We start from the raw sequence: 65,444 nt of genomic DNA, 5'->3' as shown, positions 1-65,444 counted from the left end.
CTCATAGGCGGGTGTTGAACAATGAGAACACATGGACACAGGGAGGGGAGCACTACACACTGGGGTCAGTTGGGGGGAAATAGGGGAGGGACGGTGGGGGGTGGGGAGCTGGGGAGAGATAGCAAGGGGAAAGACGCCAGAGGTAGGTGATGGGGAGGAAGGCAGCAAATCACACTGCCACGTGTGTACCTATGCCACAATCTTGCATGTTCTTCACATGTACCCCAAAACCTAAAATGCGATAAAATAAATAAATGGGAAAAAAAAAAAGTAAATCTCCAAATGAATGAAGTTCAACCCTAATAAACTCCCGCAAAAATATAAGTCAAAATTTCAGATATTTCAAATGTAGTTCTTGGTGAGGACTAGTGAGTAGTGACAGGGGCTTACTTGTTAAGGTGGTAGAATTACAGATGCTATCTTTATTTTCATTATAATGGTTATAATTTTTGTACAAAAAAGTAAATTAATAAGTTTTAATTTATAACCTATCAAATCTTTATGAATACACTTAGTAAAATTATGCTTTCCTCGGGTATATACTAAACTATGACAAACATCTACCCTCAAGGAAATAATTCAGTAAATACAACTCCCATTGAGTTATACAGGATGTGACTTTAAGGCTTTAGTTGTGGTAAAAGGCACAGTTGGGGTATAGAATGAGGAACTAGGGACTCTTTAGTCCTCTTAACTTTAACATTTAATTTGTGGCCCCATTATGTCAGCTATGACACCGTTTCCTTGTTTATGAACCTTTCTTCATAGTATTTATCTTCCCTTTTTGGACAAAAAGATAATTCATTTCCTGCTTGTAAAACAAATTTGTAAACAATAATAATGTTAAAGAAACTGGTATAACTTATATAGTAAAAGAAAATAAGCTTATAAAGAAAAAGTTAAGTCATTCCTTTGTTATAACGTGGTTTTTAACCACATTTCCTTCAATCAAAATATAAGCAATGGAAACAAATATGGAACTGTTTATGATAAATAAGCAAGGTCAATAGCCAGAACTCATTAGTTCAACTCTCCTTAACCACTAAAAATTCAAAATGGATATAACATCAAAAATCTTGATCTTTATTATAATCATTCCTTCCATTTAAAATAAAATATTAAGCATGAAACTACTGTATATGTGAATATTTTCTTTTCTAACAGTAGATAAACTACATAGCTATACAACTTTCAATTTGGGTGGTTCTAATAAAGATCATTATTAAAAGTGAAAGAGCTTCACAAAGAAAATAATTTCTATTATTATGAAATCCATCCACCAGCATTTAAAAAATCTAGAATATTTCAAAAATTTTTAAATATACTTATTAAAGCATGAATGATTCCCAGTGCTACACTTCACTTTGCAAAGTCAGCATGGAAATAACAAATTTAGCCTTTGGATTGAATTGCTTTAAAACAAAGAGTTTAGCAAATTATGCAACAAGATGTTATTATTTCATCATTAACAAAAATGTACAAAAAAACAAAAAATACCTTCATAATTATTAAATAGTTTTTGCTTTTTATATTGGAAATTTTAATTTATGCTCCATTTCTGCTAAGACACTCAAAAAGATCTTGTTTTTCTAACTTTGTACACTAAAATCATGTGACCTTTTTGACATTTTTTAAGAAACCACATGCACCTGGGGTTGTGTTAAATGTCAGACCCTTATCTCTCCATAAAACAAATTATCTAAATTCTTTCAACCTGTTGAAGGCATTTTAAACCACAGAAGAGGAGACAAAAATGTATTTCAATTGTTTTAAGGAAGTACATAGTCAAATATACCATGTTTTTCACATTCATACTATAAAAGTATCCCCTAAAAACTTTGTTTTTGTATGTTTTTAAGAATGCCTTTGAAACAAACTGTTCACTACTATAATAAAGCATTAGCTATCTTGTCTTGAATGCAGTATTAGTCTATAATGAGTGAATAGAAGTAATGCGCCTGGAATATAGTCTGGCACTATATAGCACTATCCTGTTTACTACTACTACTACAAATTATTTTGTAATGTAATGAACAATCATTTGCTTACTGCATTGTTCTTAGTAGTAGGCATTTGATTTTTTTTTTTTTTCTGTGTTGGCCAAATCATTGGAATTCAAAAACCAAGAGTGATTTCCTTTTTATTCTATTTGTAGAAGACATGGGCTAACAACAGTTAATCAAGTGGGATTTATTTTAAAAAAACTCCCATGCTAATTTATGTCACTGAATCAATACAAGAAAAAGTTTAAATAAGTGTGTTTTTTTTGTTTGTTTTTGTATTTTAGTTTCTATCTTCAACCACCTCTCCCTTGGGGGTCTCAACTTCCTCCATAGCTTCATTTTTCACCTTAATGTAAACTGACTCCCAAATTAATAGTTTACCCTTTACCTCTGATCTCCAACACATTTCTACTTAATCCAAAGACATCTCCATCACAGAGCTTCAAATTCTACATATCTAAAACCATCATCCCTCCACGTATATTTCCTAATTTATCCCTCTTTGAAGTCTTTACCCTTACAGGGTATCCGTGCCTCTCAGTCCCTGAGAACTATTCACTTTTTCAACTACTGTTGTCACTGCCTCTATTTTTGTTTAAGTGTTCATTAGCACTAGCATAAACAATTTCAAACCTTACTGCCCACCTCCATTTAATCTCTACCTCCTCTAATTTAACCTTATTATTACTGCAACAAGAATCTTTCTGCAAGATTGGCACTATCTTTTACTTTCCTGATCAATTTTTTAAAGGTTTTGTATGCTTATAGAATAAATGCCAAACCCCCTCCTTTAGCATCCAGGACTGTCAGTGTTTTGGTCCCCTGGGCAGTACTATCCTTCACACAACCTACACTCTGGCCCAAGAATTAGCTCCCACTCACCTGACTTCTATGTTTCACACTCTTCTGTCTCTAAGCCTCTTACAATGCTAAGCTTCTTAACAGCTTCACTCCAAGGCCAACAAGCCCATTTCCTTGCCTAATTTCTTCACTCTTCAAAGCCCAATTCAAAAGGTGCTACAATACTTGCCAGGAAGTCTTTTCAATACCTTCACTTTCCCAAGAGCATTAACTTCTGCCTTCCAGTCCACTCCCACCTGCCAGTGACAGCACCTTAAGCATATTCCCTTATATTACAATTATTTGTTTATTTATTCTTATTGATTGATTTTTTTTTTTTTTTTTTTTTTTTGAGAAAGAGTCTTACTCTGGCACCCAATGCTGGAGTGCAGTGACATGATCACAGCTCACTGCAGCCTCAATGCCCACAGGCTCAGGTGATCCTCTCACCTCAGCCTTCTGAGTAGCTGAGACTACAGGGATGCACCACCATGCCCAGCTAAGTTTTGTATTTTTTGTAGAGACAGGGTTTTGCCATGTTGCCCAGGTTGATCTCTACCTCCTGGGCTCAAGTGATCTGCCCACCTCAGTCTCTCAAGTGTTGAGATTACAGGTGTGAGCCATCGTGCCCAGCTATAATTATTTATATTTACAGTTTACCTCCTTTACTAAATTCATTATAGACAAGTTCCATGTTTTGTTGTTCTATTCCTCCACTTGAAAATAGTGTGGGAAAAATGTCCTTAAAGGTTTGCAGAATTACTTTATATATTTCAATTAGCTATTAAAACTAGAACAATGACACAAAAGATATGACCTAAGTATAATTATCTCTGGTATACATATTTTTTTCTCTAATAATAAAGAACAATAAGCTCCCTATAAATATCAGTAAGAAACATTTTTAAACTAAGTCAAATCCCCCCACCCAAAATTGAGATTAAAGATTAGAAGAGAAGTTAATGACTATGGCTTTTTCTATCTGAACATCTGCCTCCAATAGCCATGAAATGAATTCAGGAATTAATCTGTATTCATCAAGAAATAAGTATAATTAACACACATAAACAAAGTCACATGGATGCTTTCAACGCTGTTTACAGAATTTCAGATTTTATGATAATTCAGGTTAATATTATTTCATTTTTGTGCCAAAATTTAGTTTCCCCTTCAAAGGAGACAGTAGTCTTGCACCCACAGCTGCCTTGGCCTTCTTATTTAAGCCATTAGCATACAGCTCTCAGTAGTTTAGATTTACAATTACCCTCAAAACTTGTAGCCTCTAATAGATCAAAGAAACTTTACAAGTAAAGGGACTTTTCCTTGTGGGTTAGTGTCAATTATAACAACTTAACTGCTCTACTGATTTTTCTGGAGATGAAAAAGGAAAAGTCTATGCCTTCTTAGGAAAGTGTAGTTGGCATCAATGATTAAAAACTCAAAAATTAGATGCATAGTTCTATAGTAAGTGTAATTCTTAATCTAGAGAAGATATAAGATTACTCTGTTGAATACCAAAAGGTTAGCCAAAATGGGAATATTTATCTAATTTAATTCTGCTTATTAAACTCATAATTAACATAAACTTTGAATGAGAACAATAAGATTAAAATAAGACAAAGATGATAGTTATTTCAAAGTTGTTTGATGTTAAGGAAAACACATTTTAAATGTTGATGAATAATATCATTACATGATATGATGAATACATAAGAAAATCACCTGTATTATGTGGTATAATCTGTATTTTGCTTTTGAGGAAATCTTGCTTACTCATCTACGGAAAGGCGTGAGGGGAAAAACATCACCATCCCTCCGCATAATAAATACCACGCATAAAAACTAACTCAAAATGGATCATAGACCAGAATGTAAGCAATGAAATATAGGTGAAATTTTTATGACATGGGATTAGGCAATAGTTTCGTAGCTATAATATCAAAAGCAGAAGCAAATTTTGTATTTTTGGTAGAGATGGGGTTTTGCCATGTTGCCCAGGCTGGTCTCAAACTCCTAAGCTCAAGTGATCCACCCACATTATATAATTATATAATAATACATAATTAACATAACTGGCCTCCCAAAGTGCTGGAATTACAGGAGTGAGCCATCATGCCTGGCCAGAATGTCCTGATTTTTAATATTGGGCCTCCACCATGCTAGTAGGTCAAATTAAATCCAGAGGCCATCTATTTGTGATCTCCAATTTACTTCATTTATCTTTTTTTTTTTTTTTTCCTTTTTTGGACTAGCTGCCTTCCTTAATCAATCCCTGATGAATTCTATTTGCTCTGGATACACTCTTAATATCAAGAGCCTTGCTTTAAGATTTATTTATGTCTCCTTTCCTTTACTCATCTTATTTTTTCTCACATGGATCATCTTTTCTTTAACTATCTAAATCAAATAATATCCTTAGAGGAAGTCCTACCTACTTTACAAAGCCCTCCTTAATGACTCCAAGCCCCAGGGATGCCCCCTTTCCTCTGAAGAACTCAGCTGTGTGTAGTCTGAAATCACACAATTTGGCTTCCAATTATGTGTTCTTTTTTCTTCTGGCATGTTTCTGTGTTAATACATTGTCACTAAATTGTAATCTCCTTGAAAGCGGAGAAAATGTTTTAGTCTTCCTTTTTCTCATTATTAAAGTGGATGGTGGACATGAGAGTACCACTGAAATTGTCATGCACGTTACATACATAGGAATTGTTCTGACCATCATCTGGCACACTTCATGCAGTGCCTTTCAATGAGCCAGGAGAACTATTTAAAACATAAAACAAGCACAATGAGTTATCTGATTGTGAAGATATATCTATAGGCAAATTGGGTATTATCATTACCCAATTTAGAATATATTTCTGAGCTTGGGATTGATTTACTCATTCATTTTACAGATATTTAGGGACATCATCCAATAGATAATAAATAATTAACTAAAAAGTAGTTTAGATAATTTGTGAAATACAAAGATGAAATAGACTTATCCTCAAGGATTTTTCCGTTTAGTTGCTTATTAAGAATTATGTGAGCTTGAAGGCTCTGAGGGCCCTGAACTCAGTGGTTTTCAAGGTATGCTCAGAAGACTATAGGTATCAAAATCATCTAATAAATGAGAATTACTTAGGGCAAGACCAAAAGAAAGTGCATTTTAAGATAAGCTCCCGGGTAACTCTTATGTATATGAAGGCAGAAATGTTTTATTATTCTTGGCTAAGGATTAAATATTTGGCCTACTTACTAGGGCATCTTGTGCTGTTTCAGGAATATTATGTTCCTATTGACTTCTGAATTCTGATCTCTGGTTAGATGGAGCCTTATTCTGCTACCTTGTATTTATTTCTTTTTTTTTGAAAAGCCTCCATCTTTGTCAATATCAGTCACACCATTTTTGAGGAAGTTCATACTCTCTCCTGTTTGGAAGTCAGAGAACAACCTAATGCACAAGAATTAAGTTCATTATTCTGTGAGGAATGAACTAACCACTTACAGGTGCTGTTCAGGGCTCAGATATGCTGAAGGAGCTACAGCTGACTCCACGGTTTATCCTGCCTTTTTAACTTTTATAATTCATGAAGTACTTTTATTTCCATTATTCCAGTTGAGAGTCTGTAGCATGGACTTAACCCAGATGCTTCTCCATTGAGGCCAGGCAGGAAAGCCGTGTGAATTCACTGTTTATTGGCCATTAAAACTATCCTTTGTTATCTTGCTGGATCCAGATTTGGACATTTGGGACAATGTACTGTCCTAGCTGTACTACTTCATTTAGCTCTTTTATTTTTCCAGATGTCATTTCTGAAATATGAATTAATAATCTTATATTGGCTTTATCATGAATGTGCTTGTTGTAGAAGAATGTAAATAGGCCCAATGACATTGTACACAAACACTCATGATCCCTTTTGTCAAAAGAGGTTACAATAGTTACCCCTTATACACAGTTTGGTTTGGTTTTCTGCAGTTTCAGTTACCTGCAGTCAACCTCCATTCCACCCAAAACATGAATCCTCGCTTTGTCCAGTGTATTCATGCTGTGCATGCTGCCTGCCTGCTGCTAGTCATTTAGTAGCCATCTTGGTTATCAGATCAAAAAAACAGTATATACAGAGTTTGGTACTATCCACAGTTTCAGGCATCCAGTAGGGGTCTTAAATTGGATCCCCAGAGGATATGGAGGACTACTGTATTTGAATATTAGAAGCAGAATCCTATAGATTTAGTTTATGTCAGCATTGTCATCATTTGGTGCTAACCATGTCAGTAACAAAATCGCTCTCCAATGTGCAACCCCTGTAAATGAGGTTTGCTGCTGAGCGATGAGATTATACTAACAAGCTGAACATATCAGAAAAATATTACAGGGTCTTAGCTGACATTCATTTCCTGTGTAATCAGTGAAGAATTAAGTTATCAGATACTTCTAATTAGAGTCCATAAAGTAGAATGAGAATATGTAAAATTGATCATTATATTAAAAGTCATCTTATGAGATTTCAAATGGACCATTAGCAAATGCTTCTTTAAAATCATATTTCTGACATCTCAGATTTGTATTCTAAATATTGCCAAACAGTTATATCTTGAGGTGATGTCATGTTGGTCTTGTTTTTCTTGTAGGATTATGAGCTTCATAAGAATGAGAAGAGCCTTTTTTCTGCTGAAACAAATTTCTGCAGCAATTTTGCACATATTGACTGTTCTTTGATTAGCTTCTGATAGCAACCCCTAAAATGCCAAAGTTGTACTTTGTTCTGTGAGGGAAAGAGCCATATTAAACTTCTCAACTCTATACATGGTCCCCACATGTAAATGCGAACATAAATAGAATTCTATTTTAAGATATCAGTTTTTCAATGTTTAAAAGTGATTTCATGAAAATGAAAGTTTGCAAAACAACCACATATTTTTATACATAAATACGTTTGAAAGAACACCTGTACTTAAGATATTTCATGTCCAGGTTTAGTCTTGAATGAACTTAGATGAATCTTTCTGCTACGAGGAAAATGATGATTGTGGAGTGTTGAGAGTTTGATGGGGAAGAGAGAAGAGAGAGAAAAATACTTATGACCACTGAGCTCTGTAAGATTTCTTCATATGTATTATTCTGAAAGCTTATGTTCATTCAATCAGATCTTGGTTTTGATGGCTGTTTATTGTAGACAACTGTGGATGCATAGGAAAGAAATTGCTGGGGATATTCATGTTTGCTGAGTGACTTAAAACATTTGAAAACATTTTTTCTTGACTCTGGAACTGACTAGTGTACAATAATTCACATTGAGTTTCCCGATTTCATACACAAATATTCCAACCCCTGTTTTAATTGCAATTGAGAAGTAAAAATATTAAATATAATACTTATAGAATTCAAAGATTGATGGGTTAACCACATAAAATCTTTTCCTTCAGAAAGTTTTCTCTTTTTATCATGTTTAGAGATTTAACATAGTTTAAAAGGATATAAACTCTTCTATTCTTTAAAAGCCAGCCAAAACTATGTTGACCCAGCTTTTACTAAGACATATTGTTCTTATTATTCCAACATAGTCTTCTGAAAATAAAACATTTCAGATATCCATTAAGACTTAGTTGCACTACACTAAGTTTTATGGCTGTGGCTTTTCCTTTGACATTGCAAGTTGTTTAGCCAAATCAGCCATTCATTTCTGTGTATTATCAAGGTTTATTGTTCTGTACATTGAATTTGTTTAAGAATGACTATAGAGTCTGGACTTGTCTTATTTTTCTTCAGCATTTAGAATATCTGCCTTGTCTGTTAAGGTCTAGAAATAGACTCACAGCCCTTAAGTCCTGAGAGGGAATTTATGATTGTTCGTTTTATTCATGATCAGTGCCCTTTACCCAATTACCTCAAGTGTAAAATCTAACCAATAACAATCAGCAATTAATGAAATTGGAAGTAATAAAATAAAACAGGGAATCTTTATTAAGGAAGGCTCTTAATAACATTACTTCATTTCACCAGCAAATTTTAATCTAGCTCTTTGTTTCTCATTTGGTGGTATATTAAGTTTTGATTATGGAAATATTTCCTAACTGAGTATAGTGTGATAAAGAATATTTTAAAAAGTTATGTCTCTTCTGGGTAAATTCAAATATCTATTGGATATTACATAGGAACATTTAATTGTATAATGGCATTTGCTTTAGAGTTAAAACGCTATGAACTCAGTTCTTATGAATTTCCCATGTGTTCTAAAACTAATAGATTATTGGCAAATAACTTTTTAAAAATTAAAGTAGAAGAAGTCAGTCCATACATTAAATATCCAAATATGTGAAGAGCATCTTTGTATTCTATGTATATCGTGTTAAATTAATTGTATTTTTTAACATTTGATATAATTATTCTGCAAAATCCATAAATTTTTATCAATTAGGAATTAGGTTACAGGAAAACTGGTCTTATAATCAGAGAAATCACAGCTGTAGTGAGATTGTGATGAAGATAATGTTGATTGACTCTACTAGCATACCTGAGACATAGTAGATGCTCAATCATATTAGTTTCTTTCTGCAATGAAAAATACCTCATATATTCCAATCCCTTTTTCCCTAGTTTATGAACATGTGGGTATGTGTTTATAAACACGCATATGCTTGTGTGATTTGGGGTTGGGTCACTCTGGTGCTCTATTTATACAATGCCAAGATTAATATTTATACCAGAATAAAAAGTCAGTTGACATAGATTGCTTACTGTCATGTAGGTAGAATTTTAGGGTATTTCCTGCAAATATTGGCTTGCATTTGTTTACTACTATAGCAACAGGATAGAAATGTCTTGGTGGAGTAGATGAAGACAATTTTCAGAAAAGCATATTCTAGAATGAGGTTCTGGATAGTAGAGTCTCCATGAAACAGCATTTAAAAACAAGTTTTGAAAGTAGAATGGCATATTCTTCATTAAGAAGGTGGGTAGGCCTAATTATCATTAGCAACTAGGTTCTAAAAAGTCCATAAAATAGGGATATAGACTGGAGAGGGAAAATGCCAGGCTATGGGGCATGTAAAGGTATGGGTACTTTTTGATCATCTAGTCATTAAAAACCAGTGACTACCGAACCATTACCAAAGGCAATTTACACCCTTGAAGATTCTGGTTGGCCAAATCTCAGTAGGTAAGAGATTCAGGTAGGAAATGACAAATGTCCTGGACAGATCCATTCACAAATTTCTAATAATCACTGCATTAGCAGATCTCGGTCATAAATATAAAAGTGAGAAACTGATAATATGATGAAATCAGTTTTAACTCTACTGAAAATAAAGCCAACAGAATTTTGCATTGCTTTAATTGAGAATCTGTAAACAAAATATCAGTAATGTTTGAGAAAAAACAGAAAAAGAACCTACAAACGACAAGCAGTTAGGAAGAAAAGACAATTACAACCAAGGTAAAAATCCCTAGACTACAATTCTCAGTGGGAATTCTTCATCTGGAATGGGGATACCAGGATTTTGGCTGATCTAGAGTAACAGGGAAGCTTTTACAAATGTTTCAGACTTTTAAGCTAGATTTTGCTTGAAGGATGGCTCAGTAGTTTATAAACAAGAATGTTCAAAAATATTTTCTTGCTTAAAAGCTTCAAAGAAGAAGCAAAACTTTATTATAAATACTTGCTTTTGTCTTGGCTATACTTTTCAAAATTAATCATATGTTAGTTTGTATCTTCCCAGTTACTTAATCCGGGTTTTTACCTTGTTCCATCTATCATATAGGAGGCTGGAGGAGTTGTTAAGAGTTGGATTTATCTTAAAATCTACGTTTCTCCTAATTAATAATTTTGGATACTTTGAGGTTTATTTAACATTAAAGTTGAGTGACGGTTATCTGCCTTCTAAGATAAAAATCATCTCGGAATTTTATAAACATTATGACAATTTTTAAAATACAGTGAACATGTATGTCTAAAATCTTATTTTTACTCAATAAATAAAATGTTTTCTATGGTATTTTTCCCTTTAATTTCAGATATTCATGAGCTAGCACTGTGCTATGTTAAAAGGAAATACTAAATGCAAACATTTAAAAATCTGCATGGTGTCAAATTATTGAATGTATAAATAACTTAGGGGGTTGAAAAGTGACATTTGATAAGGTTATTATGAATAATGTAAGTTGCTGTCTAGATTTTATTGAAACTCTGTAAGCCCAGAAAATATAGTAAATTTCTTAAGTTAAACGAAAAGGGCTAAACTTTCAGTTTTTAATCATTTAGCTATTTCACAGATCGGCTTCATTTTTTGTGATACTAGTTTGAAAGAAGGAAAGTCTGAATCATCCTCCTTAAAGTGTCTAGGGCCAGGACTTGTTAGAGGATTGACAAAGACTGATCTGCTCTGTCTTCACATACAACTATTGGCCATATTCTCCCTTTTGTTGATTACTGCACAGATTCTCATTTTCTTTATGGTCCGTTTTCCTTTAATTCATGAATCAACTTTGGCTAAAGGATACCTCAGAAGCCAAGCAGGTGTCATCAAAAGATACCTTTGTGGCAGACAGGTAAGTGTCAGTGACAGTGATGTCATCAAGCTCTGTGCTGAAATGGTCCGACTCCTTGATGACAGTGTAATTTAGGGCCACAGTGTAGTTAGCAGGTTTCTCTGTTGGTTTCTGCTTGCAGTTGCAGAGCTTTCTGAAGGCTGCACGGAATTTCTGGGACATGAGATTGTAAATCACTGGGTTGATGGCACTGTTGAGATAAATGCAAATTCTGCAAAAGAGCAAGAACCAATTTTCTTGGAAAGGAGTGGAGAGAAATGAGTTGACAACCACAAGAGTCCTGTAGGGCATCCATAGAAGGGCAAACAGAATTACAACCACTGCCAGCATCTTGGTAACCTAAGGAGAAATAGAGAGAAATGCTGTACAAACACAAATGAAAACAAAACAAAACACCCTTTCTTCTCTCACCCAAACCTTTAGTTCCCAAAATGTCGTCTGAGACAAGGACTTAGGTGCAGGTCATTTACTGGGGAAGTAATCCTAGGAAGCAGGATTAAGGATTATTAATTAGAACAGAATGCAATAGACAAGGAAAAGCCAAAGTAGGGTGTGCTATTGAGATAGCTCCCCCTATGGCCAACTCTGACTCAAATAATGCAATTGAGAATTACCTGTCAGAAGGAAGAGAATGGATGCTGGTGTCTATTCATTAAAGGGTGGTGTTAAGGACTTTAACTCCTATGTACTTCCAGAATTCTCTTGCCTGAAAACTCCTAGGGCCTTTAGAGAGGAACTTGAGTCCAAGAAGAGGAGAGACAAATGGTACAGTGGAGGCCTGAAGTGGGATGTTTCCAGCTGCAGGAACCATCTACTGCAGCTATGGCTGAAATCAGAGTCTCGTAAGAGGATGTGAGCACAGGGTGCCAAAAGTGTCTGTGACAAGCATTAGGAGATTTCGGGTCAAATCCCTTCTTTACATACCTTATGCGTGGCCTAAGAAATTATCTTAATCTATTTTACAGCTCATCTGTTAAAATGGAGCCAACAATGCTCTCCTAAATCAAATGAGGTAACAGTGGATGAAAACAATGATGCAAAAAAGTCAGTGTTTATTGAATGCCTGCTATATGCTAGACACTATCCAAGGTGTTTGATATTTGTTATCATGTTTAAAAAGTTTAAAACCTCCTAAAATAGGTTTTGTACCAGCTACTTTTTCAAATTAGAAAACAAGTACAGAGGCTGCTAAGTACTTTGCTGGAAGCTAGAGAGTCTTGGGCCAGGATTAGTAAGTGAGCTTGAATTCAAAGCTTTTGCACTCTTTCAGGTTAAAGGGAAGTGAAAGAGAGAGAAAGCAAATGCTGGAATTCTACCTAATGCTGAAGCCACTGCTAAGTATAAGCAATGCACAGGAAGTTAGACAATAGGTAGGATGAGGTTAATATCCCACATTGCTCACTGCTCACTGAGCTTCATTCTGACTCAATGCATGTAGGATACTAACGCTCCCTGATTTTACCACTGGGAGTAGAATAGTTGTTCAGTGAGATTTCACATCGGTTCATGTAATACCAAGTAAGACATTCCAAAGATTCTGACTTCTTTTAGAGTCAAGGAGGGTCTACTTAGCAAAGGGGTTAACTGAAACATGATTTTTCCTAAGTGCACTTTAAAAAATATATAAGTAAGTATTTTAATTGGTCATAGGAAATCAAAGTGATAAATGCTCTAAGCTTTTGGAGGAGATGCAGTGATTATCATCTTCATCATCATCATCAACCACATCCCTGCATTTATTCTCTGCTTGGTACTCCAGACTCTCTGAAATCAGATCACTGATTCACACTTGTCAGCATTCTGCCACTCCCTGTCAGGGGTAAAGCATCCTGCATTGAAATACCTAGTTTAGTTTACAATTAGATCTCTACCATCACATTTTAGTCCTTTAAGATGGCACAGGCAATCTGAAAAGTGCTATATAAATGTTATCTTATTTAATGCTTATAGTAACTCCACAAGTAAGCTAGTATGCATTTCATTTTGCATATGAAGAAATTAAGGTTTAGGTAATTTATATGATTTGTCTACAGACGCATGAGTAGTAAGTGCCAGAGCTGTGATTCAAACCTATGTACTTAAGACAAAAGTCATGCTCCTTCCTTTATACTTTGCCCTATGAAAGTTTCTTGCATTTTTGTTAACATTTCTACTGTATTATTTTCATTATGATCACCAAAACACTTAACTTCTTCAATGTACAAACCAAACCACAATTACTGCTGCTAAATTTCAGAAGAAAGGTTAAATTTCATCTACTTTTATCTTTCCCTACAACTGTCAAGTGAAACACTGAATCCACATTGAATCCACATGTAACATCTACCTGCCTCTTTTCACTGAATGTCAGTGAAAGGAGCAACTTAGATTGTGTGAAGAGCAACCTGTTCCAAGGTTAGTATCTCTCCTGTGTTATTTCCACAGTGCCTCCAGGCATACTTTGACATCATTCCCAAAGATTTCATTGCAGTGACCTATACTTGTTTATCTCTCCAATAAATAGTAAATTTCTTCATAGTATGGGTAAATTTACTCATTTCTCTACTCTCATGGATTTAGGGCACTATGTGACATAAAGTGGCCCTAAGAAAAACTTTAATAAATTAAGACATGGAAGGAATTATTTAAAAATATGTTAACTATGATCATTTGCTGTGCTTTAATACTCTGCTATATTGTTACAGGGTTTTGCAAGAATATATTATTTAATATTTTAAAAACTCTCTTAAATGGAGATTAGGTCAGTTAATAAAATGAGTCCTTAATACATTTCAATTTCTTGTTTAAAGTGTATTTGTAAAATGTTAAGGAGATGTGAAAATAAAAAAATATAATGTTTCTAGGATTTACCCAAAAAAAACTATATCTCCAGTGAGATGAAAGAGAGTACGTTTAATCCTGCCTATACTTATTTTTAGTTAATTTCAAATTTTTGATTTAGTTTAATTACTTTTTAAAATGTTCACAAGTTTTTACTTTAGCTATAGTTTGGATTTTAACAGCTCATACTCAATGTAAGAACAAACACCTAGAAAAGAAATGTCATGAAGATCGTCTTTTATACTTAGGTAATTTCACTGTGGTTTTAAAAATTTTATTTCTGCTATTATTCCTTATCCTGAAAACATGACATAAATGTAGATTTGAAACACATTTTAAAAACCTCATTGTTTTTAAACATTGACATTTTTTCCAGAGTAGCAGATAGGGTGTATGGTGACATGAAAGATGGCTTCTTTACACTAGCCTCTGCCCTAAGATTTAAATGTTCTTGAGAAATATCATGACACAATCTTTGAGTGAAAGTGATCTTACAATATACTTTTGATTGGGAATGATTCTATCCATTCATTCTAAGTTATGTATTTGCATCCCTACTGTGTATCAATCAATGTTCTGGCTCTCAATGATTTGACAGTGATCCAGAGAGATATGGCAATGCCTTCATGTACCTTAAATCTGATGAACAATTATAATCCAATGGGACAACTGCTTAGACAGAGGAATGTTTTGGTTCTAAGGGAACCCTTGATATAAACTTGGGGTTGAGAGGTTGTTAGCAGGGGCTTCCTTGTCCAAGTGACATCTAAGTCAAAATCCTAAGATAAAGAGAGATAAGAAGACTGTTCTTGCAGAGATTAAGTGTGTGTCACCATCTGAAAGCATAACAGTGGGCATATCATGGGACTAGAAGTAATTTAGTATGTAGATTTCAATTGCAGACCATGTAGTGTAGTGGCACTATCCCTTTCTCTAGCAATCTTGTGGAAACCACTACAAAGCCATTCCTTTTATATGATGAGGTGATGTTATACTCTGTGGAGAACCTGGCTTCCACTCCTTCTGCTATCCCTATAGAAAGAGATACAGCTGCCAAAAGGGGTACGGGTATATTGAGTTCTGAAAATGTCAGCTCTGTGGAGTCATTTTAGTCAACATAGAAGCAGGCAGCCATTTTTGCAGAGTGTACTGAAGGCAAGCAAAGGAGATTGCAAAAATAAATGGATTAAAATTTAGTATTTAGAGAGAGCTTGCTGGCAGAGACAGTTGAGGAGAAGGGCAGGTGAGAACAGGAGTGTCTAGGCTTGATGGCTTCTGTTCTTGGCCACTCTGGCTAAACGTTACCTTCTTTGTGAAGGTCAGCTGGAAATTTTGGCATCAAACTATGCTATATATCTTTTAGTCTTCACTGTATTTAATATTTAAAATAAGCGGCATAAACCGCTTACAAAGTTTGAGCTCAGTCCTTCTCAAAACACCCTTTTGTCATCTTTATAATGCCTCTAGATAAAGATCCTATTATCTTAATCTTTTATACATGTGAATTGGACAGATTTCTGTCTTATTGCTAAAAGTAAGATTATAGTTCCTCAAGTGGGCTGTATATGCAGTTCAACCCTGTGTATATATGCTGCACGGAAGAAACAGGCTAACTGGGTTCTCTCTTCTAACATGCTTATGAATCTTCTATTACTAACTACTATCACTGTAACTACTGCTATGACTCTTACTACAAGTTCTGAAACTATTATCTAACATTAGTATATTGCCTTTTTGTTTTAGAAAACTATTATATTTATAGAAGTGTTGGAAACGCAATGCAGAGAGTTGCTATATACCCCACACCAAAGTCCTTCTATTATTTACCTTTTGCATCAGTATGGCAGATTAGTCACAATTAATGAATCTACACCAATAATTTTTATATGGAGTTAGTTAACTCCATGCTTGATTCAGATTTCCTTATCTTTTACCCAAAGTTTCTTTCCTGTTCCAGGATCCCATCCAGAATATCATATTATCTTTAGTTGTCACAGCACCTTAGGTTCCTCTGGGCTGGAACAGTTTCTCTAACTTTCCTTGTTTTGATGGTCTTGATAATTTTGAGGAATACATGAGGCATTGTATAGAATTCACTTTAATTTGAGGTTGGCTGATGTTTTTCTCATGGTGAGACTGGGGTTATGAATTTTTGAGAGGAAGGCCACAGCAGTGACATGCCATTCTCAACATAACATATCAACCATTCTCTCTTGAACCTGCTCCAAACAGCCTTGCCAGAATGGGAGATGATATGAAGATAGCGACTGTAAACATATTTTTTGAGAATTTTACTGGACGAGGACAATTAGGGAAACTGTTCTAGAACAGTGAATAGTCCAGTGCACAGTGTGGGGCTGTCCTCATCTCAAACATATCCACAAAATTATTTTTTAAATATCTGCCTCTTCTTTATTTCTTAGTCACACATTTAAGAGATCAACATAATGCATGAAAAAATGTGACCTTTCTCATCAATGCTCCAAATCCTGAGTGGAGTTCTGATAGCAGTTAATTGTTGAATTCTTTAAAATTAACAAAGTTCTTTTATTGTAATTGAACCATTTTGTGCTTATATTTTTCTGAGATTTGTAGGACAAGTGTTATCATTACCATTTTATTGATGAGGAATTGAAAATTGAGCTCAGAGAAGCAGAGAAATAAAGCCATACAGCTTATACATATAAGAAACAAAGCTAGCTACGGAACCAAAGTTTTCTGAGTCTAGCTCTTGTTTTCTTTCCAGATAATGACAAAAAAATCAACATATATAATGAGTTGAAGAATTTTAATTACTGTAAATATTGCTTATGAACTATTTGGAAGGCATAATAGTGTTGCCAGAAATCACCAGTAACTATGGAATTGTGGGGTTTATGCCCCAAATTGGAGTGCTACATTGAGAAAGCACTGATTAGGAAGAAGAAAGTTTTCGTAACAAGGCAGATAGAACTCCTTCATACTAATCTATTTCCTGGGGAGAGATAAAAAGAAAATTGAAAATGCGAAAATAATCACATTTTAAAAATGAAAACGTTTATTTCTTGGGCCACAGTCCAGTTAACAGCGTGGTATTTATTAGGTTCTGGTTACATAGTATCTGGGGACATTTTGATTAATTATCAGATATTAGCTTATAGGTTTACCTAGAAAGTCGTAAGGATTTGATTCATACCTCAATTCCCTAGGAGTTTTAGTCAAAATTTTTGTACTGATTCAGAAAAAATTCTGAATTTTGATTCTATACATGATTTAGAAAAAATTCTGTGCATGCTCATGTATCTTGCTAGTATCTGGATACTCTTGCTTTGGAGATAAAGGATATGGCTTTGTTCTTCTGTGTGTTACTGAATGACAATATGTAGTAGGTATAGAAGAAATAGTTGAAATTTGCATTCAGCATGGTGGTTTCACAGTCCTTTTCTGCCTCTGAAGACACTGGGCAGGTAATATGACTTTTGTCTGAACCTAATGTAAATTCCAGGGCAATCTTAAGTTGTGAAAAAACTCTGTTAGTACTAAAAACTAAAGCCATATACCCGACGGTGACAACCTTATCTTTAAACTTGTATTTGAAGACTATTTATCTCTTTTATAACGAGTGATCTTCAAGGGTATTACAAACAGATAACTTTAATTTGTGAATACACTCTTTATCAATTTTGGATCTCACCTTGCATAATGCCAAAACCCCTGTTTGGCTTCATTCACAAAGTAAATAAACAACAGACCTTCACTTCATCTCTACTCTACAAAACGTTGAGAGATGTCTTTTGTACATATGCCTGGCACATAAGTACTGAATGCACAGCTAAATTATTATTGAGTAAATACTTATTTTTCACAAATATTAAAATATTATTATGGAGTTATGCATCGGTTTAGAATTTGTTAAATTAGCAAAAATACTCTAGTTCTTGTATTTCTTCTGGCTGGAATACTCTCATTTTCAGAAATATACTTCTTTCTGGAAATATTTTCTTGTTAACGAATACAAAACATTTAGTCTTTATTATTCTAATGCCATTCTTCAAAGGGTAACAATACATTCTGTGCTTGGACTCTGTCCATGTTCTCCAATATTTCTGCATATTAACAAAGTGTCCTATAACTGGGAATATTTTACTCTCAGATAGCCCTCAGCAAAGTGATCAATGACTCTTTAAATTTTGTTAAAATAATTGTGCCGGGTGAATGATGAACTTGACACGATAATTAAACACATCTGAATTTAGCCAAGCTTCCACACTAATTGGAAGCTCTGGGAATTTCTTCTTGCAGATTATTCTGCTGTTTTGATTTATCTCTGGACATTCAGTTTTTTTTTTTTTTTTTTTTTTTTTTTTTGAGATGGAGTTTCACTCTTTTGCCTAGGCTGGAGTGCAGTAGCATGAACTTGGCTCACTGCAACTCCACCTCCAGGGCGATTTTCCTGCCTCAGCTCCCGAGTAGCTGGGATTATATCTGTGCACCACCACACCTGGCTAATTTTTGTATTTTAGTAGAGGTGGGTTTTCACCATATTGGCCAGGCTGGTTTTGAACTCATGACCTCAAGTGACCCACACTCCCTTGGCCTCCAAAAAGTGCTGGGATTACAGACATGAGCCACTGCGCCTGGCTGACATACATCTTTCAAGAGACAGTTATAATCAATGTGGGGTGCTTCATATCATGGAGTGAGATCATTGATGGGGCTTAAAAGTTGAATGGGGGGCCAAAACGAGGGCTTGACATCAACTCGTCAGTTAATTATAATGAAAGTGAATGACAACTGAGTGGTGATTCATGGTGGAGAGACTGTGGACTGATATATTCTGTGCTGTGTATTGCTTATGGATTTCTTGCCAAGAAGCCACCCAGGGATGCTAATGCATAGATTCTTGATGTCACTTGCCAAGTACCTAAACATTTCATTCAGAATAACCTTTCTGGCAAGCATTATGGAATGTTTTCTGGGCTCTCTTCTGATTAAAAATGCTCAAGAAAATATTAGCAGGGATTCACAATAGAGAAACTTTGGTTGTACCTGATAAGGAAAGAGAAGAAGGACTGTAGGAAAAGAAAACAGTGACACAGGATTTTTATTTTTGTTTTTTGTTTTTTTCACAGACAAGTTATCACGTCACCCAAGCTGCAGTACAGTGGTGTAATCATAGCTCACCGTAAACCTGAACTCCTAGGCTCAAGCAATCCTCCCATCTTGGTCTCCCAAAGTGCTGGGATTACAGGTGAGAGTCACTGTACCCAGCCAGGATTTTTAAAGTATAAATTTATAAGTGTGGCACATCAGTGAAATGGGGAAACAAAGCATTTTCTTCACAATTCTAGAGTGCACTGAGAAATATAGGAAGACTTCTTTTTTGAGCAAGACATTTGAGGGGACAGTAAACTATACTTTATATCTCAGGGGGGCTGCATGCACCGGCAGGGGTATGAGTTGACACTGTTATCAGGAGGATATCAGAGCACAGATGACAATAGGCGTTATAGGATGGCTTAAAGCTATGTAGAATATGATATGACCCTTCCCCTGTGACACCTTCGGTTCTCTAGGAAAATAACTTAGCATCATCAAATGCAAATGTGAAGGTACTTCTTATGGAAAATAAACAGAGCTCTGCTTTTCACTCTGATGTGAGATGAACCCTCAAAGCCTTGTTCTTTCTTTTGAGAAGAATGTTAGAGGCACACATACATGAAGAGTGGGAAAGTGATGGGATTTTGAGCTGTCCTGATTAGTGGAAATGGGGTTCAATGCTAAGTTGCACCAACATTTCTCAGTGTAAGAGAGGCTCCAACTGATGGTGAGTCTTGCTTTCTGAGAATCAACGACAGTCTATGTGAGATGAGAACAATGCAGTATTTTCGGAACATATTTAATCTAGAATGGAAAAAATGAAATGAAAATTGAAGGTATTCTAATCTAAGTAATAGGAATTAGCAGATCAAAGGAAAAAAGATAATTAAAATATATGAAATATGTAGCATGCACCAGGCAAGGCACTTGATATATTCTTTATAACAGCCCTACTTTTTATCTACATTTTACAGATGTCAGAAAATGTATATGCTGGTGATCAAAAGCCACACTTTTGCTGTATTTGTATATCAAAATGATACATTGGACTCCAACATCATCTTTTTCTCTTTACTATAATGCCTTGAATTTTGGGAAAGAATATTTTTCCTGAAATTTGAAAAACCTAAAAGCAAATCTTAGGCTTAAGTTTGGAATTGATGGAGGTTTTATGTGGGAGGGGAGCAGGGAGAATGAAAAACTAACTCTTATTTTTACACAAGGGTTTATTATGCCTATCACACCTAACAAAGATATTCCTGTTCACACTGTGATACTAAGTTCTTATGGAATGTATTTTTAAATGTTTCTTATCTCAGGGTTCTTCTAAGAATGGAAAAGAGCTGTGTGCTAGGTAAGATTTGAATCTAGACTTGAGGATTAGATGTAACACTTTCTACAATGCTAGCAACCGTTGTAGTTCTGAGGTTTCAGTATCGATTATGGAGTCTGGTAATCACGAATGATGAGAGGTTGGTTTTTCTTCTGTTGCTTGGATGTTTTCTTGTTCACAGGAGGTGAGTATTTAGAAACATGCTGAGAAAGAAAAACTCAACTGGCAGAATTTGGATTCAAATTACAATAACATCTAAATTTAGAAAACAAAATGTCATTTTGAGTTCTTTTGTGAGCCATGCTAGAAAAATGCTACAGTTGATCTGCCATGGGCTGGGTTTGCTATTTATCCTTTTCTAAATATTCTCTCTTCTAGGTAAATTACTGGTAAATAGCTAAGACTGTGGAAAAGTCAGCCCTAATATAGCTCGCTTTAATTTTCTTAACTTTGCTCTCTAGGGTATGTTTACTTTTCCTGGTTATTTTTTCATTTGGAACTAGTTTTTAGGAATTCTAATTGGGCACCTTGGCTGGCTCTGAGCTGCTAGCTGTAATACTTCTCTGAAGACACTGATCTTTCCCAAGGGAGATATTTCACGGCCTCTTCTCTCCCTCGTGCTTCTCTGGCTATACACCTGGTAAAGGTGACATTGTAAACAGAGACACAGATAAGTGATTCCTCAGCTGCTTACCCAGTAGGGGATGGGTAATCAAAGAGAATATTTTAAAATGTAGAATGCAAATGATGGAGAAGGAGAGAGATGATGGTGATCCTTAAATAGAAGTAAAATTCTCAGAGCTGCCAGATTTTTAAGAGGGCATTTAGTTGTCTTGCTTCTAAAAATCTTGGACAAATTCCCTCATCATAGAGCTGGGAGCACCTGGGAGGCATCAGACTCCTTCTCCACCTGTGTCTCTCCCAAGGGAGACAGCCTGTACTATGCTCAGGCCTGGAGTTACAGAGTTAATTTTCTAGCTATCCTAAAAGAACTCACAGAGTTAGCCAAAAGGTAGGCGCATTATCTTTCCTTCAGCAAACCATACATTCAGCGTTTTCCACTAATTTTAGTTTTCTGATGAACTAAATATGATACTCAAAATCAGAAGCCTTGGTTTTAAATCTCAGTTTTACAAACCAGTGCCACTAAAAGATTTTTTAGCCTTGATATCTGCATTTAATGTGTGAAAATAGATGCATGAGGATTCATTACAAGGAGAACATGAAAACACATTATAACGTGTACTATACCTTTCTAATATAAGGGGCTGTTATACTCTTGATCTTGTCTTGAAATCTGCATCCTTGGTAAGAGGTGCCAGCTTTATCACTCCGTGTTAACCTAGCACACTGAATGGAGTTTCTTTGCTCTTACCTGCTTCTTCACTGCTTGGCTAGAAACATAATTTGAGCCTACAAACCATGCTGGCCTTGGCAATGAGTTCTCAGCATTCAACACAGATTATTATTGCATCACAGTCTCTTTTGGATGGTACAGTCAGGATTGATTTTGTAGTATTAGCATAGTGATGAAGGGAACACGCTATGGAAGTAGACCTAGCTGGACTTTAAATCTAGTTCTGCCACTTGCTATCTGTGTGGCATTGGACAAGATATTTCACCCTTGTAAGCCTCAGAATATATGTCTGTGAAGTACAAAGAGGTATGAAGAATAAATGAGGTAGTTTAGGTAATGCTCCAGCATAGGGTATGGTTCTCAATAAAAGACAGCTAATTTTCAATAATTTAAGTGGGTACGATTTACCATCACTGGGGAAATGTGTAGGATTTAACCAAATGACAGATGAAGACTTTGACAATAGTATAATAATAATATCTTACTGAACACGTTATATTTTAAACATAGAACCAGGGACTTTATTGAATTGTTTAATTTTTATGGTATTTATGAGGCAGGCATTCTATTCTTTATATTGTATGAATGAAGAGAAACAGATTCCTAGGTGTTAATAATTCTGGAGAGAGGTAGATACTAATCCTTCTTCAAGTTACTTTCCCTCGTGTCTCCCTGTTTATTTGTTTGTGTTAATAGTCACAATCTGAAAGGATCCTGTTCCTTCATTGGCTCACTTATGCATTGTCTCTCATTCTTCCCTAGAATGATGACTCCTTGAGGGTTGCCACTCCTCTACCTGCAAGGGGCAACATGAGGCTCTGGCACTTAGTAGGTGCAATAAACATTCAGAAAAAGAAAGAATACATGAATGAAAAAAAATAGTTCATTAATGCTAGTCTAAGTCATTCTGCCTCTGTGGATTTCTATGTTGCCATTTTACATTTCCATTCCTAATCATGAATGTCAGTATGATATCATGTCTGGTCTCTTTCCTGGTTAAGAGGCAGGATATGTATTGCATATTTTTGTCCTAACTTCTAAAACAAATTTGGCATCAAAAACACTTGCATTTAAAAATTAGAATCAATATGTAAAGATTCCTTCTCAGAAAAGGACATGATTGATAAATCAGAATGCAATTACAGTGAAGAAAATGTTTTCAGGAAACAGTCATTCTGTAGAAATAAAGAATTATTGGCTATATTGTTAGGAAGAACTTAGGAAAAATAAAGAGCTAAGGGAATGCTAACTCAATTTGATTTATGCCAAGTTCACTTCCTATTACTGAATATTGATCGACACTATGTTAATATTTAACAACCTAAAATGGGATTTGCCTCCAAAGGATATGAAGCTGACTTTAGCAGGTTTTCTTGCTCTGTCCTATCTGTCAGCTGTCACATTCAATCTTTTGTGGCTCCTCCTTTACTCACTAAGTTGTTGAAGGCTATTTCTCATGATGCCACTCTGCATCTATAGATTATAAATTGGTATCTTTAGGGTCTATTGAAATAAGCAGGTTCCAACATAACACAGAAAGCATTTTCTTTAGGAGATACAGAGTTAAAATGAAAGCAGGAGATGCACTAGCTGCTAGTTTAGGCTGCCTATGATAAACTTGACCTTTCTTGCATTTGGCAATTTTGTGGAATGCAAGCATATTTATTTAATGTGTATTTATAATTTACTTATTGAGCAATTATCATATATCAGTACATGTACTAAGTGTATAATTATTTTCACAAATAAATTCTTAAGTAGGAATGGTTCAGAAGTCATCAAGCTTTTACTGTATAGGGCTAGATAGTAAATATTTTAGCCTTGTGGGCCATACAATCTTTGTCACACTATTCAACTCTGCCAATGTAGTGAGAAAGCAGCCATGGTCAACAAATAAGGGAACAGGCATGGCTTTTTAAGATCTACTAAAAATTTAATTAGGAAAACAAGCAGTAGAACTGCTTTTGCCCCATGATCTCAGTTTGCCAGCGAGTAGAGTAGTTGAACACTTTTAATACAACAGACAAATGCATATAATCTGTTTCAAACTACTGTTCATATTTATGCCTAATTATTTTTCAAATTCTTCATCTATTATCAACATAGCCCATGAGTAATATAAACCATACTATGCTGGCTCTTAGCTTGTGAACCAAAGTTTTGATTTAGAATTTTCTTTCTTTTATGACAGAATCATAATTTGCATTCTCTCTCTACCAAACACCTAAAACAATCATGGTAACATTATACTTTTAATAATCTTGAGAGCTCTTTTCCAGAAGATATGTACTGTTGTGCATGGCTAAATCAAAAAGTAGTGTAGAAACCCATGAAGGAACCTCTTGGAGAAGATGCATGTACAAATTGATGGTAGTTGGCCCTCCAGGCCCAAAGCAAGCCAGTCTCTTGGATTTTGTATCGGACTTAATTTACCAATATAAAAGACTCTGCTTTTTTATGGTAGCCCCTCTGGCTATCCTGGCTCCAGCACTCACCAGTTGGTAGGTGTTGGGCCCATTACGGTTTGTGAGTTTCAGTTTTTTCTTCAGTTAAAATGGTGACAGAAATTTTCATGTGTCTCACAGAGTTGCTGTGTGGATAAATGTGACAAGTGCTTATGCCAGAGCTGGGACCATGGCAAATTTGAGAAAAGTGAAAGCTATTTTTGAAACTAATAATAGAAAACACCCATTATTTACTATGCACCAGGTTCTGTTCTAAGTATTTCACACATATTAGCTCATTTAATCTCCACAATAACACTGCAAAGAAGATACTATCATCTTTATTTTACAAATGAAGAAACTCATATACCACTTACATATGGTGAAGTGAGATGTGAACCAGGCAAAAGAGTCTCTTGTCCAATCTGTCCCTGTAAAGGTAACTATTTCTTATTCCCCGGGTGAAAAAGACTGCATAGAGATTGCCATACTTTCTCTTACAAAAATGGAGAGAGCTAAGACCTATTTGGATAAAGGAACACCTATCACAAACTTCTCTTAATTACTGACCTATCAAAAGATCCTTATTCAACCACTGTAATGTTGTAGCTTTGAATTAGAATGTCGTTGCAGTTTTGAATTAAAATGTAGAATGCATTTTCTTTTAGAATAATATAATTAAATAGTATTGCTAATGCTATATTTCCTGTACATAGAAACCAAATGACTTAGGTAGGCCAGTCTGGTATCTTAACATAGCATCGATGGGAAAAACTCAGGCTTTGATGTATAAGTTTCAGGTATTGATATATAAATGACATTCACTAGTGCCTGAATATAGCGTCAATACAACAACATACTCTGAAAATGCGCTATTTATTTAATATCACTGACTGTCCTATTTAAAATTAGACACCTCTCATTTCAGCATTTCATTATTTCCCTCATTCACTTGATTTTTCTCCACAGTCTGACAGGTCGCAATGTGATATAATATGGGCATTCGTTTTTTATTCCCTGTTTCCCCTTAAAAAGAAAGCTCCATACAAGAGGGATGTTTGTCATATTTGTTCATGGCTGTGTTCCCAAGGCCTAAAAGAGTGCCTGAGATTCAGAAATGTATAAGTATTCAACTTATTTTTGTGGAATGAATGAATGAATTTAATTGTCACACATATGTGATGATGCTCACTTTTTTCTGGGTGGATATAGCCTTTATCTCTGCACCTCATTTCTGAGATGCTCATACCGTGGGCAAGTGCGTAAAGAATCAGAGAAAAGTGTTGCCATCAGAGACTTTGGATTAGATTCTGGGATTAGACTTTTTGCTCTTCATTTTTTGAATGTGTGACCATGAGCTTAATATCACTAAATCTTATACCCCTTATCTTTAAAAATCACAGGATAAATTATACTTATGTCACAGGTACAAATGAGATGACGTGTGAAAATCCCCCATGCCTGGCACATACTAATAGCTCAATAATATTACCTATTACAAAGGTTAATTTATAATGGACACATATGCAAATGGGACAGATTGTTTTCTGGATTATGTTGTTAGAAGGATAATCAGACAAATATATTTGATCTGTTGCATTAAACATATTTATCCAAAAGATGGGGTATCCCTATATTGCTCAGGCTTCTCTTGAACTCCTGAGCTCAAGTGATCCATCTCAGCTTTCCAAGTAGCTGGGATTACAGGCATGAGCCCTGGTACCCAGTTACCAAATGAGATATTAACTGAAGAATTTAAGCTAGAATATTTAAACAGTGATTCTTGAACTGGAATGGGGAGGTTTTGAGGAGGATTACAAAAATCACTTAGGGGAATTTTCGAAACTCCCCATGCTCTCTGGAGAGTCTGTAATGTTGCCTTATCTTTAGAATTTGTCTTGGGATATACCTCTACTACTGACGGGAAAATGTCGTGTTCTTCAGGGGTTTTGTGTGAAATAAATGTTGACAACAACAAATTTGCAATGTATAAATTTGCAATGTATTATATCTTAATATAATATAATATATTATATATCTTAATATAATATATTAAGATATAATACATTCAAATCTTCATAATGACTGTAAACATGGCAATAAATACAAAATATTGGCTAGTTAGTATACGAGGAAATCACTACTCATTCCAAAGGCTTTTGTGCATAGCATTTCCCCTCGCAGTACTACATAACAGTTTACCAAGATGTTTTACTTCTGAACACAGACATTTCTATTTCTCTTTGGGGAAAATGGTTTTGTGAATTTTGTCCTTGCTAATCATCATTTTTCAAGTTGTCTTTGTGGTAAATTTTTGGTGCTTTTAAGAATAGCTTATATTCCTCAGTGTTACTAAGCAGCTTGACTCTCTAGCATTGATTTTTGGAATTGTGTTAGGTCACTTTAGCTGAAGAAGAAAGATGATCTTACTGAATAAGTAGAATTCTGATTATAATAACTTTCCATTGTAACTCTTTCAAGATAGTGGGCAACCTGGCAGTGGGCTTACATTTAGGAATACATTTGCAAAAAATTATTTTACCTTTCTTAAAGGCTACCAAGACTCTATGAGCACTGAAAATTATTTGAGATGATAATTCATTTCATCACAGCCCAGAAGTTTCTGCTTTTTGACTAACAAGGCATATAAGAACATGAATTTTCTTTCTTCTGCTGCCTCAGCGTTCATGGTTTTTTTAAAAAATCAAGATTGCTTTCTCTGCCTGTGGTATATGCATGGGCATTTTTCTGATTTAAAACACGTTAATGATAGGAACAATGAGCCTGATGTGATTTAATAACCTTTCCCGATTGATTATCCTGAGGAAATGGATGGAGTCCAGGAAAAGCCAGCAACAGACACAGTTGTTTATTAGCTTAAGAGCCATGGTCAGTAACAGCAGTTTTCCTCCTGTCTCAGTTTGGGGTCTACATGGGATTTTGAGTGGTTGACACAGACTTCTTGAGTTGGGAGAGCTCCCTTAGGAACAACCAAACATTCTGCATGATGCTGAAGAGTGGTACATTGATAGAGAAAGCCTTTCTAGCTTTTGCCTTTAGTACTCTTGATGGTGTTGGTGAGGCACAAAAAAACCCCAGTATGCTTTCCCATGAACAGGAAGAGTCAAGCACCCTTGATCGATCCTGTTTATTAAGAGCATTGTACTTCACACTATCACATTCCTTTGATGTTAAGGCAGTAACAAAATAAAGTCAAGAACTGTGGGCAAAATGGAGTGTGTTGCTTGTGTCACAGGCTAAAATTGAATGGCTTCTAAGTGTGTTTATAGAATTCTTTAAAGTGGAAACAGCCACGTTATTTGAGGGGAAGAAACAAAAAATGGACTGTGAACATCAGAGAGACATATCATCAGGGAATGCTGATAAGGGGAAGACCTGGTTCAAGACTGTGAGGAGAGAGTTATTACTCATAAATTGGTCTTGTTCACATGTTTTTGAGTAAGGGATGTATTGAGGCACTTGGCTTCTATTGATTTAAAATTAGGACTTCGCAGAACTTTTTGGCAAATGATGAAATCCCTGACCTGTGTTATCATCCAATATGATCCAGTCTGGCCTTTAATTATAAGATCCTTGCCTCAGTGAAGCGGAATAGAGTGCTAAATGTGAAATCATACCTGTTGTGGGTGTATCACTGGCTGCAGCAGCAAAGGAAACAACCTTGAGGACCATGCCAGCTAGCTACTGGCTAATAAAATGGCTTGTCTAAATACGGTTTATTGGGAATGAGTCCCAGAACAGACCCACTGGAAAGTGTTTAGATGTCACAGAAAAATTCAAATCAGCTATAATTTACTACCACACCAGTTTCATTTTTTAAAGAAACATGAATGGAACTTAATCTGTTATCAGTCTACCCATCTCTACTACTCCCATTTCCCGCAATGAATAGCCATGCCTTTTCCCCTTGCCATTACCCTCATTCTCAATCAATGACTTTCCATTCTACCTCACTGAAAAAACAGAGACCAACTTGCTAAACTCATAACTTTCTTCCTCATTACTTAAAATTAATCTGCAACCACGATCATCCTTATCTCTTTTCTTTGCATCTCATTCATTTCTTCTTTAATTCATTCATTTATCTGTTTATTTGACAGTTATTTATTGGATATATCCATGTACCAGATACTGTGCTAGATGCTGCAGACGGATCAGTGAATTAGACAAAATCCTATCTGACAAGAAAAAGAAAGATGAGCCCTATCCTATTCCTTCTTACCTCCTGAGGAATCATGCTCCATCAATATCAAGTCTTGCTTGTGCATCTACAAAAATTCCTTCCACTCACTCTACTAGCTCTTTTTCATCAAAATTTAAACAGATGTAGATTTCTTCTATCTTAAGAAGTAAAGCAAAATAAAGCAAACAAATATACCTGCCTTGTTTCTCCATGTTATTACTGTTCTGTCTCATAATCAAGCTTGTTAAATCATTCACCAACACCATGCAATCTAATTTATTTTTCCAACATCTTATGGAAACTGCATTCACAAACTGGGTGCTTTTCAGTCCTTATCTTTACGTTTAAAAAAGGAGACGATTTCAATGGTGGTCAATGATAATTTCTGTAACTCTTTCTCCCTGTGTCCCTCCTCCCCCTCAGAATATTCCTTCTCTGTTTATTTCAAAGGCTCTTCATCTCATTCTCCCTAGAATTCTAGCTACTCAGAGGTTCTTCTCTATTTTATAAAATTTCCTCTAGTGATTACATCAACTCTGATGTCTTCAACAAACCATCTGTATACTAATTACTCCCAAAACTATATGTCCAGTCCATATGTTTCTTCTGAGCCTAAAATCTATATTTCTACTTGTACCCTGGTATTCTATAGCCACTTCAAGAGCAACATGGACAAAACTAAACCTGACATGCTTATCCTACTGAAATGTGTTTCTTCTCCACTATTGTCCACATTTACAGTATTCAATTAATAATAACAGTAGCTAACATTTGTTATTTCCATGTCCAGGCACTATGAGAAGTACTTTATATGAACTTTTGCACTCAATCCTAATAAATCCCTTGTGAGATAGGTACTCTTATTATCATTCTTTTTATAGATATGCAAATTGAGTCTCAAGGTTGTAAGTTAACTTGTTCACATCGCATGGTCTGCAGCCAACCCTGGCTGTGACTCCAAGGGGTAAAATTGGAATTCAGGCTCTTAACAGTCACACCACTTTCTCTCTCAATGATTCAAGTAAAGTCACGTTGACTCCTTTCTTTTCACTTTCTACATATATACACACACCAAATCTATTGATTCTATTCCAAATGTATCATTTTTTCCCTAGCCTCAATGCTATTTACGTTATCATGTTAGGCCTTTGCAGATTGATTCATATCTTACTCACATTGTTGCAGTCCTTTCCTAACTAATGGCCTTGACTTTGGTCCAATTATTTGGCCACATAGAAGACAGAGTGGTCTTCCTCAAGCTTAGCTCTGATCATAACACTCTTGGCCTTGTAATCCCCCAGTGTCTTTCCATAGCCTTTAGAAGCTCATCCAAATCCTTCATATATGAAGTAAAGGTCTTATTTCCTGATCTCTGTTTACCTCACTAGTGTCATCTTCTGTTGCCTAGACTTAAGGAGCTACTTGCCATTTTCTAGACTGATTGTGTTATTTCTAGATTTCTGGTCCTCAGCTGTGTAGTTCCTAGTATATAAACCATCTTACTTCCCTTCACCTACAAAATGTCTATGAATCCACAAGGCTCAGCTTTAAAGTCCTCATTTCCAGAAAGCCTTTCTTGTGCCCACCTCTTCCCAAGCCATGTAGATCAGGTGCCATTAATCTGTGTTTTCACTATGATAACATTTATTTCTTTATAACTTTATCAGTTTACTATTCTGTTTCCTCTATTAGACTGTGAACTTTTTTGTGAGAATAAGCTTTGTTTTAATCATTTTTGTATCCTAGTAGCTAATAAAGTTCATGACATTTAGTATGTTTTAAATTAGATCATAGGTGAGGAGACGCAAATATGTCCGAATCTATCTTTCACCATTTTCCTGTCCCATACAATATAACATGCTGGAAGGAACTGTAAAAATAGAATTATTATTTTGGAATTCAAAACCAGACCATGCTTAATTCCAGGATAGCACCTCTCCTGTGCACTGCAGTTGCTTTATACCAACATATTGATTCTATTGCTTTTACTTATTCAGACAGATTTCCAGCTAATTCCTAAAGAAATCCCTGGAGGTCTATACTAGCTCCTTATAATCTCTAGTTAAATATTTCTCCTGTAAATGTACTCTGGATCTGAGCCTATTCCTATTTTTCCTGGTAAAACAGAAAATCTACCAGTGAATTATTTTCTCCTACCCTTCCCTACTGAATTTTATGTGTGCATAATCTTTCAAATGTTTGTCAGGTAAAATTAGTCACAAAGCCAAGCTCCTATCAGAGGAAACATGGCAGGGTGTCAATTCTGCACATTGCTAGGGGCTTGAATCAGTTGACTATACAAAAATTATCTTTAAAAATTCATGGAGTGCTTTGCATTCACCCTGCCTCTGTCCTTTCTCCCTCTCACAATGGTGCCACCTCTCTCACTGAGCTACTTCCTTATTTTGTAAGCTAAGAGCTGCTGCCCACAGAAAATATTCTGTTTTCCCACAGTTATAAATCCTCATAAAACTCAAATAACAAAGGCCCAAAATGGAGAGGCATAGGATGCTTTACTTTCTTGCAGCTACTATGTAATTATGTTCAGAGCAATCTATCCAAGGGTTATAGCCAAAAGTCACCAGTGTTGTTTATGAAAGGTTGCAGTGTTTTCTTTTTTGAAATGTTATCTATTTTTATTTCAACTGAATATGGCTGTCAAGTGTTTCACATTATGCATCCTAATTCACGTGCATATGTATTTGGCCTTGTTTAATTCTCAGAGCTAATTTAGCTTTAAATTTATTCAAGTTCTTCTCATGTATTTCCATGCAGCTCTCAAGTGTTAACGTTTGACTCCAGTGGCAAGACCATGACTTCTAGTAGATAAATCCACTTATTCTTTTAACTGCATCTTCTCTTGCTCCATGACTCATTTTTCTTTCTTTAATATTCCTCCCAAGTGGGAGAATATACTAAAACATGTCTTTGGCCCTCTAGCCATGTCCAAGAGGAGAAAACAGGTCCTTTTATGTATAGCTAAGTTCTATCCCATTTTAGCCTAATTGTAAACATTCTTCTGTACCTCAGTTTTTGTCAGTCTGTTCTTCAGGCCTTAAATTCAACCCCCATCACGCCTTCTTTCCATAATTATAATGACTTACAAATCCACTTTACCTGATCCTGACCACTCACTTCCAATCCCCTATTTCCACCTCCTACATAAAACTCCTCCTCTTAATCTTTCTCCATTTAATATCTCTCCCTTACCGTTTCTTTCAATAATTCTACCATTTTCTGTTTCCTGAAAAACGTCTTTAGAGTCATATTTGATTCTTCCATTTTCTTTTCCTGTATACCCAGGCTTTACTAGTTTAATCATTTATCAATATGTCCCTAGGCACCATGGAGGCTCCATGAACACAAAAATAAATGTGATCACGTTTCTGCCATTGTGGGATGCACAATCAGCTAAAAGAAAGACACGGGGAGAAATGCCAGATGTAGGTGACAGGGGGATGGAGGCCGCAAACCACCTTGTCATGTATGTACCTATGCAACAATCCTGCATGATCTGCACATGTACCACATAACCTAAAGTACAATTTAAAAAAAAGAAAGAGGCATTTGAACAAATGATTAACAGCAAAATAGTGAGCTGTACAGATGAAAGCACAAAGTATTGCAAAGGCAAGGGAGAAACACCAAACCCTGCCAGTGGTGGTCAGGAAAGCCTGCTCCAAGAGGTGACCTACCACAGGAAGGATAGAAAGAAACAGATCAAATAATCAGCTACCGAATGCTCAAGACTGGAGGAGCCTGCATGCTCCCTGGCAGGCATGAGCGAGTGTAACAGTAAAGGAAACTGCCTGTATGAGGGTATGTTGGGAGACAGAGGGCCCGATGAATTTGGGAAAGTAAAGCAGGGAGCAAATCATAAATGTCCTAGTATGCCAAGATAGTGACTTGGGATTTTAACATATAGGAAATGGGAAGATTGAAGGATTTCAGGCAGCACAGTGATGGTATCAAGTTTGCATTTTAGATGATTCTAGCAGTACCCTGGGAGAAGAACTGGAAGTGGGCAATCAAGAGGCAAGGTGGGGGTGGGGGGATGCGATGGCCAATGGCTGTAATTCTAGCATGTCGGGAAGGCAAGATAAAGGGATCCCTTGAGCCCAGGAGTTTCAGCCAGCCTGGGCAACATAGTGAGACATCATGTTTATACAAAAATGAACGAAATTAGCCAGGCATGGTGGCATATGCCTGTAGTCTGAGCTATTCATGAGGCTGACGGGGGAAGATTGTTTGAGCCCGGGAAGTTGAGGCTGAAGTGAGCTGAGATCAAGCCACTGTACCCCAGTCTGAGTGACAGAACAAGAGTGTCTCAAAGGAAAAAAAAAGGCAGGGGATTGGTAGGAGTTTTCTGCACATGTGGCAAGGCAGGAGATGGATATCAGCCTCCTTGCCTACAATGGGACTGGAACTGTGGTCGTAAAAATAGAAGTGAGTTACTGGATGTGGGAAAAATTTCAAAGGAAAGAACTCCATGTATAATGACATGAGGATAGTAAGGAATTTTGAAATAGCCATTTAAGAAATAAAAAGAAGAAATTGATTATGGTTCTGCATATGGATAGACAGAAATCCCTGAGGGCTCATTTGGAATGGAAACTCCAAGGGTGAGGAAGCTGCTGTCTGTAGAATGTGATATTCTCTGGCATTGCTCAATTGCATGAAGAGAAAACTGAGAAGGTAGGTGTTGATGGTGATCTTGGGCTTGGTTTTTCTGGCCTCATTGACTATTTCTGCTGGTTGGAAGGTCCTGTATTTCACGTTGGCATGGTGAATGCCTATTTATCCTTCAAGTGTTGAGAGTGACTCGTATTCCATTGGGGGCTTGCTCTTCAACCTTACACACAATAAGCACCACTTTCTTGTCACTTCTATATGCTGCACAGCTTAACCTTGTGTTTTAATGTCAATCTTTCATATTTTACTGAATGTTCCAGAAGAGAGTAACCACTATTTGTTCTTTAGACAGCTCCTGGCTTAACATTGGTGCTCAATAAATGTTTATTGAATTGAAGAGATAAGGGATGAACGAAGACAGAAAAGTGATGAAAGGGTCATATTTTGACGGGTGTTGAAAGCCCTCAGAGAAGATTGGATATATTTTCTTTTTACAGAAGATGATGTGTGCAAACTGTTTAAGGAAAATTAGTCACATAGCGGTTCTTACATGGATTCCTTCTCATCTTTATACCTCTGTTCATTTTGTTTCCCTTCCCTGGGCTGTCATTTCTCTGCCTCTTTATGCCTTCTATCCAAGGTAGCTCTCTTATTGTGGTGGGAATTTGAAGGTTCATGGGAAAGCCAACAGGTTGTTGTACAATGAAGTGAATTATTATCTGAGTGTGCCGTGTTTCCAAATCAACCTGTTCTGTTAGGAGGGGGAAATCTTCCTAAAACATCTTCTTCACTAATATAATCACCATCATACTGTCTAGTTGCACTTTTGTTATTTGGGAAATTCAAAAAGGATTTAATAAAATACAAGGATATTTTAATTAAAATCAGAGAAGGATATGTCACATGGAAAATAAAACTTTTCAGGGAGCAAAACAGAGTATTGGACTTGACTGAGGCCCTAAGTCTGTATGAATGTATTATTTTACACTTTCATTTACTACATTTGTAAAATTGCATACCATATATACATATATATGTGTGTGTGTATATATATATATAACAGAAAAACTCAGAAGTGTGCTGATAAATATTTAACAATCATCTATCCCCAGAAAAGAGGGGACCCTGCTTGTCATATTTGCTGATTTTGTAGAGTAAGTAATTCAGCCATGACCAATTTTAATGAACTAGTGTGATGGCACTGAATGTGGAGTTAGGGAGTGAGACTAATCACCTGCTCTTGCAAAACCTGCACTCCTTGGCAGCTACACACCACTGAGTGTGTACATTTTTGAGAACTTATTTTATGACAAATGCAGTGCTAAGAGTATCAGAAATACAAAGCGCTATTCTTAGGGATGTTAGTGAGGGTAAAAATACATGCCAACAATTATAAGGACCAAGAATTACTAAACTACAGGTGTATGCAAAGTACTGTGGAAACACAGCATGAACACCTAACATAGCAGTTAAGAATGTAGCTATATAAATCTACCTGGGAAATTCTATGAAAGCTTGATGGGATGGCTGGGCATCATTTGATTTATGACTTGAAAGATAATTGGGAGTTTGCCAGTTGAAGGGTGTTCCAGCTGAGAGAATGCAGGAAGTTCAGAGAACTACAAATAATTCAGAATTGCTGGAGCGTAATGTGTAAGTTGGGAGAGCCACATGAGAGGAAGTCAGAAACAGGAACGGGACAAGCTCTTATTTGTTATGCTGAGGAGTTAAAACTCCAGGCCTCAGGGGACTGTAAAAATTATGCTGATAGTATCTCTCTGTGTTAGAGAGATCCCTTAGTGAGCAATGTGCAGAATGATTTCAGGGAGAGTGCCATGGGAGCCAGAGAGGCTGGTAAGGTGTGAACTGAAATAGGGCAGTGAGAGGCGGTGAACCAGGGCAGCAGCAATGTGAGTGGAGAAGTGGGTCAGCAGGAGAATAATGAGCTGGAACCACTAGAACTTGGCTATTGCTTAGCTATGGGAAGCGGGGGATAACAGGAGGAAAAGGCACTTAGAAGGACTCCCAGGTTTCTGGTTTGGGAATCTAACATAGGAAAGAAACAAAGAGGTAGATGTTGATAAGGCAAAATGTGTTTTGGTTTAGACATATTGGATTTGATGTAATTAGGTGATGTCCAAAAGGCAATTCTATGTATGGGTCAGGAAATGTCTTTTATAAAGCTATACATTGAAGACTCAAGTGGGAGTTGTAAGCACAGGCATAGAAGAAAGTATGTAGAACGACAAGGGACAGGATGGGGAGGAGAGGCGAGAGTTAGGCATAGCTGAACCACAATCTGGCTCAGACTTCCTTCTCTAGACACTTCCCTTCCATAGTCCGCTTCAACAATACCACATTATTCTCTCCCTGATTATTCTCCGCCCAGTCCTCTCCCATCTGTTTCTCCCTTTCTACTGAAGTTTCTTTCTTTTCTCTCTGACTTTAGTGCTGCTTGTAGACATTCGTCCCATCTTTATAGATCCAGTTTAAACACTATATACTCCAAAAGCCTTCCTCCATTTCCTTATCCTCTCACAGATGCCATGTTCTCCATCATAGAATGTAGTGGGATGCTCAGAATTATTTGTGTATATGGCCAATATTAAGCTCCTTGAAGATAAAGAGTTTGTCTTTATATATCCCTGTAGCCTTTACATCTAGGGTAGTACTAGGGGCTTTTTGGATGTGAATGAGTGCTTAATTAAATTAGGAAACATATTGAATAAGAATGACCTACTGCAAAATTTTGCTTAACACTGACCCAGCTTGAGCATTGTAACTTTTGCTTTTTCTGCAAATCATTTAAAAAAACTTAAATGAGGCTAAGAACAGTTACTGATCAGCCTTCACCTGTCTGAAACTTGGGGTGCCTGTGTACATTTTGAAGAATTCATGAGAGGCTATATAAAGAAGTATAAAGTAGTTTGTCATCTTCAAGGTTAGCTGATATCATGTTTCTTGTGTGACCAGATTGAATTCTATAGGAGCATAGGTCTTTCTTTTTTGTAGGCATATGGAAAAATTTATTTTTCTCTGCCAGTGAAATTATGGCTCAATTATTCATAAATACACATTGTTTATTCCTAATTTTATATTTGCATAAAAGCTGCAAATATCAAATTAGGAATAAACAATGTGTATTTAAACCAAGGCACACAAAACATACAACTTTTGGGGGTAATTAGCTAATTTATAGGATAGGTATAAAATTTTTTCTTGTACAAGATGTGAATCAGAAAATAGAAGGCTATTCTTTAATAAAAATAAAATGGCACACTTAGCTGTGAACTGTCACAAAATTATACATTTTTCTCCTGAACTTAGAGATATACACTACTAAGTATATAGTTGATCTCAGACACTTGGAATAAATAAAACAATTAAAAATGAAAGACGAGCTGGGTGCAGCACTGTGCACCTGCAGTCCCAGCTACCTGGGAGACTGAAGCAGGAGGATTGCTTGAACCAAGGAGGAAGAGGTTGCAGTGAGCTATGATTGGCACCACTGCACTCCAACCTGCATGGCAGAGCAAGGCCTCCATCTCTAAAAAAAATTTGAAAAATGAAAAAAGAAAAAAATAAAATGAAAGATGAGCCTGTAGCCTCATTACTCTTGGGAAACCTCTAATCTAGGCCTAATGCTGAAGAGTTTAATATCATTAATTTGCCCTGTGTGGTTAATCATTGATTAAGCTACCTGGGAAGAAGAATGAGCCTGTTGAGTAAAGGTTCTCTTAGATGCAGGTGGAGCTGGAAGTTGCTTACATTTACAGTTTATGAGATTTTATGCTCCCAAATGCCATCCCTACTGCCTGACATTCCAACATTGTGCCTCCTTTCCTTTGTGTGTTAAAGGTTTTACATAACCTCTCATGAATTTTTCAAAACGCAAACTAATACCCCAAGTTCCAGACAGGTGAAGGCTAGTCAGTAACTATGTTCTTAGTCTCCTCTACTCTTTTTTTGAGGTGGAATTTTGCTCTTGTTGCCCAGGCTGGAGTGCAACGGTGCGATCTCAGCTCACTGCAACCTCCTTCTCACGGGTTCAAGTGATTTTCCTGCCTCAGCCTCCCGAGTAGCTGGGATTACAGGTGCCCGCCACCACATCCCGCTAATTTTTTGTATTTTTAGTAGAGACGGGCTTTCACCATGTTGCCCAGGCTGGCCTTGAACTCCTGACCTCAGATGATCCACTCACCTCCTCCCAGTGCTGGGATTACAGACATGAGCCAGCCATCACACCCAGCCTACTTTTTATTTTATTTTATTTTATATGAGTTTGGGGGAAAGCAAAAGTTCTAAAGCTAGAGCTGGGTCAACATTAAGTAAAAATTTGCAGTAGGGCTGTGCAATATCATCTCCAATTTAATTAAACATTCATTCACACCCTAAAACTTGTATTCTTTAAAAAGTAAATAGGTTGGGCGTGATGGCTCATGCCTGTAATCCTAGGACTTTGGGAGACCGAGGTGGGCAAATCATGAAGTCAGGAAATTGAGACCATCCTGGCCAACATGGTGAAACCCTGTCTCTACCAAAAATACAAAAATTAGCTGGGTGTCGTGGCACGTGCCTGTAATCCCAGCTACTCAGCAGGCTGAGGCAAGAGAAACCCTTGAACCTGGGAGGCAGAGGTTGCAGTGAGCCGAGATTGCATGACTGCACTCTAGCCTGGTGACAGAGGGAGACTCCATCTAAAAATATATATATATATATATTTATATATTTCATAGATATATTTTATATATATATCTATGAAATAACAAATAAAAATGAAAGTTGTTTTTGTTTCTTGGGCTACCAATATTTCTTCTAGATGTTCAATAGTTTGACAGAGACTAAGACTGTCTGATATTTTTAACGTTTGATGAGTCAAGTGAATTCCATAGTAAAAATTTTGCCATTATTCTTAGAGCTTCTATTAAGACTATGTTGCATGGTTTCTCTATTAGTGATTCTGTAAGAATTAAGAACAAATTATTAGAGTGACTCCATTGAAAATAAAACTGGTAGCCTGTTTTATAACTCTATAAAATATTCTTCATATCTCTGCATCCTCTAGAAAGCACATATTTGAATTAAATGTATTTATTGATATTACATTTTACTAAGATGTTCAGGTGTTTCTGTGCTTTCAGAATGCCAGAAATTCAATCAATTACATAGAAATATACAGTCAATGATAGAGATATTTTATCTACATAATGTTAAACACCTGAATTGACTGAACTGAGGAACTCTTTAGGCATTGTGTAGATAGAGCTGAAATGTCACAAATATGATAATTTAAACCATGCCTCTTTTGTACTAAAACAACCAACATAAAAGCAATATATTTAGTCAATCAGATAATCCTTTGGGTTTACACAATTCCAAGCCATAAGTCTGAGTAATTTATCTTACTGAATTTACCCAACATTTAGATGGTTTCCTAAAATATAATTGAATCTCTGAATAAAAGAAGAAAAGATTCTGGGCTGGATTTTCTGCATAGAGACTATAAGTAAAAAACAAATAAGAAAGGAAAAAATTCCCATTTGTCCCTTATATATAAATGCCTTTTACTTCCTTTTCAAATGTAGCTCTTTTAGGCTATGCACATTTGAATTTAAGAACTTGGTTAGAAAGACCTGACCCAGATAAGTATTTATTAAAATGTAAATTAAACTTGCCTAAAAGAAAAAAATGCAGAGAAAATATTAAAATTAAAGTCCTTTGGCTGTAGAAGGTAGAGGTTTGAACCTTTCAAAGATTTAAGAAAGTAACTATTTTGGAAGAACAAAAAAGCAGGTCACTAATTTTATACAAAACTGGCTCTCCTTCCCCGTTCTCATTTCCCGTGATCAAGGGCACCACATTCTTCCAGACTCAGAATCCTCGTGCCATATTCAACTGTCCTTTCTTCATCTTTTCTAATATGTTCATATCACACCCTTTCTTTCTTTAAAACATTTTTTGGTTTACTCTTTAAACCATCCTGATAGAGAATCTTACTGCCTCATACCTGTATCACTACTAACAACTTCCAAAGTGGTCTTTCTGCCACCAGTCTCTTTCTCTTCAAATCTGCCTCCCCCAACGCTGTCAGATTTCTCATCCCTAAACACCATTTCATCATCGCTGCTCCCTGCTCATCACTCACATTCTTTACTACCTCTGCATTAAGCTCAAATTCCCTTCCTTGCCTGACTGTCTGGATCCTCTACAGCCTTCTGTGTCTCTCTTTCTTCCTTCACCCTCACACACTGCTATCAGTCCAGTCCTACTTTTTAACATTCCCCAAAATACGTCATTCATTTCAGACAACAAGTCACTCCATTCTGTAAGTCCCAATCTATGTGCCCCTTCTTGGCCCCTCTCCAAACCCATACCATTCTCATTCCAGTCACTGCATCTTGTCCTTTATGCGGAACACCATCCTTCTGGACTTTTACTTTTCGAGTTATCTTCATCTTTCCAGAACCATCTCAAATGCCACCTCCTCCGTGAAGACTTCTTTGACCCCTGTAGCCCAGTAACTTTCCTTCTTTGCTCTGAACTCCCATCCCATCTATAATCAGGATCGAATTACGAGACACATTACTTAAATACACCCCTACTGGCTTATATGTCACCCCATGTTTCTCAATTAGGGTGTTATGGGTATTCGTAACAAGGAACTTCATTCCTTATTCTTGGATGTCAACTGACAGTGGTGTTGATGTGACAACCCCAAATGCTCAGAATGTATTTCCAAATGCTCTAATTAATAATAAAAAAAAAAACTCCTTAAAGAAATTACTATGTCATATATACATTTGCTCAACAAGTAATCTTTGTTAAAGCAGTGAATGTATATTTTTAAGGAAATACCTGTAGTTCCCTTACGGTTGCCAATATATTTTTAAAAATTAGGAAGGAGCCTAGCTAACACTCAGTTGTTAATCATCACTGCACTTTAGGCATCTTTCATGAGGTATTTCACAGGACCTTACACTGATCCTAGATATTGCTATTTATCTCATTTCACAGATGACAAAACTAAGGCTCACAGAGTTCTGCTTATCCAAGAGTTTGAACGGAATCCTGGCATTAAGCCCAAGGTTGTTTGGAGCTAAACCTTTGGCTTTTTCTCCTATCATACAGCCTCTGTAAAGACAGCTTATCAGTAACAGCTTTGAAATAAGAGTGTGAACATGTAACATAATTAGCAAATTAAAGCATGTTATTAATGCTGATAGGTACTAATGACTGTAATGGAAAGAAAGGACATTAGACAAGACAAACAAGTTTTAAAAAATTATAACAGGAATGCAAATTGGCATCTAATAAATGGATTTAATCCCTGAACTTCCTTGCTGCAGACATTAACCTATGTTTGGTGTCTAATTGAGATGTACATATTCTTTACTTTCTTGTTATATTTGTCACCGTTTGTCTTGGAAGATAGTCAGTAGATCTCTCTAAATTTCCATTAATCAAGTTTTGGGTGATAAATGGCCAAATAAGCCTTGAATTAGGTAGCATTGTGAGATCCAAGGCTAAAGAAACCTGAGCTGACAATAGTTGCTTAGGTCTTTTCTTCTGTTGTCTAGTTAACTTTAATAAGAAATATTGCACAAACCAAGTATCACAGCACCATTTAAAATGCAGTATATATTTCCTTTAAGTTATGGCTCATTATTCATTTGATGCATATCTAAAACACTTACATTTTTTAGTAGTTTATTTCACTGTGTCCAGTTACAATGCATATATCAGCTAGAGTTTATGAAGTAATAGTGTGAATGATTCATATGTATACTTTTTAGAAAGTACACTCAGTTTCTAGCTATGTACACAGAAAGAACTATATTCTTTGTGAAAAATATGAGAAAATTCAACCCATTTAAAATAATCAGCATGTTGATTTTAAGTTTAGTTTTCTTTTTCAGCTATAAGAATAAGTATTTATCATCTATTTATTATGTTTAACAAATAAAGAAATTTAAAGCTAAGTTTATAAGTAACTTAGAACAATTGTACAAATACAGATAAATGTGTAAATGATATAAAACATTTTATTCCTATATAATTTTATTAATCACGTACTCTATATTGCAATAAAGTTTTGCACTTGTTCACTAGTAAAACCACTATTCAACTAATTATATGGGCATTGAGGTGATCTAAAAGCATAAAGGAATTTTTAGGTATGCTTATCAGGAAAAAACAGATTCAAAAAATTCAATCATTCTTTATGAAAAATTGAGCTTGATGTTGGCCTTTTTATTAGAACATTTCCTGAGCAAAGTGCATTTTCAGTTTCTGTATGCTAGGACACAGTGTAGGGAGCTGGAGGAGAGGGTGATAGAATCTTTCCCTACTAAGACTACGAAAAATAAGTCCAGGAACCTTCTCAGGTATATGGCTCCATTGTGAGTAACTGTAGAATGGCAAAGAAAGGTTCTTTCTTTTTTTTTTTTTTAACTAAACTGTTTTCAAACTATTTTGCCAAATCTTTGTTGTGCAATAGAATTTTTAAAGATAATTCTTTACCATGCAATAGAATTCTTCCTTACAGAAGCTAGAAATTGTCCAAATATTTTAATAATATTTCCAGAGAGGCACAAACATATTAAAGGTGAATTTCAAGAGTTTCTGTTTGTATTTCTTTGTATCTTAATAGCACCTGAACTGATACCTGCTGATGTGCTATCAAATTTTCCCTATCTATTTTTAGATCTTCAGTTGCTTTAGAGATGGATTTAATATGTTAGGCAGAAGCTTACACCGTGTAACATTTGCATGATTGTATTTTGGTTTCGCCATCAGCTAAACAGGGCAAAGTTGATCCCATCTCCAAGGAACTCTATCCCACATTTTCTCTGTTGACTTGGAGTTTCAGTTTTGCTTACCTGCTTCCTTGAAGATACTGTGCTGTTGAAACATCTGTTAGAGGTATTTAAATTCAAATTTGTGTTCTGATGGGTTGAGTCATTTTTCCATGTCTTAGAGTTTTCTTTAGGATCCGAAGGAATGGGATTTAAGAAAAGGATTCTAGCTATGAATCCATAGAGGACGGTAGCCAGGATCATTGGCACAACATAAAAGACACCAAAGTCCATTAGGTAAATAGGTGAGTAGTAATTCCTGGAGATCTTGTAACCACAAGATATCACAATAGTATCTTTGTAGGTGCTAATATTGAGATCCAGCAAGAAGAACCAGAGCATACAGTAAATAGATGTGAACGCCCAGACAAAGATGATAATCTTTTTGGCTCTGGAAAACGTGCAGAGAAACTGGGCTTTGATGGGGTGACAGATTGCTATGTACCTCTCAATGGTAAAGGCTGTTATTGAACAAGAGGATGCATTAATTCCCAAATACTGGAGGTAAGTTATGCAGAGGCATCCAACATAGCCATAGACCCAGGAACCATAGATACTGTCTGTTATATTGGGGAGGCCTGCAGCCACCAAGACCATGAGATCGGCTACTGCCAGGCTCACCAGGTAGCAGTTTGTGGGGGTTCTCATGTGCTTGGTTCTCATGACAACGAGGACTACCATGATGTTGCCCACAATCCCCAGGCCACAAATAATGAGCACCAGTAAGATGGTGACCACCTGGTATTCTAAGGCCACCACTGCTCGTGGCTGAAGCTGTGTTTGGTTCAGTTCAATGACTGTCTTGTTTTCCATCTTTCCTGGGTTAAAGTTTCTCAGAAACACTGACTTCTCAAAACATCTTCTTTCCAGTGCCCACCTTCATTGCAGCAGTTCCATCCCCCTGTGAAGGGTCATAGTACATATTTATTAACAGTGTTATTATTTCTGATCAAGTCCCAATCACAAGTAACTCTCACTTCCACTCCTTTCACTTGCCATTTTTCTATGAGAATAAGGCTCACATGTACTTCTTAAAACTTCTTTTATTGCATCTCTAGTGTAGAATGGAGTAACTGTTGTGATCAGCTTACATTAAGAGGGAGAAGTGTCCTCTTAACGGAGAAAAATGCTTAAGGAAAGAGAAACACCAAAAACTTCCTGTTTTGAAACAGTGCCCAATTGAAAAAAAAAAAAAAAAAAAAAAAACCTAAACACTATCTGCTAAATGAAAAATAATTACTAACAAATCTCCTAGATGCTTGGCAAAAGTATAATAAAGAAGAAAAAGATACCAGAGGAAAAAGCCAAGAGGCTCAATAATCAAGCGTGTTAAAATTTAGCTGTTGCCTCTTTTGCTCTCAGAGGGTAAGATCTGCCTTTGGTATAAAATAGCAAGCCTTTGAGATGACATTTTCCCATGCCCCCTGCCCCATATATCCAAGAGAGAACAGTTTCTTTTCTTACCTTATCCTGTGTAGCGCTGCCTGCTTTGCTGGGTAGATGAAGTAGTAATAGGTCCAAGTTTCTAATCTCGCAAAAAAGCTCGTCTACTCTATTTGACAGGGAGATCACTTAGCAGTGCTCAGTTTTTAAAACTGCAGTTTCTCCAAACCCTCACAGCCCTTTTCAACTAATGACAGACCATACAGCCGCAGCAGAAGCAGAAGCAGCAGCAGGAGCAGCAGCAGTGAGGCTGTCAAATCATAGATCGTCCCCTAATGAGAACATACTCGCTCGCTCTCTCTCTCACACACAGAGACACACACACGCGCATACATTCACACACACTCACAAATGCCAGTCAGTCCTCACTGATTCAGAGACTTCTGCTCTTGGAGGATTTACTGTTAAATGTGTTGATGATACAGTGTTTACTTTGGAAAGCTGAAATCATAAGCAAGGGGTCCAGAAGCAGCTGATCTTGTGGTTGCTTGATCGTCTAAGTTCTGCAGAAACTCTAGTACCTGAGCTGCTCTGAAACATATTTACACTCCTTGCTTGTTAGGACTTTGGGGGTAGCAAATCCTTGTCAGTCTAGACATGGCCCTTGAAGCTTGAAATACCTGTCTAAGCTGAAATCAACCTCTTTCTCTTTTATGAAAACCCTTACACTGTTTCTCAACTGAGTCAGTGCAATTGGCTTCCTCCTCTCCTATTTTGTGAATGGAAAATGAGTTAAAACTGATTTCAAACCTTTTCAGCTGCAATCTTCTGATGCTTATAACAATTATTTTTCAAAAGCCTCTTTGAGCTAAAAACATCAATTTAAACCTGCACAGAGTCTGTTAAGTTTGTTTTTGAACTCTTGTTTCTGGATGACTTTATAGAATCTCTCTATCAGCCCTGGGTGCTTTTCCCCTTCGCCCATCCTCTGGATTTCCAATCACATGAACCACCTGGCAATGTTGTGTCTCAGTTTATTTCTAGGTGGAAAATCATCAAGTAAAAATCTAGACTAGTGCCACTCTGATACCACAACTCTGAAATGAAAATGTATAGATATACCTTTTTAAGAAAAATATTCAGCTTTATTTCTCTGAAGTAGCCAGTGGGCAAATCTATACTTTTTTATGTTTTTTTCTTTAATTTTTTATTTTTTTTAAGATAGGATCTCACTCTGTCACCCAGACTGGAGTACAGTGGCATGATCACTGCTCATTGCAACCTCGAATTCCTGGGTTCAAGTGATCCTACCACCTCAAGCTCCCATGTAGCAGAGACTATAGGCACACACCACCACGCTCAGCTAATTTTTGTATTTTTTGAAGAGATGGGGTTTTCGGGTTTTGCCATTTTGCCCAAGTTGGTCTTGAACTTCTGGGCTCAAGTGACCCACCCACCTCAGTCTTCCAAAGTGCTGGGATTACAGGTTTGAGGCACTATGCCTGGTCTTAAATCTATATATATTTTTTAATGGAAGCTCAGAAAACATGTATTTTTTCTCAAGACACCAACTGAATACATCAAATGCTAATGCTTCTCCACTTTCATCTTATTAACTGACAATGAAAAACATCCTTAGCTAAATTTCCTGTAAGGTAACTGGTGGATTAGGAATAGACCTCTCTGCCAGGTGTGATGGCTCATGCCTGTGATCTCCCAGCACTTTGGCAGGCTGAGGCAGGTGGATCACCTGAGGTCAGGAATTTGAGACCAGCCTGGCCAACATGGGGAAACCCTGTCTCTACTGAAAATACAGAAATTAGCTGGGCATGGTGGTATGTGCCTGTAATCCTAGCTATTTGGGAGGCTAAGGCAAGAGAATCACTTGAATCTGGGAGGTGGAGGTTGCAGTGAGCTGAGATTGTGTCATTGCACTCCAGCTTGGGCAACAAGAGAGAAACTCTGTCTCAAAATAAAAACCAAAACAAAAACAAACCTCTAGAAGAAGTCAATGGAAGAGTTTATTTTGAGTAGACAGGACCGTAGGGATATCAAAAACATGCCCAAGGCCGTGTAACAATGAGATGAAGGTGAAGTTCTGGATTATTTTGAATGACTCTCACCTGTTGAACCACTGAGGAATCACTGAATTTCTACTTCCCAATTATTTGTAGTAACATATTAATGACCTGTGAGCCCACGGTCAGCCTTCAGTCATGTATAGTTTGGCCTGTCGGTAGGCCCTAGGGATTTAACACAGTTTATTATTTTTTACCTTTCAAAATTGAGAAACTGAATATCAAATTGGGATTGTTATCACAAGTATTTGAAAGGTCTGGCAGCCAAGGGCTTGCATTTCTTCACAGAAATAACCATTTGCAGCTGAGTGGCTGTTGGGGCCAGGAGTTTGTAGCGGTCCCTGGTGCAGGACGTGCATCCTGTTCCTCATGCCATACCACCTCCAGCTTCTCTCAGTCACGCATACTTGCCCTCTGCCACCATTTGAGTTCTGATCCCTGCATCACACCCAAGTTCTGAGAGAGACGGTGGAGGCCACCAGCCAAATGCACATTCTTTTACTCCAAGCAGGATTTTTGTCTGAATTTTAATTTTCTCCTCCACCTGGTTTAGCAGGCTGGACAATGGCTGTCCCCTGTGCCTTTCTCCCTGGCCTAGAGGACAGAGATTAGGCTGAAAACCTTGTTTCTTGTCTAGCCTTCTGCTTTTCAGGATGAAAAATGCTTTCTGAAGTGAAGGTGTTTTTCCCTACTGCACCCTACCCTCACCACTTCCAACTCAAAATTCCTCTCCAAAAGTCTTACTTTGTAAAGCCCATCTTCCCATCTTGTTTCCCTAAGCCCATCTTCCCATCTTGTTTCACTAAGCCCATCTTCCCATCTTGTTTCTGGCACTGCTGTGCAGAACAAACCACATCTCCATAAGGAAATGTTTTCTGACAGTCCCAGAAATGGCTCACACCCTCAGAGAAGGTGGGTCAGGTGGGGACTTGTTGAGAGTGAGAATGATAGGAAATGATGATTTATTTGAAGGATGTAAGCAAGATCTGCCTAAGTCAAAAGTATAACATCTTAGAGAATCAGAAGCCACTTTAATATTGGAAATGATTTAAAAATTAAAAAGAGACAGTGTGGAACACACTTTCACTTTGTAAAATCATCACAGTTATTTCCTTTAAAGCAAGACAACTCTGAAATATTTTATTAACTAGTCTCATAAACTTTCTAGCCTTCTGGCAAAGGCTCTGTGAAGAAGAATGGCAGGAAAGAAGAGTGAAGAGATATTACAGAGTGATTTCTCACCTTCACTGTGAAGAGTCAACTCTTTGTCCACTCATGCTTGCTCAGTACTTACTTATTGAGTGCCAATTATTTCACAGGCTCTGTGCCAGACACTGCAGATAGAAATATGAATACGAACAGCACAGAGGAGTCCCCAGCCTGGCATGGGTGACTTACAAAGAGTGCCAATTATACTGCAGTGTGTCAGCTCCTGTAATTGAGGTATGTACACATTTTTAAGGGTGTATAAGGTTAGAAATGACTAATTCCATGCGAAATGGTACAGTGTAATTTTGCAGGACCAGAGAGAAGGTCAACAGGACAAGGACCAGGATTTAGGAAAAAATTAGCAAGTTGGATAAATAACCCCTGAGCAACCAGTTGGGGTAGAGGAAAGGTACCATCAGAGAAAATTCAGAGGACGCAGCAGTAGGTGCCTTGTCTTTCCCCGAGAATGTCCCATGCAGGGCCTGAGTCCTCCCTAGGCACAGGGCCCCATTGCAGAGATGCATGCTAAGCCCATGGTTCCTGATTCAGGCTGACAGAATCATTGGTCATTAGTCAGTCCTAGAGCACTTCATACTATCTGTGACTTTGGCAAGTCATTGAACTTTTCTGTACCCCAATTTCTTCAATTGTAAAGTAAATAATAATAGAAGCTATCTCATAGGGTTTTTGTCTTTTTCCCTAGGATTAAGCAGAATAATATGAGTTCAAATTATTAGAACTAAGCTCACACAAGGAAGGTACTGAGTAAATGTTAGCAGTTACTATAATTATAGTAGAAGAAAATAACTGTTTTCTAATTCTCCTGATTTTTAAGGTATAGCCTTCTGAAGTTGTGCCCACCTCATAAATGGTTTCAAGAAGTGGCAGGTTTATCTACAGGAAGCTACATGCTCGATGTATGGCAGAGAACTGACAGGGAAAAGACAGGAAGACAGGATTCAAATCTATTCAATGATGAAGGGAATGAATAGGGTGACTCTTTTTTTTTTTTTTTTTTTTTTTTTTTTTTTTATATTTTTTTTTTTTTTTTTTCTTTTTTTTTTTTTTTTTTTTTTTTTTTTTTGAGACAATATCTCACTCTGTAGCCCAGGCTGGAATGTAGTGCTGTGATCATAGCTCATTGCAGCCTTAAACTCCTGGGCTCAAGCGATCTTCCCACCTCAGCTTCCTGAGTAACTGAGACTACAGGCAGGCACCACCATGCCCAGCTAATTTTTTACTTTTTGTATAGACAAGGTCTCAGTATGTAGCCCAGGCTAGTTTCAAACTACTGGCTTTAAGCAATCCTCCCACCTAAACCCTCCCAAAGTACTGGGATTACAGGCATGAGCCATCGTGCCCAGCTCCATAACTCTTTTTTTGCTCATCACATCCTTGAAATAAGTCAGGGAGATGAAAATATCCATGCTTATTGTCTCTTTCTGACTGAAATTTTATAGACTCTGTGCCCATTCTATAGCAAAATGAGTTTTTACCCAACTCTAGCAAAATGAATATACTAAGAGAGAAGGATAAGCATTGTTAATTTCAAATTGGATATTTGATAAGAAATTGATAAGCCTTGTTATTTTCAAATTGGAGTTTGAGACCCAGTTTGAGTTATAAAAGTAATTTAAAGTTTTGTGACAAATGCTTTTTTAAAAATATTTCAGATAATATGGGTATTATTTTATAAACTTCTCGTTTCACTTATGCAAATAAGAAATAATATAATGATTGACACTGAGATAGTGCCCAACATTGTTCACAGAACTTTATAGTAACTCAGTTAATACTCATAACAATCCTAAGAGATAGGTCTTATTACCAACCCAAACTTGCAAATGAGGAAACCAAGGGGTTAAACAACTTCCGAAGGACAGAGAATTGGTAAATTCTAGATACAGGGCACAAACCCTGAAGCCTGGCTCTAAAGCTATGAATTACATGGTAATGTCATATGTACATCTTACTGTGGATCTGGGTCAACAAAGTTTGAAAACCGCTATGATGAAGGAAATATGTGAAACTCCTACTGCCCCAGCATCCCTAGCAAAGTGCACTATTTTTGCAGACCCTTAATCTACTGGGTGATCACAGCCAGTTTCAGCATTCAGGCGACTTCTGAATTTTGGCAAAATGATTTAGTCCATTTAAGAATAAGAATAATGTCAATCCATGTGAAAGACTAAAATATCAGTCTTCGAGGGCATGCCTTTAGGAAGGAAATTGGCGAACTGATGGAATGTGCCTACCATAAAAAAATTAGTCTCATTCACAAAACATTATTTTAAATAATGAACATTTACCATGCACCTACGTATTCTAAGTACTATGGGGATCAATGATAAATAAAAGTGGGTCCTTTGTTCTTAAGTAGTTTATAGTCTAACGGGAGAGAGAAGCAAACAGAAAATATGAGTCACAATATAACCTGGTAGGTTCAGTGACAGAAATATGAAGAAATGCAGTGAACTCTTCAGTTGTATGTTAGTAGCCACCAACTTGGTCTGGAAGATCAAAAAAGCTCCTGGAAGAGCCAGTACTTGACTTGAATCTTGAAAGTGAAAAGAAGAGTGAGGTTTTTTTCAGGCTGTGGAAGGAATGTGTGTAATAAAGTGAAGGAACGGGAGGGCAGGGCATGTTTATGAAATTGAGTTTGTTCCGACTTAGCCCTTACTACCATATTTCCTAGTAATGAGAATGACCTTGCAAATAAACATTCCCTATTTTCTTTCCTTCCTTCTTTCTTTCCTTCCCTCCTTCCCTCCTTCCCTCCTTCCCTCCTTCCCTCCTTCCCTCCTTCCCCCCTTCCCCCCTTCCCCCCTTCCCTCCTTCCCTCCTTCCTTCCTTCCTTCCTTCCTTCCTTCCTTCCTTCCTTCCATCTTTCTTTCTTTTTTTCTTTGAGACAGAGTCTCACTCTCACCCAGGCTGGTATGCAGTGGAGCAATCTTGGCTCACTACAACCTCCACCTCCCAGGTTCAAGCAATTCTACTGCCTCAGCCTCCCAAGTAGCTGGGACTACAGGCATGTGCCACCAAGCCCTGCTAAATTTTTTTGTATTTTTTAGTAGAGATGAGGTTTCAACATATTGGCCAGGCTGGTATCTAACTCCTGATGTTGTGATCCACTGACCTCGGCCTCCCAAAGTGCTGGAATTACAGGCGTGAGTCACTATGCCTGGCAACATTCCCTATTTTTCTACAACATCCTAATAACTGAAGAAATACTGAACCTTGCCAAAATAACTGTTTTTTTCCTAGACTCAGTTGAGTATGTATAATGGAATACGATTGCAGTTGAAAAGAAAATATCTACCCATATTATGCCTGTTCCTAATAGACTCTGCTGAATTAGCTTACCTGAAGTTTTAGTGTAGTTCAAAGATCAAAACAGTTTCTACTGATTGATTCACTGCCTTTCAAGGATGATGCTGTGGGCAGCAACTTAAAACTTGCCTCACTTGTCCTGATTGTATGACATTGAGGGTTCGCCAATTCTCCAGGACAGAACAAGCCATAAGAATGTTTTCTCCCATTCTACACGTGCTTTTTAACAATGTGCCTCAATAAGCAATGCTAGCTTTTGGCAATCCAGAGTTCAGTAGAATGTGTAGTGATGCAGTGTCATCTTTTGAAACAATTGGCTCCGTGCTTGGAATAGCAGGGAGGAAGGGTGATACATGTAATAGAAACGAAATCCTTGGGGAGGCTCCGTAAAAATTTCACTATCCCACAAGTCAGTTGGATGAACCTGAGCATGTGCTTCAATTCTTAGAGCCTCAGTTTCTTCAACTATAAAATGAGGTTGTTCTGATTTTTAAATGTTTGATTTTGAGGGCATCTTAGGCTCTTCTTGAGAATGAAAGGAAAAAGCCATCAAAGATTCAGATAGCTCACAGTCATGCTGTACCATAACTCCTATTAAATTATTTTGAAGGAACCGTAATGGAAGCCAGTTTCTTCTCTTGCTAGACTTAGCTATATTCTGGCTTGAGAATGTGAAGTTAGAGCCTCTGGTTGTGCCCCTGGGATGTCCTCACATCTGTAAAACTGCACTACCTACATTACTGGCAGCCTATGAGGCTGCTCTATTTGACTTCCCTCCATCTTCTTTACCTCCATCGTGGAAAAGCCTTTTGTATTGAAGACTTAATACCACTAGCTAGCAGACAGTCTGTGGAGGTTAAGAGTTGCATAAAGGAACAGAGATAAAAACCTTGTGATGTCAAAGAATCAAGCTCTTGGGACCTTTAAATCCACTGTACATATTCAGATGAGTCCTCTTGAGAGCTCAGGGTAATAGTTCCTCTTTGCAGAGAATTGCATTTACCCACCTGCTTCCTGTTCTTATGAAATGCATATTAATTCAAAAGAAAACCAGAGCTTTACCAGTTTAATGATGTATATTTTATGGTCTTTTCATCGAGTTCACATATTTGATTAGTTACCCACTTATCTGTGGTTAAGGAAATGCTGAATCTGGCTCCTGTGCTGTTGCTATAGCGATTCCTGGGAGACAAAAGGCAGGCATGAAGTATTCAGCTGAAATTTTTATCAAACTAATGTTTAAATTAAATGTGGACTTAATTTATTTATTAAAATATTTAAAATACAGCCATCTGGGAAGCTGAAGCACTACTTTCCCAATTACCTTTTCCTTTTCCTTGTTGATTGCTGTTTTATGCACACAGGTGTCTTCAGCAAGAGGGACTTACTTGCATTTTCTTATTATGAGGTGAGCATTGCTGAGCTACCATGAAAGTAGTTAAGTGACTGGATTAGCTAAAGAGATGGTCTTCTCCGGCAAGAGCTTAAGCTTTTATTCTTTGATGAGAGAAATCTAATTAGAAAAAAATTTCAGATGCTTATGCGCCCCCTTTCCACCTTATACAATGGACTGAATATTGTTTTAAGTCACAATAACTGTACTTGGGAAATGTGGCTTTCTTTCTAATTCAATTTTGCATAGAATGTCCTCATTCACCTTTGCTGGTGTATCATGCTTATATTTCTCTCTATACATTTCAAGACAAAATAAGCTAATTTACGAGTGGTGGGTCAGACATTTACTGTGCCACATTCTCATACAAGGGCAAAGATATGAAAATGAGATAGATGGAGGTAGGTAGAATGGAAGGTTCACCCAGACAGCAGTGGAAGGACAGGTCATCACTTGAGTACTGCATATGTAAAACATCCTCCTCAGCCCCTTGTTTAATACTGTACAAACACGTCATCAGAAAACTTTTCCTGTAATGATCCAGAGAAGAAATATTGTTGGTTTTGCAGGTGCTCCACCTGTTGTAATTACTCGATTCTGCCACCATAGCACAGAAGTAGTCATAGACAGTGTGTTCCAATGAAACTTTACATATTAGCAATGAAATATGAAACTTACATGATTTTCATGTGTCGCGAAATATTCTTCTTTTAATTTTTCCCTCCAACCAATAGTGTAAAAGCTATTCTGAGTTCATGGGCCTCTGGAATAAGAAGTAGTGGACTGATTTGTCATCCTGCTGCTGTTTGCACTCCTCTGGCATAGAATGTTAAAAGGGTGGAATTCAGTTGGGCACGGTGGTTCACACTTGTAATCTCCCACTTCTGGGAGGCTGAGGCAGAAGTGTCATTTGAGGCCAGGAGTTTGAGACCAACCTGGGGAACATCACAAGACCCCATCTCTACAAAACATTTTAAAAAAATTAGCCAGATGTAGTAGCATATGCCTGTAGTCCCAGCTACTAAGGAGACTGATGCAAGAGGATTGTTTGAGCCCAGGAGATTGAGGCTGTGGTGAGCTATGATTGTGTCACTGCTCTCTATCCTTGGCAACAGAGAAAAACCCTGTCTCAAAAAACAACAACAAAAAAAAAAAAAAAAAAGAAAGAAAGAAAGAAAAGAAAGGGGAGGGGATGGTATCTACAGTATCTGGAGTCAGTATCTCTCTTTGAATCCCAGGCTTTTCCTTTCTACCTGTTTTACTGTGGACAATTAATTTATCTGTGTCTTGGTTTCCTCATGTGTACAATGAAGTTGGTAATAGCATCTACTTGGAGATTTTTGACATTAAATAAGGGAATATATATCAGCTGAAAAGAATTGTTCTTAACATGGTATGCTCACTAACAGGCATAATTATTACCCACAGAGTGCCTCTGTTCACTGTGGAAGATGCTTGATTATCCTGGGACTAACTGAGGTAGCAAGAGTTGATATTCATGGAAAGAGCCAATGTAACTTAGAGTGAGGATATAAACATCCTTCCTTTCTTCTGCAGGCACCAAAGCAATGCAAGCTTTCTTTCACCCATCTGCCCTGACAGCCTGCCCCTGGCCACTATATATGGCCCACTTATGATGAATGCTTCCCTGTGGAAACAGCTGCTTGTGCTCTGCGTGCCGGCACCTTCTGCCACAAAAAATTTAATCATTTTTATTTTTTTTCCACTGCAGTTTCTAAGTGTTGACACAGTCATTTCAGGACTAGTCTCATCATTTTCAGATCTTATGATGGCCATTTTTTATACTTCATAAATCCAGACAGGCAAAATTTTGTTGAACATTATACAGCTGTTGGGTAGCAGAGAACTGCCCCCTCAGAGCTGTCGATGAAAACACAAAGTTTTTAAATTTTTTTAAAATGGTGCTTGTTGTTTTTTCTCCTCATGTAACCGCTCCCATTTGGGAAGTTTGGAGCTAAGGAATATTTTTAAAGAGGGAAATGCAGAGGATATAGGATAGGAATGTTCTATTTGTGAAGAAGTTTGAAAATATCTTGAGTTTTTCCTATGATGATTTACTTTTTAAAAATACATGATTGATTTAAAATCTTTCAAATCTGTTTTCCCAAGACAGACCAAATCAAATGGATTTTTATTTAGAGATACCAGCCACAAAAAGAAATGCTGCACCAAAATGTTATCTCCAATTTCGGCCACACATACATCCATTTGGAAAATTTCATAATGGAAACCACTAACCATACTTTTTATTGCTGCTTGAAAATTTTGTCAGACACTTTCTGGGATTAGTGATTTTCAAAGGGTTGTGATTCCTATGACACTTTTTTAGATGTGTGATTCCCTACTAAGTTGTATTGTATTTCATTTTTTAATGCTGAATTATTTATTCATTCAAAGCATAAAAACATGATTTTGAGAGTCAATTTTAATCCTGGACCGTCACTTACTAGTTTTGTGATTTGGAGTAAATTTAAACTGTCTTTGCTCAGTTTCCTCCTCTGAAAGAAGAAAGGGGGTAATAATTGCACCCACCTCATACAAATATTGTGAAGAATAAAAATGATAACAGACATAACACTCCTAGAATTGTGCCTAGCACAGAGTGAGAATTTAGTAAATGTTATCTCTTTTCATTCATTTATTAATTTAGCCTTGAGTTCGTGTGTCCCATAATGCTGGGGAATCAGCCTCTTTTATTTACAGCTGTGTGACCTTGGGCAAGTTGCTCAACCTTCCTGAAACTCAAGCTACTCATCTGTAACATGAGCATAGTAAGAACTCACCTAATGGAGTTGGTGTGAGGAGAAAATTTGCCCATACATTTAGAGCATTTACATCAAGGCCTGACGCATAGTAAGTGTTCAGTAAGTGTTAGCCATTATTATGTTTGTAATTTGCCAAGGCCCTGTGGTACTTCTGGGTTTCAGGGGACAACTGCTGTCATTGTCCACTCACAAACTGGTAAATGAGATCACTAAGGCAATGACTATAACAGAGTGTGGTCATTGTGATGACAGAGGTGTGTAGAGACAGTGCTTAGTTGAAGGTAGCAAACATAAGGCTTTGTCTCTTGGCCTCTAAAGATAAAACTTGAACTTTCTACTGCTATAAACTAATGGAGATGATTGAAAGTGAAAAAATATTAATGTGGACACGAACTTTACACCCTCCACAAAAATTAACTCAAAATGGAACACAGACTTAGATGTAAAGTGCAAATGTATAAAATCTAGAAGATATCATAGCAGAAAATCTAGATGACCTTAGGTTTGGTGATGATGTTTTAGTTGCAGCATCAAAGGTATAGTCTGTGGAAGAGAGTTGACAAGCTGAGCTTCATTAAAATAAAAAGTTTCTGTGCTGCAGGAGTCACTATGAAAAGACAAGCCACAGACACGGAGAAAATATTTTCAAAAGACATACCTGATAAAAGGATACTGTCCATAATAGGCCTGTGCAGTGGCTTACGCCTATAATCCCAGCACTTTGGGAGGCCAAGGTGGGCGGATCACCTGAGGTCAGGAGTTCAAGACCAGCCTGGCCAACATGGCAAAACCCTGTCTCTACTAAAAATACAAAAATTAGTCATGCATGGTGTGTGTGTCTGAAATGCCAACTACTCGGGAGGCTGAGGCATGAGGGTTGCTTGAACTCTGGAGGCAGAGGCTGCAGTGAGCCAAGATGGTGCCACTGCACTTTAGCCTGGTGACAGAGTGGGACTCTGTCTCAAAAAAGAAAAAATAATATTGTTCATAATATACAAAGAGTTCTTAAAACTAAACAATAAGAACACAAACAACCCAATTAAAAATGAGATCCAAAAAATACCTGAACAGACACCTCACCAACAAAAGATATACAGATGGTAAATATGCATATGTAAAGATGCTCCACATCATACGTCATCAGGGAAATGCAAACGAAAACAACAGTGAGATGCCACCACCTGATAGAATGTCCAAAATCCAGAACATTGACAACACTAAATGCTCATGAGGGGTGGCACAACAGAAACTCTTATTCATTGTAGTGGGAATGTAAAATACAGTTACTTTGGAAAACAGTTTGACAGTTTCTTATAAAACTCAACATACTCACACCATATGATCCAGAAATCATGCTCCTTGGTATTTCCCCAAAGGAACCGAAAACTTATGTTCCCTGAAACTTTCATGCAGATATTTATAGTAGCTTTATTTATTTATAATTGTCAAAATTTGGAAGCAACCAAGTTTTTTTCAGTAGGTGAATGAATAAATGGTGAGACATTCAGACAATAGAATATTAGTCTGTGCTGAAAATAAATGAGGTACCTAGCTATTAAAAGTCATAAAGGAAACTTAAATGCATTAGTCGTGCAAAGAAGTGAAAGAAGGCATTCTTGAAAGGCTATATACTATATAATTCCAAATATATGACACTCTGGAAAATGCAAACTAGGCAGTAGAAAGATTGGCAGTTGCCAGAGTTTGGGAGGTAGGAAAGGTAAATAGATGGAGCACAGAGAATTTTTAGGGCAGTGAAACTATTCTATGCTACTACAGTGGTAGATACATGTCATTATACATTTGTGCAGACTCATAGAATGTACATTACCAAGAGTAAATCCTAATGTCAACTATGGGCTCTGGGTGATAATGATGTGTCGATTAAGGTTTATCAATTGTACCAAATGTTCCACTCTGGAGACAGGGATGTTGATAACAGAGGAGGCTGTGCATGTGAAGGTACAAGATGTATGTGGACTATCTCTGTACTGGCCTCACAGTTTTGCTGTTAACCTAATATCTCTTTAAAAATAAATTCCACTTTAAAAAACCCAAAAAGCCACGAAAATATATATATATAATTATTGCATTTTCCAATCCTTGATACAAGAATCAACAGTGATTATTAAGAGAATATTTCTCAAAGTATTTTACCAAAAACACAAAGTCCTGGCTGGGTGTATTGGCTCATGCCTGTAATCCCAACACTTTGGTAGGTTGAGACTGGAAGATTGCTTGAGCCCAGGAGTTTGAGACCAGCCTAGGCAACATAGTGAGATCCTGTCAGTAGAAAACTTTAAAAAAAAAAAAAATTAGCTGGGCATGGTGGCATTATCTGTAGTCCTAGCTACTTAGTAGGCTGAGGCAGGAGGATTGCTTAAGCCCAGGAGGTTGAGGCTATATTGAACTGTGATTGCCCCACTGCACTCCAGCCTGGGTAACAGAGTGAGACTGCCTTAAAAAGAAAAAATCAAAACACAAGTCCCGCTAATCTCAAGTGATAAGGATTTTGTGGTTTAAATACTTGCAGAAATTCTGGATTACAGATTTATTTACTGCAGAGCACTTCATACGCTTTTAAAATAGTGAAGTGTATTGGGTGTCTCTTTGCAGGGATAAAATATGAACATTTCTCCAGTTTATTTGATCATGGTACTCCCTCTTTCTCTCCCCTGCCCCTTTTTTTTGCTCTCTCTCTGTGTGCGTGTGCATGTGCGTGTGTGTGTGTGTGTGTGTGTTTTATTCTGTGCCCTTGTCCAGTAGAACTCATTTTGGAAAACGTTGCTTTATCTTTTTATACTCTCATCTAACACTCATATAAGTCTGCTGCATTGCCTCTTAGCAACATCCCTGCTGGTGTCCTGAAGGTCAAAATATCATATTGTGCCAGACACAAACATGTTCTTCCTATTTTCTAGACTTTAAAGGATTACTAGAATTTTTCTTTTGAACTGCCTACAGTGAGTTAATCATGAACATCTTGGAATGTTTTTTAAAGGAAAACTTTCTCAAAGTAACAGGTTAACACTTTGAAATTGAAAAAATAGGAACAAATTATAAGAAAAAAGGTGACAGTGGAAATCCATTGCAAATATTTACTTCCCCACAGTCTTTCATCTCCAATTTAAAAGAATTCTGTTTTGTGCATTAATAAAAATTTCTCCCCTGTCTGATTCAAGCACACTTTCAGGTAATGCTTGTACAGTGTTCATAACCAGAAAGATACATTCATTACCTTAACTATTCATGTTGTATAGGCAAGGATAGGTTGCCTGAAAGCAAATGTATCTTTTTGAAGAATGAAGGGAATGGCAATGGCCAAGGTTGGCTGGCTAACAGAACATGTTACCCGTGGTTGTGAGTTGTAAAATGCCTACACAGACAATCAAGAGTCCATATGGAATTTTTTTGAAATCCAGGTCTAGCTAGGAATTAAAAACAACAAAACAACAACAAAAACACACTTTTACTCTAAACTGTTGTTTTTATAGTCATCCCCCAAAAAGTACATTCACATATTCCTGCAAAACCTCAAATACAAATTAACATTTCTAAAGCATGTACAGTTTCGTGGCAAGACCCATGTGATGCTGGCAGGCATGCTTAGTCACCCTGCTGTCCTGAACTCTGAGTGAGTCATGGAGCCCGAGGGATCTACCTAAACTAGGGCTTCATAACTAAAGCAGATGGCAGGCCTATTTGTACACAGCAGTTTGGGGATAATAATTCAGTTCTTAAAAGAGAATAAAGATGGATTTAATAAATTTAGTAAAGCCTGTAATTAATCAAGTTAAAGGTCTTTAAAACTATCCAATAACTGATTGTATTTTTCTAATTTGTTCTCTCAAACTAAATTTGACCTGTCAGGCTGACACAGCTCCATGTACATTGGATTATTGAAGGGAGGCAGTAAAATCATTCCGAAGCATAGAGCTTGGATCGCACAGTCTTGAAGGAAAGCAAAAGAGGGACTAGAGACTGCCCTGTAATATTTCAGTTACTTTTAATTTGTCTTCAAAGCAGCAGTGTGGTTTAGAAATGCCGTGTTTGGCTCTTTCTTCACATTATTGGGAACTTATGATTTTTAAAAGATTTAAGACATGAATTCTACAGGTGCTTCACTTTTTTTTTTAACAGCAGGTACTTGGTTGTTTAGATGTAATTGCTTGAGCATATTTTGTAAGGAAAAAAATAGAAGTTTAACATTTGTATGTATTGGTTCACCAACATCATATTTCTCTTCCAGTCACTCCCAGGGATCTTTTCCTGATAGCTAAAAAAACTTAAACACTACCTGAAACCTAAGCCGTACCTCAGACCCTATGCTGTAGAGCTATTCTTAGTATCTCATTTTTCAGAAGAGGTAACTGAAGCAAGCAGGTGGTAAGAAATTCACCCAGCATTGCCCAGTTAGCGTGGAGCAGAGCTGGAATTTGAACTTGAGTGCTCTGTCCTTAGAGCCTGTGCTCTTAGTCTTGATGCCTGGGGTCTTCCAGATAGGGTCTTCCTACAGTGTAGAAGAGACTCATTCTGAAACCACTGTAACTCCTTGAGCCATTTATTTCTCATTAACTAAGTGTGATGGAAAAAAGGAAGCACACATGTGAGTGGCGAAAAATGCCACAGTATCAGATGAATTCTGATAAATGAGATTCCAAATGTTTTGAACCATGGTAACCACCTTAGCTGTGTCTTCTTCCCTTATAGCTATTTTGTAGTGTTCATTAGGGTGCATACGTGCCACTACATTTGTAGGATGTTAGCCCTGTCACATTGTGGTCACATTCCATATATAGTAATCAGCGTGGGTAAGTGGCAAGCTAATGTTGGCCAACCAATTTTCTTTTTTTAATGCTAGAGAAGGAAGGAAGTAAAATCAAAGATGAAGCACTACATTGGTTTCATTAAGATTATGCTTTTAGGAAAATGCTGTGACAGTAGAGCAATCAGGTGAATGAATAATTATCTTTAATATCCACAGACAAATAGTGGGTAGTTCAGGCTCACATGCTGTGATATAAAACAGATACTAACTCTGTGGTCAAAGTAAATTCTACATAGCTCCCTCCATTTCTGTAGGTCCCCAGGATTCTTGTAAAGTTTCTTTTCTTAGGGATGTTTCCTTATCTTAACTGGAGAAATGCCCTCTGATAAATGAATGAACCCTGCAATCTCCGCAATCTGGTTCAAATTATGGTTGTTTATTGTGGATTGCAATGTGCCAGCCTCAGCCCTATTGAAACTCTTCTTTGAATGAATCTCTGGTTCGTGTGGTTGGTACTCTCAGCTAACCAGCATCCAGAGTCCCACTGAGCTTTTATAACAGTCTGAACAACTTTTACAGTAATTTCATGCCTTTGACTGCAAAATTTGGGTGTCTTTTATTTCCAGTGCTTCAGCTTAAGAGTTTGAGGACTTTATAACATTCCCATTGTAAGTGCAGAGCTTCAAAAGTATTTATCAACAATGTTAAATGAAGCCACCTGTCACAAAATTAACTTGTGCAAAGCTCATCGTTATATTTGATAACATTTTCATCTCTATGAAAGAAAGCAATGTTTCATCTTGGTAAGTATGATTTGTATAGACAGTCTTTCTTTCTGGCAAATGTTGCTATCTGTTTCCCAATATTCATTTTCCCCTAAGTAATAGGCACGCCTCGCGGTTATAATTCCCATCTTCTCTTTAAGTTCTGAGATGTAAGTAGAAGTTGCTCTTTGGGAGTTGCAGAAGGGCTAAAAGGAAGCAATAAGCTAGAAAGTGAAATTTTTGGATTTTCTCTCTCCCTGGGGAGCAGGCTTATGGCTGGAGATCTAACAGCTATCATGGAGCATTAAGTAATTCTGAAGATGCTGAGGCTTATCTTGACAGAAAAAACCCAAGTCCCTGATGTTCATAGGCAGACCTATCTTAGCCTTCCTATATCTTTATTTCTTTTGTGTGAGAAACAAATAAATTTCTATTTGTTTAAGGCTATTAAACTGTTTTTCTCTCTTTTCATCTGTTTGGCTTAATGCTATTTATAGACAAACTCAGTTCTAAGAATAGAGCAGTTGATTTAAGTGAATATTCAAACAAATGTTTGATGGTATGGTATAGTTAAGATGTTAATAAGAATTTCGTGATCTATCAAGACTTCTAAAAGAATAAAATATTTTTCTTCAAGTTTCTAGTCTAAATTGGGATGAGTTTTTAATAACTGACCAAAAAGAATGCAATACAAAATTGTCATAACCAACTGGAAGATGTGTGGGATAGCTTCGAAAAAGATCAACCGGCCTAGGCTGAACGGCATTTCTCAGAATTTCCTTTCCTGCATGTTTACAGAGATTGTGGGCCATGAGAAAGATCCCTTAGGATATTTGGAAAGAGGAAGCAAGCTTCGGGGGTTTTGTAGCTTACACAATGTTGCTGCATATCGCGGGATCATCTCGTTAGTGTGAGGCAGCAGCCAGGCCTGCGACGACTCCACATTCCCCTGGATCCTCCTTCAGCTTCTTGGAATCCTGGGCCACATGTGTGTGCTTAACGCCATGCTGAAAGCCTGGGATTTCTGTAGACACCCACATCATCAAGGTCAGAGGAAACAGGGACTGACGTGGATTTCAGTCTGTCTTTATGAACTCCAGCCCTTATCTGGGGATTCTAGCTTTTTCTTGCTCCCCGTGACTGATTGACATGGTCTGAATATTTGTCCCAACCCAAATCTCATGTTGAATTGCAATCCACAACGCTGGCAGTGGGGTCTGTGGGAAGTGTTTAGGTCATGGGGACAGATCTCTCCTGGCTTGGTACTGTCTTCATGATAGTGAGTTCTCACAAGATCTGAGATCTGTTTCTTTAAAAGTGTGTGACACCTCCCTGCCCCATTCTCTTTCTCTTGCTCCCATTCTTACCATGTGATGTTGTTCTTGGTCCCCCTTTTTCTTCAGCCATGATTGGAAGCTTCCTGAGGCCTCCCCAGAAGCTGATGCCACTATGCTTCCTGTACAGCCTGCAGAAACATGAGCCAATTAAAATTCTTTTCTTATAAATTTCCCAGTCTTAGGTGTTTTCTTTATAGCAATGCAAGAATAATCTAACACACCCACTTTATTTTCATCTTTTTTTCCCTGACTAATGCATAAGTGAACGTCAAGTTCTGTCACCAGGTTCAAAGACTATAACCCTACAGAGACCACCTTGTCAGCTCTCACAATTGCAGAAGGCCAAATCCCTGACACAAGTTCCTTCACATTATAGGTTGCTCAGGTTGTTCTACTTTTCTGATTGCATCTTAACTGATACGATGCACCCTTCCAAAATAGTTTGAAATTGAAGAGGAATAAATAAATGTAAGGTGTGCCAATTAGGGATAAAATGCCCCAAATAAAATATAACTAGACAGAGTGGAAAAGTAGGAATCCTATGTATCATTTTTTATTTTCCTACATGATTAGTTAATTCAACAAATATTTATTGGATGATAAATAAATGTAAGACACTGCTATCACTAAAATTAAAATGATGAGCAATAGATTTAGTGTTTCCAACCTGGTATTTATTGCGCTGGGTATTGGGCATACAGTAATGTATGGAACAAATGCCCCTCGCCCCCATGGAGGCATTCTAGTTCTCAACCAATATTCTAGTTTGTTGAGGCATTCAGTAAATATCTACAGGCTTGGCGAGGTGACTCAGTCCTGTAATCCCAGCACTTTGGGAGGCCGAGGCTGGTGGATCACCTGAGGTCAAGAGTTCAAGACAAGCCTGGCCAATAAGGCGAAACCCTGTCTCTACTAAAAATACAAAAATTAGCCACACGTGGTGGCATGCGCCTGGAATCCCAGCTACTGGGAAGGTTGAGGCAGGAGAATCACTTGAACCCGGGAGGTGGAGGTTGCAGTGATCCGAGATCACACTATTGCGCTCCAGCCTGGGCAACAAGAATGAAACTCTGTCTCAAAAAAAGAAAAAAAGAAAGAAAGAGAAAAACTACATATTATATGTAATATGGACATATCAGACTAAATGAAATAAAGAAAAGTAGAAGGAATAAGCCCTACATTGCATGATTATTAGCAAGGATTTAGGGACAATATGTGCAAAGTGCCTGACTCAGGGTAGACCTTCCAAAAACAATAGCTATTGTTGTTTTTATTAGAATTGTGTCAGAGGGATAAAAAGGAGGAGGAAGACGTGATAAAAATCCGTAGAGGAGGAATCATTAAAATTCAGTAACTGATTACTTGTGTTGAATTCTGGCCTCTACAATATGAGAAAAATAAATAAACAAAAGACATAATTCTCCATTTTGATGAGAGATTAAAGAAAAACTTTATTGGGAGAGCCAGACGAGATAAGGCAGCCTGAAATTTGTCAGGAAGGAGTGTAAATGACCATAAGGGGGAACAAGAGAGCATCCATATGGTAAAACCCTGTGTACATTGCTGAATCTCTGTCTGTGGAGAATCTAATAAGAGAATTACAGTAAATAATGTAAAAATTGATTGATTTAGTCCCTTTTGCTTAGACAGGCACAGCTGCAAGCCTGTATCACTTTGTGATCATCTGATTCTCAGAGGATAGTTTCTGCTGGTTTTTGGACCAGACCACAAAAGAAGTATGCAGCCTGGGTGTGATGGGGCACAACTGAACAGTCCATCATTTTAGCTACTGGTCCACTAGTGTGGAACTGGAGGTGGATAGCAAGCCTTGCATCTGCTGAGTAAGCCTCCCTGAAGCCCCTGCACATCCCAAGATTGCCATTCCCATTTGCCCTCCATGATTAAACACCCCAAACAAGGTAAAGATCTGATTTTTATCTTTAAGACACGTTTATAATTTCCAGTGAAGAAAACTGAATTGTATGTTCCATGTTGTTAGGGGCATTAAATAAAAAGTTTAGCAGTTAATAAGGCCAATTGAGATGTAATGGGCTTCATTTCAGCTGGAAATAATAATCCCACTTTGAATAATTTCACACAGCTGCAAGTCACTGATCATTTGTGTAAGTGATCCATGCCGAAGAATTAGTGAGGTGCTGCAGAGAGGGTGAGAAGGCAGTTCCAGCAGAGACTGTGTGGAGGTGAGGAGTACTGTGTCTGACCAAATGGTCACCATGACCTCAGGTGACTGCAGAGGACGCTTCAGCTTAGCTGGGTGAGTGAGACATCCTTGACTGTATTCACATTTTTACTGTATTATATGGAAACCAATTCTTTAGCTTTCTAATGAGAGAAATATTGACGTTCCAACATTTTCTTGCAGAAAATCTATGAAAAGGTTAAGATGAAAACATAAGATCGTTTGATTTGAGGCAATGAGGAAGCACATTATTTTAAAAAATTTAGATAAAAACACATTGACATATAAACAAAAGCTTTTTTTTTTTTTTTAAATCCTGGTGTATTCCAGAAATGTCAAAAGTCCTGACATCCTATTTTGATAAAGAAGTTATGGAAGACTAAACACATTAGAAACATGGACATAATTTGAAATTAAGATTTTCAACAGGAAATTCTATGAAGCTTATGGGGGAATGAATGCATAGGAAGGGTAAGCCTCTTTTCTAAGCTAAATTGAGAGACTAAGCACAGTATTTTTTAGGAAAGCCTTGCTTGACACCACGACCCAGGATCACCTCCACTAAAACATTTATAATCCTCAGATACTGCTCTCTGAAGGCAATATCCAACCTTATTTAACATCTTGTCCTGGGAACCTATAGCAGTGATTGGCTTAAAGCAGAAAGAATGATAAAATACTTACTTTTTTTTTTAAAAAAAATTTACTTTAAGTTCTGGGATACATGAGCAAAACGTGCAGATTTGTTGCATAGGTATACATGTGCCATAGTGGTTGGCTGCACCTGTCAACCTGTCATCTAGGTTTTATGCCCTGCATGTATTAAGTATTTATCCTAATGCCCTCCCTCCCCTTGCCTCCCACCCCCTGACAGACCCCAGTGTGTGAAGTTCCTGTCATGTGTCTCGTTGTTCAACTCCCACTTATGAGTGAGAACATATAGTGTTTGGTCTTCTGTTCCTGTGTCAGTTTGCTGAGAATGATAGTTTCCAGCTTCTTTCATGTCCCTGCAAAGGACACGAACTCATTATTTTTTATGGCTGCATAGTATTCCATGGTGTAGATGTGCCACATTTTCTTCATCCAATCTATCATTGACGGGCATTTGGTTGGTTCCAGGTCTTTGCTATTTTAAATAGTGCTGCAATAAACATGTGTGCATGTGTGTTTATAGTGGAATGATTTATAATCCTTTGGATATATACCCAGTAATGGGATTGCTGGGTCAAATGGTATTTCTTGTTCTAGATCCTTGAGGAATCACCATACTGTCTTCCACAGTCGTTGAACAGTGTAAACCATTCACTTCCAACAGTGTAAAAACATTTCTACTTCTCCATAGCCTCTCCAGCATTGATTGTTTCCTGACTTTTTAATGATTGCCATTTTAACTGGCATGAGATGGTATCTCATTGTGGGTTTGATTTGCAGTTCTCTAATGGTGAGTGATGATAAGCTTTTATCATATGTTTGTTGGCTGCATAAATGTCTTCTTTTGAGAAGTATCTGTTTGTATCCCAGGTGCTGTTCTAGACTTTTCACCTGCATCTATTCATGTAGTCCTCACAACACTCACATTTGGTAGGTGCTGTTATGATTTCTATTTTGCAGATGCATAGATATAGGCACAGTGAAGTTATACAACTAGCTCAGGGGCACATAATTCATAAAGTGACAACCAGAGGTTTGCTTTTAGACATGAGGTGCATACCAGCATATTGTACCACTTATTTAAAATGGTTATCCTAGAAAAACAATATCTTTAAAACTATGTGAGAAAATGCCCACTTGTGAGAGTAACACTTAAAATGTTGTCTTCTTATCACTTTTGAACTGAGAAGACATCTGTACTACAGATGCTCAAGGGAGGGTTTGGATATTCTTTTATGCCAGAGAATATTGGGATACGAGAGGAGATATGGATTTTTATTATTGACTAAATATAAAATAAGGTTGCTTATGGATATGGATGGACATGAAATGTTTGTGAAAAAGAACAAAAATTTCATGTGAAAGACTTCCTTTTAACCATTGATAGGAGCACCATTTAGCAAATTTCTACTGAGTTTTAAGATCAGCAGAGATAACCTGTG

The 65,444-nt window shown here is 37.1% G+C and overlaps 1 protein-coding gene across 1 annotated transcript; it reads right to left on the bottom strand.

The window, feature by feature from the left end:
* Positions 1 to 7,744: 7,744 nt before the first annotated feature.
* TRHR (thyrotropin releasing hormone receptor) lies at positions 7,745 to 43,866 on the bottom strand. The gene is made up of 3 exons (XM_017529010.2): positions 43,568 to 43,866; positions 42,128 to 43,004; positions 7,745 to 11,718 (listed from the first exon to the last, which is right to left on the bottom strand). Exons 2-3 carry the CDS (start codon positions 42,914 to 42,916, stop codon positions 11,311 to 11,313), a joined length of 1,197 nt encoding a protein of 398 aa, XP_017384499.1. The 5' UTR covers positions 42,917 to 43,004; positions 43,568 to 43,866; the 3' UTR covers positions 7,745 to 11,310.
* Between the last annotated feature and the right edge of the window lie 21,578 nt (positions 43,867 to 65,444).

This window comes from Cebus imitator, unplaced genomic scaffold (genome assembly GCF_001604975.1).
Source record: "Cebus imitator isolate Cc_AM_T3 unplaced genomic scaffold, Cebus_imitator-1.0 Scaffold56, whole genome shotgun sequence".
NCBI lineage: Eukaryota > Metazoa > Chordata > Mammalia > Primates > Cebidae > Cebus > Cebus imitator.
Note: the sequence above shows the minus strand (reverse complement) of the source record. Positions and strands in the feature narration are given on the sequence as shown.

What these genes read in the sequence shown, in the direction of transcription:
- TRHR (XM_017529010.2), bottom strand. Translation starts at nt 42,916, where the DNA reads ATGGAAAACAAGACAGTCATTGAACTGAACCAAACACAGCTTCAGCCA. An exon ending in CAGTATCTTCAAGGAAGCAG is followed by an intron (nt 11,719 to 42,127) that starts GTAAGCAAAACT and finishes ATTTCTCCTTAG; the next exon opens with GTTACCAAGATGCTGGCAGT.